Source organism: Lactuca serriola, chromosome 9 (assembly GCF_051521515.1).
Source record: "Lactuca serriola cultivar US96UC23 chromosome 9, Lser_US96UC23_V15, whole genome shotgun sequence".
In the NCBI taxonomy this organism is placed as follows: Eukaryota; Viridiplantae; Streptophyta; class Magnoliopsida; order Asterales; family Asteraceae; genus Lactuca; species Lactuca serriola.
The window spans coordinates 107501620-107573708 of record NC_136416.1 but is presented as its reverse complement, the minus strand read 5'-3'; the positions used below and the strand labels follow the sequence as shown (position 1 = coordinate 107573708).

The window sequence follows — 72089 nt, the reverse complement described above, 5'->3', positions numbered from 1 at the left end:
TATATATATATATATATATATATATATATATATATATATAAATATTAACCATTAATCTTATAATAGTATAAGGGTTGAATTTTAACTTTTAAAACTCTAAGGGTTTGGAATTAAAGTTTGTGTGAGACTTTACAAATTCCAAAACTTGAGGGCAAGTTTGAACAATTCATAAACTTTTGGATATTCATAATTATGAGTTTTAATTAAGTGTTTAAAACTTTTAATGAAGAGTCTCTTGGAAATCCATAACTTGAAGACAAGTTATGGAGTCCATAAAAACATTTATTAGAAAAAATTCTTCAAAAGTGTAACTTATGACTTCTTAAAAAAACATTTAAAAGAAAAACTTTTGGAATTCCATAACTTGAGGACAAATTATGAATTCCATTAAAACACATTAAGATCAAGAATTAACTAACAAACAATTTGCAAATAATTCCTATTATCTAACAAAACTCATGTGAACATGAACATCCACATCAACAATTTCAAGAATCATATGAACACAAATAAAAACTTGGAATTTTGATATTAGCCTTGAAATTGGTTTACCATAATCATTACCACATCAAAAACAGATTTTATAAGTCCAAAACAGTTTATGGTAGTGATTCTAGACCAATTCCAGCCAAAACAGTCGAATATATGTTGTCAGGGGGTCCAACTCGTCGAGTGCATGAACAAACTCGACGAGTTGGATGCATTTTGCCTTGGAATCGTCGAGTCCCTTCATGGACTCGGCGATTATGCTGTGCAGACAACATATAAACTTCGTTTTTCAGCAATTTGCATCAAGTATTTAAGAAAACAAGCCTAGGCTCTGATACCACTGTTGGGTTTTGAGCATTCTAACACTCCTAAGGTGTGCATGCAACCCTAATAACCTTGGATCTATGTTTTCTCTAAAAATACATGCAAATAATAATTTCCAAGGTTTACATCCTAATTAGCATAGCATGAAGAACTAGAATCATAAAATACTAGAAGAATGACATACCTTTTGATAGTGATTGATCGCTTGGAGTTTGAGAGCCTAACACCAATAATGTGAATGCCTCAAGTGGAATCATAAATCACCACAAACTTGGAAAAACATTGAGAGAATAATATGCTATGTAGAAATCGGCCACCCCAAAGTCTCACACAACTAGTTGCCATTTCTTGCAATATGTGCATCTTTATATAGTGTGGAGGATTAGGGTAAACCCTAATAACCCATGTCTTTTCCTTTCCAAGGATCCATGGGTTAAAAGCTCCATGGATCATCCATGGAACCCCATGCATGCTTAGCCCATTCCTAATGAGTTTAAGCCCACATTATATAAAATGCAATAGCCCATGTTTAATTAGTCTTCCTTTTAATCACTAAATTAATTCATAATTAATTTAAGACTAAAACTAATTAAATAACAAGACTTCATATTAATATATTATAACTTATAATATATTAATAAATCATAAACATACTATTCTCATAAGATTATCCATATAAATTGTTCGGGTGAAGTGCAACCCAAATGGACCATTCCGGGTCGGGTCAAGTATATACCAAAGAAGTTATGGACTTAGACACCTTATCCAACAAGATTACCATTAGAAATCGATACCCACTGCCTCGCATAGATGAACTGGTTGATCAACTGCAAGGAACGATTTACCTTTCGGATATGGACCCGAGATCCGAATATCACCAGTTATGAGTGTTAGAGGAGGATGTCTCGAGGAAGGCCTTCCGAACACGATACTGACACTACGAGTCTGTAGTGATACCTTCCGGATAAGACCAATGCGCCCGCAGTATTCATGGACTTAATGAATGGGGTACGTCATCTTTACTTGGATCAGTTCGTCATTATCTTCATAGATGACATACTTATCTATTCTCGTAGTAAGGGAGAGCATAGTAAGCATCTACACTGGATCTGGAAAACGTTACGACCAGAGAAGCTCTACGCGAAATTCTCTAAAGGCGAGTTTTGGATTCGAAGAGTCAAATTCCTAAGACACACTGTTAGTGAAGTGGGAATTCATATGGACCCTTCCAAAAATCAAAATTGTTGAGAACTGGTCAGCACCAAAGATGCCTACAGGAATTCGGAAATTTCTAAGTTACGCTGACAAAAGAAGGAAACCTTTGGAATTCCAGGAGGGGACCATGTTCCTTGAAAGTCTCACCCTGGAAAGGCTTGATACGCTTAGGAAAGCGTGGAAAGCTAAATCCAAGATAAATAGGGCTTTCGAGATTCTCGCTAGAATCGGCCCTATAGCTTACAAACTCAACCTACCCCGCGAACTTAGTAACGTACATTCTACTTTCCACGTCTCGAACTTGAAAAAGTGTCTATCCGACGAGACTCTTGTAATCCCACTCGACGAGATCGAGATCAACGAGAGCCTCAACTTTTTGGAAGAACCTGTAGAGATCATGGACATAGAGGTCAAGCAAATGAAGCAAAGCTGTATCTTGATAGTGAAGGTTCGCTGGAACGCCAAGCGAGGACATGAATTCAATTGGGAGCGCGAGGATCAAATGAAACTGAAATATCCTCATCTTTTTTGCTTAGTTAAATTGTAACTAGTTATTGCTTAAACTCTAATTTCGGGACAAAATTCTCTCTAACGGGGGGATGATGTGACAACCTGAAATTTCTATTTGTTCAATAGATAAATTCAATCAAAGTTAGACTCATTTTTCTATCTTTTAACACTGTTTGGGGTCTACTTAAGGGTTCTAAACATAGTACTACCAAAGTAGGAGCCTAAAAATGGGATAAAACGATGCATACAAAGCAAATTCGGGCCAAACACTCCAACATATGAAGTGTGCGGCCGCACACTTGAGTGTACGGCCACACACAGGTGTGCGCGGCCACACACCCATCCCAGCCACACACTCCCACCTATATATACCACACTTAGTCATCTTTGAACACTTTTTACACTCCTTCAAAGCTGGAACACGTTTTCTCTCAAGTACCATCCCAATCTTCATCTTGATCTTCATAAAAGTAAGTAATCCTTCCTTTGATTTGTTGATACTTGAACTTAACTAGCTTTCTTCCGTACTTTGATCCATGAAAACACGTTTTTAGTGTTAGATCTTCAAGAACACCAAGAACACACACTAAGTTTTGGACCCTAATCACCATTTTCATGCCTCTATAACGTGTATATACGTGTATATACTTGTTATAACTTGTTTTAGGCCAAGAATACTTGAAGATATACCTCAAAACACCATTTCTCATGATCTTCAGGTGTGTAAGGCCGCACACACCATGTGTACGGCCGCACACACCATGTGCAACCATACACACCCTTTTTAGGTCCTAAAATGGCAATGAACTCCATATATGGCTAGAACATGAAGCAAGAAACCTTCCTAGATGAGTCCTAAGGCCTTAAAATACGTTTTGACACACTTTATGGGGAGTGTGCGGCCGCACACACACCTTTGGCCGCACACCCTGGCCGCACACACACTAATATGGTGTATTTTGACCATATACTCCCTTGTATAGCTATATACCCCTCATATACAAGTATATATGGTTGTAACACTTCAATATAAGTGTTTACTAGTCCTTAAGGTGGTCCCAATTCAATAATTAGTTGTTTCAAGAACTAATTTGTATACATATATATGTCGTTATATGGGTAATAGGATCCGTTTGTGCTCAAGTCCGCGATTGACACTCAACTTCCTAAACCGATCTTACAGTCGCATCACTCACTACAGGTGGGTTCATACCCCTTAATTAACCTTTTAAATGTTTTTAAATGTTTTTATGGGGGGGGGGGAATACAAGTTAAATCATGATAGTTATTATATCAATCACATGTGATTAATAACTATCAAACTATGGATTTACTACACTTTTAGCTGTTTTACTCAGTATACTACTTCAAAACGATTTCTCAAAACATTACGTATTAAACTCTTTATCAAACTGTCTTACATACTATATCTTTCCTTTCAAACTCTGTTATAACTACGTTTCAAATAAAGGTTTTTTTTTGTACTTCAAGCTGTGTTTCAAACAAAGGATTTCTTATACTCTAAATTGTTCTTACCAACAAACTGCTTTTAAATCGTTTTATAAACTAACATCAAGTCATCAATTCTTATTTATTAACTTTTCAAAGGTTTTACAACACCTCTTTTATACTTTTATATTGTCAATTGCATGCCTATATATGTATAATTATATAAGTAATGTTTAAAGGACTTAGGACTGCTAGCTCGCTTTAATTCATTTTCCTTGTTTGGTTGTGGCCTTAGGGTATCGGTTATTTGTCCGAATGTCGTCTAAATATTAGTTATATATTATGTATACATATATAGACATAAAAGTTATGTCAGTCAAATTCAGTACCTTTGGGTAGCAACGTCATACTTTCGGTTATACACGTACATTACTAGTAACTATAATAGGTATAGTTAGGAGATACTATTTAATATTCCTAGTACCAGGAATCACACTAAGAGTCAGTTCATACATGAGTCAATACATACACTACTCTAATACGTACTATACGAAGAGACACTAATACATACTATATGAAGAGACACTAGTACATACTATACGAAGAGACACTAATACATACTATACGAAGAGACACTAGTACATCCTATATGGAGAGACACTACTACATACTATATGAAGTAATACTTCTACACACTCATGAACTGACCATCCTACACTTGGCTGCTCGCAACAGAAGGTGTGTTCATCTACAGATGTTCTCGGTTGTACTGCTCAGTGAGTTACCACGCCGTGTTTATCCTATACAAATGGATACATTCTTAAGGATTATACAATTTTCCTTATTACTTTTACCTTGTGACACATTCACATAAATGATGAGGTAGAATATATTTTGACATAAATATACTATTTTCCTTATTACCTTTATTTTGTGACACATTCACATAAGCGATGAGGTAGACTATATTTTTATAATAATAGTTATACATGGGAAAAACCGTCATTTTTACAATGAAGCATACCATCAAAACAGTCGGGTCTTGGTAGAAAACTATTTTTTATACTAGTAGGAAATATGAGATTTTCTAGGGTTTTCATACTTATACACATTTTTCCTCAAACAATTACAAGTCTTTCATTACAAGTTTTTACAAATCAATGACACTAAAATACTTATGAATTCACCAGCTTTATGCTGACACTCGCTTTCAAAATAACTTGTATTCTCAGGTCACCAATAGACAGGTACGATGACCAGGTTTTGAGAAGACGGAGCAGTCAAGACTCGTCTTTTATTTTTATTATTCATTATGTTGTTTTGTTCTATGAAAGAATACACTTGTACTTAAAATTATATTATTAATGCAATGGATGATGTTGTTGCTTGTTTACTACTTTGCATTGTTGTGATACTTTACATGACGTCCTCCGCCCCAGAACGTTTCCGCCGTTCTTGGTTTTGGGGTGTGACAGATTAGGTGTCTAAGCTCATAACTATAATTGGTATAAACTTGAATTGATAGTATCACAATCCTTTTGGGTTGCCCTCAAACCTAGTAATTGGACATGATGATTTTCGGAGAGAGAGGTTGATTTCTTATTTGATTAATAAATTAAAATAAATAATTTATGAATATATTATCAGAATAATATATTAATTAGAAATAATAATATTTAATTAATAATTAATCAGAAATTAGTTGGAATTAATTTTAGGATTAATGGAATTAATTAAAAGTACATGGACTAAAGTACAATTGTTCAATAGTTGAGCAAAAGACTCCAGAACCTTCCACACATAGGGTGGACGTTTTCTAGAGGCCTTTAGGGTTTCTAGAATTATCCTTGGTGTAGGGGTCGAAATGTAGATAGTGAGAAATCGAAATACTTTGAGTCTGTAAGAGTTCGAAATCAGAATGATTTCGACTCTATATGTATTTACAAGGCACATGTCGAATTCGAACTAGAATGTTTATTCTTTGTACTTTTTGCTGTGTCTGTAACACCCTATAAATTGTGTAAGTATTAGAGTCGATAGTAACTTTTGTGCTCTTCAACTTTGTAAACTCTCTCAAACTCTTGTACTCTTTATAGATATGAGCCAATCGGATCTTATTTACTCGATGTGTTCTTGTACTCTTGTACTCTTCAACCAATTAATATAAGGTGTGATTTGGATAAAACATATACTTGGATGATATTATATGTATAAAGGCCTTACTTCCGCTAGTATTTTTTGTACATACCAAACTTGAATGATTTTTTTTGAACAAATTTGAAACTTAGTTACCTTTGTAAGACATTTTCCCGATCGAGTAATTTTAACTGGTAATATTAATCAAATTAGTCGGTTACCATAAAGTGTAATTTGAAAAAAAAATATATACTTAGAGTGTATTTTGTGTACAAATACCTTAGTTTACTAGTATTTTTTGATATCTATCATAATAAATGAATATTATTTTGCCAAATGCCATCTTCTCATTAAACTTGCCACATGTAATTTTGTAATTTCTTTAATTAAATTTAAATCCACATGTCATTTTGTGGTTTTTTTGAATTAAATCAATCAATATGCCACATAATACTAAATTTATATATGTGAAGTATTAAATATATTTTAATGTGATAATAAATGCAAAGAATCTTAAAAAATATATAAGATATATTAAAATACATTGAATATAATAATAAATTTAATGAATATGACAAAACAATCATTGATATTATGGATGATCTTCTTAATCGTGATTCTATTTATTCATTAGTTGAATATGTTTATTTATTTTGAAATTTTATTTTAATATTTAAACTTTGATATATTTTTTTAATCAACCCGTGTAATACACGAGTTTCATACCTAGTTTGTTGAATAATTTTAAAACTTAGTTAAACTAAACAAATCATTTTACCTCATTAATACTATTTATTTTGATTTCTTTCCTACTATAGTTAAGGAACACAATCGAAAAGCTCAAACTCAAGTCAAACGAGCATCAGTCGAGCGCCCACAAGTGCGCGTGAGCCAAGACAGTCGAACATGCATCCGTTTATGGCTCTACTAACGGAGCTCCCGTTACAAAACTTTCCTACTTTGACCTTTTTCATGTAAAAAAGTCCCCAAATCATTCGAAAAGTAAAGGCGCTTCCCTCTCCCCCATCTGAACTCCAACAATACATTCGAAAAAAAGCCTTCGAATCCACCACAACAGTAGCAGTATAAGTTCATCCTCGGGAATACGAGCTCCATCTCATAATTGATCAAGTCGTTAGTTCTTTCTGTCTATCCATTTACTGAATTTTGCTAAAGCTAGGGTTTTTTTCTTCCGTGGGCTCAGTTGTCATGTTAGTTAGTATAAATCTGTAAATTGATGGTGATTTTGCTTTCAGACTTGGGTCCTGATTAAGGTTGAGGAAAGATTTGGTAGTTTTAGGTGGAATCTTATTGGGAATTTTGGGAATTTTAAGTTATTGTAGTGGTTAAGAAGTAGAGGTCGGGGAAACTAGGGTTTGCTCGGAAGAAGAAGTTTGTATGAAATCTTGAGGTAAAAGATGTTTTATTCTCAGTTTATATTAGCGAAAAAAGGCCCCTTGGGTACAATATGGATTGCTGCTCATTTGGAGCGAAAGCTTCGCAAAAATCAGGTTTCAGATACCGATATCGGCGTCTCTGTAGGTAAGTTTGTCTTCTTCTCGTTTGCTTTCTGTTGTCGTTGCGCTATTAATTTCTCCTGCTTGTTTTCACAGATTCGATCCTTTTTCCTGAAATGCCGATTGCTCTCCGGTTGTCAAGCCATCTTCTACTCGGTGTTGTTAGGATATATTCAAAGAAGGTGAGTTACCTTTTCGATGATTGTAGCGAGGCGTTGCTAAAAGTAAAAAATGCTTTTCGAGCCAATGCTGTGGACTTGCCACCTGAAGAATCCACCGCTCCATATCATGCCATAACCCTACCGGAGACCTTTGATCTGGATGATTTTGAGCTTCCCGACAATGAAAATCTTCAGGGGTTAGTGTCACATTATCAATCTTATTTTTCCATCTATTTAGAACAAAAATTTCCAGGGATTAGTGCGACAATAATCCAATATCAACATCTTTTGCTGTAGTTTTGTTGATCATCATGTTGGTGCAAAGGAACAGATCACACTTCAAGATACTATGGAGGGTGTTGTTTACACTACTTCTGAATTTGGACGAGATGGTTGGTTATTTTGTTCATCAATAATCAACTTTTTGAGTTGTTTTTCATTTACTGTTTTCACAGAATTAATGAACTTATTTATTCTTTTGTTGTTTAGAGAGATTTGGTGATGGTGAAGCATCTCACTTGGACCTTAATGAGGTAACTAATGTGGGAATTTCTATTTATTAACATTATTTTAATTAATTAATGCAAACTCTAAAGGGCTTCTAAAAATTGGTGCTACAGGAACTTGTAGTGGAGAAGGCTGCAACAACTGCTGTTGATACTGATACTGATACATTGAATTCAAAGTATGCTCTCTTTGATTTAAGGACATTAAAATTATTAGATTCATCTAATTTTTTCTACTTTATTTTTTTCCTTATACAATATTCTAACATAATTATATTTTTTTTTCAAAAGCAGTGTTGATCTTGATCCTCAGGCATCTTCCCAGGCAAAAACACCTGCAGAACATGCTGCTGATACTGATACTGATACATTGAATTTAAAGTATGTTCTCTGTGTTTAAGCTTCACAAACGACATTAAAATCATTATATTCATCTAAATACTCTTCCTTTTTTATCCATTCTACAATGTTTTAACATAATTATGTTTTTCCAAAATGCAGTAGTGTTGATCCTCAAGAATCTTTTCAGGCAAAAACACCTGCAGCAACTGTTGGTGATACTAATACTGATACTGATACATTGAATTCAAAGTATGCTCTCTGTGATTAAGCTTCAAAAAGGACATTAAAATTCTTAGATTCATCTAAATCCTCTACTTTTTTTTTCTTCCCATTATACAATATTCTAATGTAATTATATTTTTTTCAAAAGCAGTGTTGATCCTCAGGCATCTTTCCAAGAAAAAACACCTGCAGAAACTGCTGCTGATACTGATATTGATACTGATACATTGAATTCAAAGTATGCTCTCTGTGAGATTATGATTAAACCTCAAAAAAGGACATTAAAATTATTATATTCATCTAAATCCTCTTATCTTTTTGTGATTCTACAATGTTGTAACATAATAATATTTTTCCAAATGCAGTGTTGATCTTGATCCTCAGGCATCTTTTCAGGCAAAAACACCTGCAGAAACTGCTGGTGTTACTGATACTGATACTGCTACATTGAACTCAAAGTAATTATATTTTAACATAATTATATTTTTTCCATTATACAATATTCTAACATAATTATATATTTTTCCAAATACAGTGTTGATCCTCAGGCATCTTTTCAGGCAAACACACCTGCAGAAACTGCTGTTGATACTGATACTGTTACAGCTACATTGAACTCAAAGTATGCTCTCTGTGATTAAATGACATTAAGATTATTACCTTTTTGCCATTATACAATATTCTAACATAATTATATTTTTCCAAAAGCAGTGTTGATCTTGATCCTCAGGCAAAAACACCAGTTAAGGATGATGAAGATCATGATGTCATGTCTGATGATGATGGTTTAGATCAGGTAAGTAGAAAAACCCTAAAACTGTTTCTAGGGTTCCCTTTTTTTTCCTTTTCTTTTCTTATAAAGATTAAAAAAGACGACATTTTTATCTTTTTTTTTTGTTGTCAGATGGAGGATTCTGATGGGTATGATGATGGTGATGCTGATTATGTCCCAGATGACTATGAGGGCCCCTCTACTCCTGGATTATGGGAAGAACCAAATTTGCCCAATATTCAAGAAACTCCCACATGTGATGATGAATCTCTAAAAGAGAAACTAGAAAACACTTCCCAAAAGGCAACTGATTACGTGCCACATCAGCAAGAAAAGTCAACACCAGTGGACCATATGTCAATCGATGATTTTGGTCATCAATCCATTTCTATGACTCAAGGTCTTGAAGGAGTTAAAGAAACATATTACGAAAATGCCATTGAAAAAGAACATGGAAACGATATCAACACCCGTGACAATTGGTTTAAAGTTCAAGGTACGTTTTGTTTCATTATATGGAAATCATGGAATGGAATAACTCATTCCATTCCTTCCATAATTCCATCAAGTGATCAAACCTTTATATTGTGTAATCAAATCTTCTTTTTCTAATTCAGGAAATATTGAAAATGCATACCACCCTACTACTTCTCATTTGGTATCAAATTCAGAAACCCTAAATGAACATGAGAATAATCCTACAAATGTTTCTTCATTTCACTCACTTGAAACAACATCAAGAGAAAAAGAAAATCCCTCCAACTTTTTTGGAGGATCTGGTTTGATGCAAGGTGCATATTTTTTTTTATCTCATACTTATATTATTATATATAACATGTTATAAAGAATAATATTAAATGGTTTAATCTTTATAGGGGAAGCTTCACATGCAACAAATACATTTGATTTAAACTTGCAAGAGATTCACTTCACTCAATCACATGATGAAGATCAAGTGGGATGCAACTTATACAATGAACAACAATATAATGTAAATCAAGGAGATAACATTAACAACAACACGAATATTTACACTTCTCATTTCTCTTCATCTGAGAGATTACTTGGTGTGCAAGAAAGGTTTGAAGATGTACCTCAACAAGACAAAACAAATGTCTACACATCTCATTTTCAAGCTTCTGAGAGATTACCTGTTGTACAAGAAAGGTTTCAAGATGTAAATCAAGGAATTAACATCAACATCAACACAATCAACACAAATATTTACACTTCTCCTTTACTTCCTGTACAAGAAAGGTTTTCAGATCATGTAACCACTCAAAGAGACAACACAAACAGTTACACTTCTCATTTCCCTGATACAGACAGATTACTTGGAGTACAAGAAAAGTTTCCACAAGGAGATAACGTTAATGTTAACATTAACACGAGTGGTTACACTTCTACTTTCCCTACTGCTGATACTTTGCTTGGTGTGCAAGAAAGGTTTCCACAAGCAGATAACACGAATAATTACACTTCTTCTCAAATCTCAGCTCCAGATAGATTACTTGGTGTACAAGAAAGGTTTCAAGATGCAACTCAAGGAAACAAATCAAACAATACAAATCTCTACACTTCTTCTTCTTCTTCTTCTCATTTCGCTCCTGCTGAGAGATTGCTTGCTGTGCAAGAAAGGTTTTCAGATGCTGTGCTTCGACAAAATACTACACCAGTTCAAGAAAATTTATCCAGGGGCGATGGTGGTCATTTTGCAAGTGGAAAAAAAAGAAGTTTCAATGATAGCTCAATGATGTCACAAAGCATCAATTTTGGTGATCCTTCTGGTTTATTGACTACCAAAATTACTCCCCAATCCGTTCCAAATAATGATGATATTTTGTCATCCATTTTAGGTATTATGCAATAAAGTTCTTATCTTTTTTACTAAAAGTTATATTTCAGATTTTGAAAATTTGAAACTTTTTTTATTTTTTTTTGTTACAGTTGGAAGATCTTCAGTTATGCAAGTGAATCCCACACCTCCTCCACAAAAAAGGCGGCGTCAAACTGCACCCAAACCGCCTAAGAGTAGTGTTCCGCCTAAACGAAAGGTTCCCATGGATGATAGCACTGTGTTGCATGGCGAGTATGTATAATCTTTTTTTTTTATTGTTAGGGAAAATTACATAAACGCCCCTATGTTTTCGCCATTTTTGTGGTTTCACCACTATATTTTGGTTTCTTTAATGAAAGCCACCCAAGTATTAGCTGAAAAGCTGACAGTTAGCTGAAAAACTAGTTGTTAGCTGAAAAGCTAGTTGATAGCTGAAAAAAAATATTTTGTATTTTCTTTTTGTTATGTAATTTTCACTTATTATTATGTTTGTTAGATTTTTTTTGTGATTAATAATTTTTATTTTCTTTTTTGTGAAAGTATGATACGCCAGCAATTGACTGATACAAGTGACATAAGGAGACCTAGAAAGAAGGTTTCTTGTACTTGGGTTGAACTTTCAATGATTCACAAACAACTTTGGGAAGATGCCATTTTTCATGAAGCTTTATTTACTGGTGAGTTTAAATTTATAAATCTTGTAATTTTTTAGAGTAAATTACATGAATGCTCCCTATGAGTTGTGGTAATTTGCATGTTTGGTCCCTAACTTATTTTTTTAACTCGGAAGGTCCCTACAGTTTGTTTTTGTTGTGCGGTTGGTCCTAATTTACCTAAAAAGACTATTTTGCCCTTGATTTTTTAATCTATTTTAGGTAAGACAGGACCAAGCGCGCAACAAAAACAAACAGTAGGGACCTTCCGAGTTAAAAAAATAAGTTAGGGACCAAACATGCAAATTACCACAAACCATAGGGACCATTCGTGTAATTTATGAAAATTTCATTGGACTTAAGAAATTGTATTTACTTTTCAGGCATGTCAATCAAATTAGCTTCTTTGCACAGTCGATCATATGATTTAAGGAAAATTAGGGTTTCCCGTGTAGAATCTTCTTCAGATGCACCACCACCACCCTTGCAACCCGTTTCCCAAATCGATGAAAATGTCGAAAATGCCCCTGAAGAAAATCTCAATCTCCATGAGGGTAACAAAGATGCTTTGGTTGAAAATAATACCACAAATGAAGAACAAATGAATGCAACCATTGAAGTAAGAGAACCCATTACTTCAGAAACTGCAACAATTGAGACAGATGCTGCTCTCCAAAGTGTTCAATCAGATGAAAAGAGTGAAAAGGCGGATTTGCCCTCTTCGGTTGGAAAGGATGCTTCTATAGATATAAATAGTAAATACATTGACAATAAAACGGATGAGATTAAGATTGATATTGCTTCACCTGAAAAGACATCAGAAGCAAAAGATGAGGTGGAGGTTGAGGTTGAGGTGGTGGTGGGACCCGAGGTGGTTGCCATTGATCAAGAAATGGAGGAAATTGGGAAAAATGAGAATGAGGAAGAAACCCCAAAACCAGAAGTGGAGTGTAATGAAAATAACTCGGTTCCCGAGGGTACTTTTGGTAAACAACTTGAAGAAGCAGATACTGAAAATGTAACTGAAGTTGAATCTTGTTCAAAACAAGCTTTATTGGATAACAATGATAAACTAGTTTCAGATCATGAAGAAGATGCTTCTCAAGAAGAAACAAATATTGAAGAAGATAATAATCCCAAGAATATGGTTGATGATGATGTAAGTGCAAAAGACGTAAATGCCCTCAATCTAATTACGTAATACTATATTTTATTAAGTCTTTGGCTTGTTTTTGTGCAGGAGGTGGAATATTCTCCAGTTCAGAATAATACAGGTTTGCTTCATTTATTTTTGCAGAATGTGTAATTTAATGAATATGTTTTTAAGTATTGCTAAGAATTATATTTTTTGAGTATTTATTTATTTATTTATTTTTTTTCAGATTTTCTGAATTTTGATGATGAAGATGAGAATGATGCTGAAGAACCTGATGAAGATTTGAGTGACACTGAAGAAAAACGTTTAATTGATAACAGTGGATGGTCTTCACGTACCAAGTAAATAAAATGAATTCTACTTTTAAAAAAAAAAAAATTAATTTAAAAAGAAAATAAATAAAACCTTTTTTTTGTAGGGCTGTTGGAAAATATCTCCAAAATATGTTTAATAAGGAAGAAGAGAATGGAAGAAAGGCTCTTCGTATGAACAGCCTTTTAAATGGGAAAACTCGCAAGGAGGCATCAAGAATGTTTTTTGAAACACTGGTATAAAAACTTTATAAATTTTTTATTTTTTTATGTTAAATATTTTTTTATCAGATTTTTGTGTTAAAAGATGGGAATGATTTTTGTAGGTTCTTAAAACAAAGGATTATATCCACGTGGAACAAAGTGATGCCTTTGAGAACATTGAGATATTGCCACGATCGAAGCTTCTAAAATCAGACTTTTGATCTGATGAAAGAAAAAGTTATGTTGTGTAGTTTGTTTTAGTATTTTAAGCATTTTATATGGAGAGGATCATATATTTATTTGTAATTAATCTGTAAAATAATACCTTCTGTATTATTGTTAGATGCTAACATGTCTTGTCAGTTGTTTATTAATAATCTTGTTTTAGATGTTTGTGTGATTTTTAGTCTATATTAATTTCTTATGACTTATTTAAAAAGTATGTTTCTCGCGAATGTTGCATTATGACTTTTATGTTGAGTATATATAATAATATAACAATGAAAAAGGAAAACAACATTTGTTCATAAAGCTCATCATCATTAATACATGCAACATTAAAAAATAGACAAAATTACATAAATGGTCCTCATGGTTGACAAAATCGACCAAATAAAAGTCCTTATGACGGATTCTTTACACAGATGGTCCCTGCGGTTTCAAAATCTTGCAAAGACGGTCCTTTTGACTAACGACGTTAACCTTTTCAGTTAAGTCCTATGTGAAATCTGTCGTTAACCTTTTCAGTTAAGTCCTATGTGAAATGACAGATTGACAAATTATGTAATATGTATACAGATGCATAAGGACGCTTTATGTAATATGTATCTACTACAGGGACCATTTATGTAATTTTCTCTATTATTTATTATTTTTTTATTTATTTTAATTATACATTTAATGATTTAGATTTGTTTAAATTTATTGTTTAATATATATATATATATATATATATATATATATATATATATATATATATATATATATATATATATAACATTTTTTAATGTTTTGTTCAAATTATTTTTTCTAATCATTTTGACATTTTCTTCAAGTAAATTTATTAATGTTTTTATTTTTTATTTTGACGTTTTATTCGAATATTATTTATTTATTTATTTGACGTTATGTTCGAATACATTTTTCAACATATAGTATGTTTATATTTGTTAAAGGATTTCACGACTATTGTAATTATAATTCGTAACTTAATTCACTTTTTTTTTTTTCTTTTATCAGGTTATATAATTATTATTTTTTAATTCAAATATTTAATTACATAAGGTTGTATAATTATTATTTTTGTAAACTAATATATTAACATTTTTTATAAAAAAGTGTAAAATGTTTGTTAAACGTGAATATGATTAATATAAATTAGTTAGACATAGGCTAAGCTGAGACCGCCTCACAACGTTGCCGAGAACGACCAGGTCATTTCACATTGGATTTAAATGTAATTATTTTATTTTTTTTTTGTTTCTAGCAGTGTTGTAAAAAATCACAACGCAAGGGACGTCTAATCGGTCAGGTAGCGTTTAGGGACTAATCTGAGATTAATCGGGACCTAGTTGTATTTTTTACAACACAGCTAAAAACAAAAAAAAAATAACTCGAAATAATTACATTTAAATCCAATGTGAAATGACCTGACCGTTCTCGGCAACGTTGTGAGGCAGTCTCCGCTTAACCTATGTCTACCTAATCTATATTAATCATATTCACGTTTAACAAACATTTTACACTTTTTTATAAAAAATGTTAATAAATTAGTTTACCAAAATAATAATTATACAACCTTATATAGTTAAATATTTGCATTAAAAATAATAATTATATAACCTGATAAAAGAAAAAAAAATGAAAACATAATTGAAAGTGAATTAAGTTACGAATTATAATTACAATAACAATGAAATCCTTTAACAAATATAAACATACTATATGTTGAAAAATGTATTCGAACATAACGTCAAAAAAAATAAAAAATAAATAAATAATATTCGAATAAAACGTCAAAATAAAAAACATTAATGAATTTACTTGAAGAAAATGTCAAAAAGATTAGAAAAAATAATTTGAGCAAAACGTTAAAAAATGTTAGCAGGTATATATATTAAACAATAATTTTAAACAAATCTAAATCCTTAAATATATAATTAAAATAAATAAAAAAATAATAAATAATAGAGAAAATTACATAAATGGTCCCTATGGTAGAAACATATTACATAAAGCGTCCTTATGCATGAAGGACAAATATGTCATTTCACATAGGACTTAACTAAAAAAGTTAACGCCGTTAGTCAAAAGGACCATCTTTGCAAGATTTTGAAACCACAGGGACCATCCGTGTAAAGAATTCGTCATAAGGACCGTAATTGGTCAATTTTGTCAACCGGACCATGTAATTTTGTCTAAAAAATAAAAAAGCATAAACGTTGTCAAAGATTTAAATATTGGTTGTGAAAATAAATTATACTCTATTAATATTTAATCTACAGTAATGAAAAGAATGTATAAAAAAAATTCTAAAAATAATAATTAGAAATCACTGGATTTGAAGCTTCTCAATTGCCTTCTTCCATTGGAATGCTTTCTCTTTCCGATCCTCAAATGACATAACTTCACATACGCAGCTTTGTTTTCCTTTTTGATGAACTTTTTATCCATGATCTTCAAGGCGTAAAGTTTTCCTGTGTCTTTCTTTCGTGCTCTCACTACCTGATGTCATTATCGAATTTCAATTATAAACAGATGGTGAAGTTCAGAATTAGAGATCAACGAGAGAAAAGAAAGAAAACTGAACCTTCGAATACGAACCATAACCATAGATCTTTCCCAATTCGAAATCGTGGATGGTGAAACTCACTTGTGGTGCCCTAAATGCGAAGTTTGTTGATCGATTGGAATTACGATCGACATGTTTGTCTGTGACGTTCTGAATGCTTAGCTTCGAATCAAAATCCTTCTCCATTTCACCTCCAACCATGGCTAACATTTCTCTCCTCCGTTTCCCCTAAAATCTCTTCTTGGAGAAGATGAAGAAGAATAAGAGATTTTCAGATTTTGTGAGTATGTACTCTTCAAGTGCACGGATTCCGATGAAAGGGGAAACCAAGGAGCGTTGAACAACAGAGCATATCACAAGAACAGGACATCAGATCAGACATGTATCCCTTTTTCCAACTGAAGGCAGCCTGACAAAGCCAAGTATCAATTCAAATAAACCCAGATAAAGCGATTTTGATTCCTTAACATTCAAAACCCTAAAAAGCAAAATCGAAAGGAAGATGGAGGGATCGAGTGAGGAAGGCATGTGAAGGGGTGATTAAATAGTTTCTTCTTTTCCTAGATTCCTCCACCGCCTTATCTCATCGGACTAACTGCTTCTTTTTTGTTCTAAATTCCGCCACCGCCTTATCTCATCGGCTTCAATCATCACCTCTTCTCCACTACATATTCTACCAAATATTCGTTTCGTGCAAAGCCTCACCCTTCATCGATCATCGGACTCGCTTCCATCGATCACACTTTTGAATGTCGGGATACTCTTTGAATTAGCGATCTCGGCAATGTTGTTGTCACCACCACCATCGTCGCGTCTATGCTCTTCCACCAACTCCACAATCCTAACTGCTTTTCAATTTAAACCATATATATGCGTTCATCTCACCCGATTACACTTCTTGAGGTTATTGCTTTATTTCACTTTTTTAGGATAACCCAACTAAATGTTCATATTCAACACCGATCTCAGCCTTCTCTCACTTCAAAACCAAAGCGACGAACTCAGTCGACCCAGGAAGTTGATCCCAGGGTTTTGTTTTTTGTTGCTTCCTTGCATATCAAAATTGATTTTTTTTTCTACACTCGACAATTCCATCATGTTATATGAAGTGTTGGTTTTGCATACTCTTATCGTTAATTATTGTTGTTGGTGCAGTCGATGACTATCGACCCCAACTGTCATAAGGTAATTTGGTGTGGGGGGAGATGGAAGGTAATGGAAGATAGGGAAGAGTGTAGGAGCAGGTTGATTCCACCATTTGTTTCTGAATTTCACATTTTTTTTTTGAATCTTATTGATTCTGTTGTTTTTGCTTTTTAAGTTTTGAATGCTGCCTGCTCAACAACAATCCTCAATGAAAAATCTGGTTGAGAGTTTGTTTCTACTTGGTAAAATGTATCATCGATCTCTTCTTCTTACATTAAACTTTGATTTGTTACAAGATTGTAAATACATTGCCACTCTTGTAGGATAACCCAATCGTGGTTTTCGCTTTATTTAGGCAAACACTCGGAGATATGGTGAGGATTCATTTTAAAATCGGGTTGTTCAAGGGTAATGGCTAACTGAAGATTATCTCGAATTCACTTATTATTATTAGAGTAAATTACTGAAATCGTCCCTATGGTTTGATCAAAATTGCATCTTTGGTCCCTAACTTTATGTATGTAAGGGACGAAAAACACAATAAAATCAAACCATAGTAGCGATCTGAGTGCAAAAAGCAAAAGGCTAGAAGAAAACGGAGAAAATAATTATATGTAGATTTAAGAGACAACAAATGGAAAAATACATCATGAAACCCAATTTAGGGAGATCCCTTTCCCTCTATTTTTCACCCAAAGAAATGTAATTGTCTATATATTTAATCACATGGACCAGAGAGTAAGTAACTTTGTTGAAAATCATGTCGTTTCTAGCTCTCCAAATTGACCATAGAGCAGACATGATCACCGCATGAGTCACATTTTTTAAATTGAGGATTGACAATAAACATGAGAGATGGATAGGAGCTTCTCCAAAGAAGAAATATTGAAAAAGTCTAGATCGCACCAAGATTGTAGCAGAGTCCATATGTCTCGCAAGTAACTCATGTCAACCTGACTCTTTTTTTTGCTAACTCGGTTTTGGAAGGCAAATGGTTTAGAACCACTCTCCAACTAAAGAAATTGAGTCTGATGAGAACCCAACTATTCCAGAAAATGTTTATAAGCAAGTGGAGTACAAACCTTTGGACCCTAAATAACCCTAATCGGAAACTCACTGAGAATAACCCTGAGGGTTCCTCAAACTAGCACCAAGAGTCACCTAAGCTTCCGAGGGCCGAATATGAAAGCATCTTCACACGGTCTACTTGCTCCACCCTTTTAGTTGCGGTTCTCGGCGATCTATTCCAACTCCACGTGCAATTCAATTATCTGTCATTTTTGGAACATCTTACTAAAACATAACAATGTTTTTTGGATTCTAATTTGAACAGAGATGGAAACTTATCTTCAAGGGGTGTGTCACCATACCAATAATCAAACCAAAAGGAAGTCAAATTCCCATCATAAATATCATTCTTAAACAGATCCTATAAAGTGATTTTATATTCTATTCAATTTTATTAAAATTTAATGGATTGTCACAGTATCTTATTATATTTCTTTTAAAATAATATTAATATATAAAACTAGAATATTAAGTTAATTTGAAATTAAAAGTTAGAAAATTTAAGTAAAAATTTGTTTATATTTTTCTACTAGATAATTAAAATGTAAATTATAAAACAAAACTAATTAATTATAAATTAAAATATATCATTTTAATTGACTAGTTATTATTATTGAATATAAAATAAATTAAATATAATATAAATAAAACATAAATAAAAAAATAATGATATTGTAACATCCGAAAAACCATGATAATTTTTTATTTTTATTTTTAAAAGATAATTTCTTAAAATCATCAGATAATCAAACATTGTTTTCAAATCCGTCCAAAAGAATCATAGTGTCAAGATAATGTCTCAAACATAAAACAACAGGAGGATGTGTGTAATCACACATTCCCTTGCCCGAATCATTAGAGTTACCTAAAAACATTGAAATCAACAATTATAAGTCAAAGCTTAGTGAATTCTTCTAAAATACCCCACACAACAATACCTATACAAGGCATGCATACCAGGCCTACAATATAAAACTGGATTGCCCCGATCCCATAGTCATCATACTAGATTGCCCCTAGGCCCATAATCCTCAGACAGGATTGCCCCTGGGCCCACAACACATGACTGGATTGCCTCGAGTTTGTTGGAATATAACATAAAGCCATAGCGCCTCAACCCAAACCACACTATGTCGACATATGCAAACAACAATCAATAACCTGCAAGTACATGTGATCATACATATCTACCGATCTAACAAATCACTACAATATACCAACATTCTACATACAAGGACACATAATGCAGTACAAAGTATAGTGAGAAAACTCACATCGCAGTCTGGAAGATAACAACACTAATCACAGATCTAATAACCAACACTACATGTCACCTATACATCAAACACAAACCAAATCTTAGCTACAACCTAGAACCCTATATCTGACCTAATGTCAAACTTGGTAAAAAAGTCAAAGCCAAAACTCAAGAGTCATTCAGTCGGTCGCCACGTCGTGACCACCAGTTGGTCATGTCGTGGTAGAGTGAATACATAACAATCGTGAAAATAGCCCCTCGTCACGTCGTGATGACCATGTCATCATGTCGTGAGGAACGCTTTGGACAACTTAATGCCTTAAGTTGTTAACCATTCAAGCCAAGAAACCAAAATTTCCAAAAGGCTTTCTCTATCTCAAAATACCATAAAAATGATTTCTTGTTAGACATGCATGTCTTAATCACCAACTAGGTCAAAATGAAAGGAAAATGCGATCAAATCCCATGCATGGAACCCAAAGCTCACTAATATTCTAGATTTGGGACAAAGGGATACAAAGGCGTCATAAGAAGGAAAGAACTTGAGGACTTACAAGAGTCCTAATACAACTCAAGATGATGAGAGAGTGGCTTGCTAACTGAGATGATGCACCAAAATGTCTTCTCTTCTTCTTCAAGGCTTCAAATCACCAAAAATGAGCTCAAAGATCAAAATGGAGGGTTAGGGTTTCTTGATGGTGAAGGAACGTGATGGAGGCTAAGGGCGTGCAAACCCTAGCCCTCATTACCATTAAATAGGAAGACAATCCCCAAAATTAGAGTTTTGGCATGCAAGGGCTGTCAGGTTATGACCAACAAATGGCCACGTCGTGAACCCAATGAGATGTGCATTCTTCCCGGGTACCATCACGTTGTGACGCGCAAGTGCTCACGTCGTGTCCAGGGATTTCATTTTTAAAATTTTAACTGATAACTTAAAAAAGATGCTTTGAAATTTGAACTAGATTTTTTTTTTCAAAATCCTCAGCTGCAAATAGATTTGGTTAGTGCTCATGCATCTCCGAATTGGGCTCCTAGGTTCACTCGGAACCATTCCGATGCTACCACTGAATCTTGACTAAGGGCACTACCTTGTTGCGTAAAGCCTTTGTCTTCCTATCCAAAATAGCTACTGGCCTCTCTATATAATTCATGCGCTCATCGACCTGAATTTATTCCAACAGAAGAATCGCCGAATAATCAACCAAACACTTTCAAAACTGAGAAACATGGAAGGTCCTATGAATATGACTAAGCTACTTAGATAGATCCAACCAGTAGGCCACCTTTAGAAAATGTCTAATAAAACAACAGTATATAGAGGAGTAAGATACGTCCGAATGTACGTCCTTGATTGGCAGGATGATAGTACGATTGGTGTAATTCTAAAAGTTGTCCTATCATCTGGAATTTCCATCACCAATTGAGTTGAAGCAGATTATTGTTAAAGATATGCACAGAAGAAGTCCTAGTAGAGTCCAAGGAAAATTTTAAGATTATTTAGACACATTTGTATGTGTTAAATTGTTTTGTGATGTTAGGAAATAAGAACTTGGGGACTGTGAGGCAATTATTGGGACGAGTATGAGTAGGTAGTAGAGGCTTATACTATTGAAAGCACAGGACTCACACTTGGATCAGGGAAAGTCACAAGGTTACCAAGGAGATAGTAATTGATTCCTTTTTGTTCATGTATGTCGTTACCATCGTTTTGGTAATGACTAAGAAGATGATTGTTATTTTGAACCTAATGGTCATATCAAATCGAGTCCAGCTAAGATATGTATGAAATGTGGTTTAGAGAACCAAATTCGATGTAGCATCCGACTTAAGGTAGAAGATTAAAGTGAAAGATAATCGAAGCGATTAATAAAAGTATCGAAATCACCGTGAAAGTAAGAAGCTTGTACCTAGAAGTTCTACATGCTAGAATCTCGTTATACCACATTAGAACATGAAGGAATGTATCTTCCATTCTTGAATCTTCCTAAAAAAGACTTGAGTCTAAGCGTTGCATCATACGATGAAAGGTTATTAGAACATAACCCATCGGTCTGTTATAGTAATCAAAGCAAAGAACTTATCATAAGCTAAGTCTGTTTAACAAGGAGCAAGAGTATCCAATAAGGATCGAGTTTGTAACTCGAAGGTTACGATCAAAAGTCCAACATGTGATAAAGAGCGGGTGCAAGATTGAGCACCGCCAACAGTAAAGAAGTCCTAGACTTAGATACTCATTCAAAGGGGCATAATAATTACAATTACCACCTAGGATGGAAAGGTAACATATGGATCCATTATACAAACCCTGTTTTGTTAATGATTTCGGGACATAATCACCTAAGGGGGAGATAATTGTAACACCCGCAGATTAAGGTTAGTCAATTTGGAGATAATAAGCGTTAAAAATGACTTTTTGATAGAAGATTATTTAGAATAAATAATCTTAACTGAAGTTATATTATATGTCACAAGGATTCTGTACATATAAAGAAAGCTAAAATCCAATTTATAGAAAGAAGTTATGACCCGTTGAAGTTTCACGAATAAACCGACACGACTCTACGTATTGTAAAAAGAAATTTTTTGATAAATTACTTTTTAGCCTTAGTAATATAAACAAAATTCGTAGTAGTCATTAAACCGATAACGTGTATATATAGAGAACATCCAAATTAGACTTCATTTGTGGAAGTTATGTTTTTTTCTAAGATTCAGCGTATCAGTATATATACTCGAAAATCGAATTTTATATCGATCGATTATTAGCTGACACAATCTAAATGAGAATTAAAGATCTCATTCAGGAGCTCAACGATATAAAGACAACCAAAAACGGAGGTCGGATGACAAATTTATGAATTTTTAATGGACTTTAACAATCTAATATTGTTAAAATATAACTTTAAAAATAAATTCAAAATTAGCCGAAGGAGTCTAAACGAAAGTTGTAGATGTCGTCGATAGCTACGCGTGGGTATAAAGAATGTAAAAAACAGAGATGATATGCAAAAGTTATGGATTTTACAAGATAATTAATTTTTGGATTAACAAGAGGGCGACACGTGTCGTGATCTGGCACACTCCTTCGTCCCCAAGGCTTGCAATCTGATGCTGACATGTGGCCCCTAGTACACCCAACGTACTGGGCTCCTGGCAGCTTATAAATAGAAGCCAAATTTCACTATTTTCTTCACACATTTCCATTTTATTGTATCCCCCCAATCTAACACCTCAATGCCTTTCTATAGCACTTCCTAAGTGCTAGTAGCGAAGCTCCATAAAGCCTTGAGAAATAGAGCTTTTGGTTTAGAAGTTCTGCCAGCGTAAAGTCTTGTTTTTCGCTAAACCACCTGTAAGTTGAGTTATGCTTATTGTGCATTAAGTGTAACTTTTGTTTAAGTTTATTATCATTATTATGAACCTATAAACAAGATTTATCAGTGATTCAAAGTCATTATATTTCTTTATATACTTATAGGGATGATGTCTAGGCTGGATTTAGTGAGGTGTTTAAAGTGGGATTTCCAAATGGTATACTTTCTATATCAAACAGATCCTACCTCTGATATGATCCTACCTGGATATCCCTTATCAGTTACAGATCAATAGACTTTGAATTAATGATAATAATACTAGGTTACGTCAAAGGAAAAGACAGTTGCTAGAAGCACAGTGTTGTCCGAGTTTCGAGTTGTCACTTTAACAAGTGAGTGCATAGTTACTTTCATCTTACACATAGATATGAAGTATTTAATATTATTGCATGCTACATGTGCTTATTATCTGTGTTCCAGATATCTATGCTAGATGAATGATTTATACATGTTTTGCTTGATTTAAACTGTATATGTATCTTTATATCTATAAATATATTGGGTAAAGATAGGTAGATGAAAGATGATGTTGATGATGAGAGATGAAAGATGATATAAATGATAATAGATGAAAGATGAAATAGATAATGAGAGACCTTGAATTTAAAGATGACGTCATCTAGTAGATTATATATGATAACCACGAACTATTCTAGACAATCCAGTGGGATGCTAGCATGCTCAGAAATTGTAGGTGTTAGTGAACCATGTGTTCATCAAATGTTCTCTAAAAACCGATTGACATGTATTGTGGGTGGACTCCCTAAAATAATATTGTCAATAAAGAACATAAACCCTAACAATTATGGACTTAGTGCCTATTAGATAAACATCGACACCTATAGCCTTAGTGCCTAATAGATAACATTAGTAGCTATGGACTTAGTGCCTAATAAATAACATTGAAAACTATGGAATTAGTGAATAACATTGGCAACTATGGACTTAGGGCCTATAAGATAAATCGTGGTAGTAATGGACTTCGTGCCTATTCCTTAGGACATATCTTTAGGAATAAATGTAGAATGATAACTACTGACATTCTGACAAGTATCATGGATGAATCCTTGAACTAGTACAGTCAACATAGACGATCCTTAAGAATAAAGAATATAATGGGGATGGGAAATTGGGTTAATTGTTTGATGATTAAAATATTGATTGTAATATTGTGGGTTGAAAACCCTATATACTCACCATGTTTCCTAACCTGACCCATTCAGTTTATTGTATCATAGGTAGCGATATTAAAGATGCATTCTCTTGAGAGATTCAAGGAGTATTAGGCCACTATTTTAATTACTATAAGGCTTGTAATATTTTGTTATGCTTATGTTTTGTAACATTCAAAAATCCAGGTATTTCATTTAACCCTTGATGTATTTAATTTTTGGAAATTGAGGACCCTTCGTACACTGGGCATACATGTGTGTACGCTTAGCGTACACAAGTGGATGCATCGGGTGGCTAAGGCTCGTATGCTGGGAGTATAAGCTCAGATGGGGGGCATACGAGGCCGAGGTCAAAAACTGTAATTATCGGGCTTGTGATCTATTTAAGCTCATTTATGACCTTGGACCCCCTTCCTTACTAGCCTCCATTCCTTTCAAACGTCTCTAAAATCCTAATTCCTTTGTGAGTGATTCTTGAGCCTGAAAGTGCCTAAAATACCCCCTTTTTGGTGTTTTATCAAGGAGAAGGAAGTAGTGAGCAAGCCTTGAATGTGGGAAGAGATTTTGGATCCTGAATCTAGAGCATCATGGGGAGCTTGTGGAGGTAAAAAGCTCATACCTTGCTATTGTTTTTGCTAGTTTGAGTTAGGGTTTGGTTTTAAGTCCTTTCTTGGTCTATGAATCCTCTCTTGCGAATTTGGGCAACTCCAAAGGGTTGAGATGTTAGAACTAAGCTCTTTGGGCATGTTGAAAGCATAAAAATGCTAGCTAGATGATTGTTAAGACTCCATGCATGAAGTTAAGGTCTTAAAAGGGGTCTTAATGGGTTAAATGAGGTGTTGGGTTCCCGTGTGGCATGAAAGGGCATAAAGTTGCCAACTTTATGCCCTAGGACCTCTTAATCGACTTAGATATGGTTTTGGAGATTGAGTTTCCATGTATTAAGCACTTAATGGTTGTTCGTGCATAAGCTACTTATACGCTGGGCGTACTATCTTGTACACTATGCGTACCACCACAAAACCTTGTATGCTAAGCATACTGAGGTTGTACGCTAGGCGTACGTCTCCAGTGGGTGTTGGGCTTTTGAGCCATTTTGTCCCTACTTAGCCTTAGGCCTAGATCGATTAGGGTAATTGGGCCTTGAAATTCATTTTTAGGCCACGGGTGTCAAGGTTGGGCCTATTGGGCCTTATGGCCCATTATTATTTTGGACCTTGGATGTAGGCCTACTTAGGAAGAAAGACTTTTGGGGCTTAGTGGAGGAGTTTGGACATAGGATTTTGGACCCTTATTCGGGTTTTTGTCATAATCCTAATTAGGGTAATTTTATATCTTTACAATGTGAGATTTTGGATTGGTAGCTGAGCAGATTTTACTTTCAGCAGACTGAGGTGAGTCTCTTCTCGGTATTATGAGTCGAAGGCACCAAGGCCAACCCATTACTTGTTATGCAATATATTAATTGTTGTGTGTTATATGTTATATCCGGGTTGAAATACACCCCAGGGCGGGAGCCCAATATGATAAGTCGGATTGAAATATACTTATATACCCTAGGGCAGGGCTCACTGTGAATTGGTGGGTTGAAATAAACCTAGGGCGGGAGCCCATATTTGTGTTGGGTTGGTACGAACCCCAGGGCTGGGCCCATTTGTATGCTTGGTATGTGTTATTTGGGAAACTCACTAAGCTTTTGCTTACAATTTATTTGGGTGTTTCAGGTACTTTCGGTACTAAGGGGAAATGCCCGGCTTAATGGCGCACCATTCACACTCCAATATTTTCCGCATTTATTGTTATGGATACTCTGATCTTTTTGTTATGAATTGATGTAATGGATTTCTTTTAAACAATTATAAATGAAATTCCCGATTTAAAAATTCAAATTTTATTTGTAATTTTTGGACTGTTACAAATTGGTATCAGAGCCTTGGTTTGAGGGATTCGGGCACACTCTTGAGAGTGTCAGAAATCAAACTGAGGAAATGGTAAACCTTTTCAAAAGAATCAAAAGTTACGTTTTTATGAAAATGGTTTTATTGAGTAAAAAGGAGAGTGCAATGCACGAAATCGGCCAAGCTCAAGCAAATGTTTCCCAATGTATTAACCATACTAGAAATATATATTCATTGGGGAAGTTGACACTATTATTTGCTAAGTGTATGCTTTCAAAGTTGTATATGCTTACGATTGCATAGCCCTAGAATGATGGATTCTGCTTTATATCCTGTTCCTTGTTTGGTTGTGGTCTCAGGGTAAGAGATTTATGTTGGATTAGTGTCTAAGTCCATAACTATTTTGGTATGTACTTGACCCGATGGTGCATGGTCCTTTTGGGTTGCCTTCACCAAAGCAACTTGATAGGATGAATTATGGAGAGAAAGGATTAAATATGATTTATTAATATATTATGGGAATAATATATTAAAGGAGAAATCATATTGTTTAATTAATATTAGTCAAGAATTAATTGGTAATTAGTTTTGTGACTAAAAGAGATTAATTAAACTTAAGGGACTGGAACTGTAATTATAAGATAATTGCAATTTGGGCCATGGATTGTCTTAAATTAAGGAGTGGACGAATTCTATGGAAAAACCCATAAGGAAATCGTCCAAGGCCCTAATTAAAGGAGTCCATGGGTTGCTTAGGGCTTAAGCATCCAAATTAGGATTTCCTTGTTAGATAACCCTAATAGCCTCACTATATATAGAACCCTTAAGGCTCAAAAACGTGGGGAACATCTCTTTTAGGGTTAGAACACGTTTTGGGCAGCCTCCATCCTCTCTCCTCTTCATCCTCTTGCTTATGGTGTTTGTGAACCATTAGAGGAGTGACATTTGTGACTCTAAGCTTTCTAAAGTCAATACAAGGAGATTTGGGATTGTTATTGCTATATAACAATCAAGGTAATATCTTAAACCCATTCTTATGTTAATATGATTACTTGTATGATAGAATTAGGGTTTATAGTCTTGGATAACTTGCATGTACAATAGAGAAACCTAGATCCAAGCATTAGGGTTTGTATGAGCACATAAGATGTTCTTAGGACCAAAACCCATCAGTGGTATCAGAGACTAGACTGGTTTCTATTGTATTGATGCATTATATGATTGAAAAATTCGATTTTTGTGGTTCTGGAGGCTGGACTCGCCGAGTCCATGCTGACTCGACGAGTCCATGCCTGACTCGGCGAGTCGGCTCGTCAGAAGGAGGGAAAACCGGGATTTCTTGCTGTTTTTGCTTAAGGATAGTTGCCTTATCATATTAGATCAATATAAATCCGATTTTATGATATATTTGACTATATTCTTGATCTAATTGAAGATATTTATCAATTAATAAAATATTTGTTTTCCTTATGTGATAATTGATTAATTATTTTGATTAAATTGGTAAATTGTTTTGCAAGAAATCATTAAATAAATCAAATATGGATAATTATGTGATTAAATGTTAATTTAGATTATTTGATATTTGATTCTTGTGCTTTGAAAAGGTTTTCATATTTTCCCCTTTAGGTTTTATAGTTTAAATTTGAACCCAAAAGTTTTGTTGTTTTGAAATTTAAATAGTTAAAACCCTAATGTTTTGAAAAAGGTTTCAAAACTTGACCTCAAGTTTTGGAATTTTAATTTTGATTAATTGTTTAATTTTCATGTATATTTAAATTCTAAACCCTAATGTTTTGAAATGTTTCAAAACTTGCCCTCAAGTTTTGGAATTTAAAAGTTGATTAAAAGTTTAATTAGGAATGTTAAAATCTAAAACCCTAGTAATGTTTTGAAAGGTTCAAATCACTCCCTTATGGTTTTATTAATTAATTAAGGTGTATAATTAAAAGAGGTTTAATAAATCCATAAAAGTTTTGGTTTACAATTTAATTGAATTAAAGGTATAATTATTAAATTTGACCACCTAGTATTTTAAAAGTGTAAAATATACCCTATACTATATATAACATTAAAAGTCTAACATTATATATGTATGAGTAAGAGTCAGTCTTACCGTTAGTAGGCCTCATTCACGAAGCTGGTCTATAAGGGGTGTTTAAGGAAATTGGCTATAAAATGGCGATTGAATGGGTATCCACTCTTACCCACCGCACTCTTGACTAGTGGAGGGTCGTTAGCCGAACGGGTAGGATAGGACAAAACCTTCAATTATACGTATAATGAAGTATAAAAGTAACTAAATGTTTTCATAAAATTCCCAATCTTAGTTACTTAGGCAAAAGTGAATTGATGCAATTCCATGAAATTACACTTTGTACCCTTGCAAAGACGTTAATGGAGCGTGTGTGGTTTACCGGCACACTAAATGGTTCTAAGCAAAGGTAGCAAAGGGTGACTCAATGTTTGTCATAGTTCGGTGGAGCGTGCGTGGTTTACCGGCACATCGAATAGGTGACTATAACATGTGGGGGCACCATGTAGTTGGCATGGTTATTCACACCCTCTTTGTGATCCTTGGCATCCCAGTCACAAACAAGAGGGGCATATCGAGATTTAAACATGCCATTGAAATGTTCAATGAATCTCAAAGGATCTAGGAATTTTCATAGACTTAAAATTTAAATTTCTTTTTCGTTTTTCATGGTGGAAATTAGTGAATCGTCATTCACTTACCTTCAAATGTTCTGCAATTTGGGTTACGGCATCCCTCTCCCGAGTTGTAGAATATTGTGTTGGGTCCTAGCCTTAGTATCTCATTTGGGTGATTTACTAAGGACTCAATCAATCAACTAACTTGAATTCGTTTTCTCCCGTTTTGTAGATGTCAAAGTTTGACAACTATGGTCTTCTCAAATCCCGTGGAACAAGCATTCCACATAAAGATGATATTCCACGATTCGATCGAGGAACGAGAGATCATGCTTCACTTCCTCCACCTCCTCCAATTATTCTCCCTAACCCACAAGTTCGAAGGCTTGAAAAGTTCAAGATCACTCAAGCCCTTTTGGCAAGTAAACATAAAGAAGGAAAGCCGGTGTGTGCACACGTCCTAGGGATGAAGTCACACATTGATAGGTTAAGAATGTTGGAATCTGGTGTCTGTGAGGAAATGGCTGTTGATTGGGTTCTTTAGTCACTTCCTAACTCATATAGTGAGTTCGTAAGAGAGTACTATATGATGAACCGCGACGTGACCCTTATAGATCTCACCTATATGCTTATTGCTGCTGAATCAACAATGGTTTGGCGCAATAGAAGAGCAAAGTTGATTGGTGAATCTGCCTTCAAGACCTCTATGGATATGGACACTGGCAACGAAAAACATGCTATGATCGAAAAGTTTGATCATAAGAGAAAGGCAATGTCTGAAGTGGTTCCATGTCATGCTCCAAAAGAGTCAATTTGCTTTTATTGCCAAGAGAAAGGGCATTGGAGACGAAGCTGCCCGATTTACCTAAGAGATCTAAGAGATGGGAGAGTCGAAACGTATGGCTCTAATATAGGTAAAATCCATTAACTAACTCTTTTAAGCTTCTATTCTAGATTCTTAATACATAATGTGATAAGATTACAATTGATGTTTTGTAGGATCGAAGAAAAGAAAGGAAGCTTAAGGGAAGAAGTGAGCAGAATCTAACCGTGAAGGAATGGATTTCGATCGCATTTCTTAAAGATTAGATTCTTGAGCTACTACTTAGAGTTAGAATTAGATTGCTAAGAAAGATGTATTAGCATAAGTTTTTCAATGAGTTGCATTGTAAGGACAAATTTTTCCGCAATAAAATAAATTTTGATTTTTATATTATTTATATTATCCTTACAATGGCGTGTATGAAAAATTGATGTTAAAATGTGTCTATTATTAACAATAATGGATTTGGTTCTTATTATGTTATTTATGGAAAGTCGAAACTTTACCAAATAGGGAGAGTTTCTCATCGCCCAAGTTTCAATTGGACAGAAACTTGGAATCATGCAACTTGGTTGCACGATGAATGAGAAATTTCATATTTTGGAAATTAGACTAATTCATTGACAAAGTGTCAAGTGAAGGACTAGGAGATCGAGCACACAAAGTTACGTGTTGATCAAGTCCACCATAGGAGTAACAAAGATATTCGTCATGATTTACTAAAGGTTTAGTAAATATGATTATACTTACAAGATTAAGTGTAATTCTGAATTGATTGAAAAAGTTTAAATCAATAGTAGAACGAATAAGAAGAATCAAGTAGGCAGAAAGATAAAAGTTTCTCCATTCTAAGAAGAAGGGAGAGTACCTTTTATGCTTTATGATGGGTCTTAATGATTAAGAACCATATCTCAATTGATCCTCTAAGTGGGTCTTAGTAAAATTGTATGTCTAAGAAGAGGAATCAAGAATTGAAGAAATGGTTAAATCAAGAAGTCAATCATACTTCATTCCAAAAACAAGTCTTAGAGTTAAGATTGTGAAATTGAGTGATAAGTATTAAGAAGGTTTATAACATTCATCAAATGTGGAAAGTTGTGATGTCTTGGATAAGACAAATACCAACTAGGACCAATTTATGAAGTGTTTGATAAATGCTACACTAACTCTTGAATATTTGTTTGTCAAGAAATGGTTGTTGACAAGAGAATCTTATATGTCAAGGAGTCAGTGGGAGTCTTATTGGTCTTGAAAGGTTTCAAGAACAAATCCAATAGACCTTATCGATCATCACTAGCACATGAGTTGAGGTTTACAACCTATCGTGTTGACATTATTTTTGTTTCTGTGCCGTTCCACTTGAGTTAATTATGCATATGATTCCTATGAGTTCTCATTTGAATGCATAAAAGGCAAGGACCTTGATCAATGGAAAGTACATTGATAAGAAAAGGTGAGCTGCTTAACTACTTGGAAGACATGGTGGGCATTTATGCTACCATAGGCAAGAAATCGAGATTAAGAAAGTTCGATCCATATGAGTTTGAATTTGTCGTAAACCTTGGTTTTAACAAATTCACATGGATAGGAACACATACACCGTTTAAATCTAAGTTTCATAAGATTTCCTCCTTCATGAAAATGATTGTGAGGAAATACTTTCACTAAGAAAGATTTTAAGAAGATAGTGATTGTAAAATTGCATTCTCAAGTTTCGATTATGGTTACGGTATCCCTTTCCATAATTTGAATTGTGAGGTTTGGCAATTAGTCTTAATTGTTTAGACACACATATGAACTATCTAAGGCAAAGGTGTATATGTTCAAAAGGCCTTGATAAAAGGTTATCAAAGCATTAAGTATTAGAAACATGGACTTAATAAATTCAAAAGGTATTGTTTTCTGAAAGTTAAGATGTTTATGAATACATGTCGAAGCTAGTGGGAGCATAAGCGTTATGTTTTATAGTAATCATCATGATAGTGGGAGCATAAAAGTTATGATTGTATGATTATTATGGAAAGTATTGCAAGTTGGCAATATTAATTATAGAAAACAAGAGTTATACCTTGCAAAGTCGTAAGGGTTGTAAAGTTGTTTTGCTATAATTAAGGGAGAGAATATTATGCTTCATTTCAAATCTAAAGGATTAGGTTGAGAAATGTTAATAAATTTAGTCAAAGGTACATAGTGTGTTCTTAAAATTTCGATTATGATTACGACATTCCTCTTCACAATTCGAATTTTGAGAACATAGCAAATAAAACATTATGCGTCGTGTCCCATACACTTCGGGTATAGGATCGATTGCAAATACTTTAATGTTTGACCATTCTAAAATTTTCCAAATGTCTAGCGCATTAAAAGGGAAAAGGGACTAGAATCGGTTTTGACTAAAATAATTAAACAACTATCAAAGGATAATCCAAAGTTCGACGAGGATTGGTTGCTTGTGAGTAGTTGGAAGCATGGTATTGAATGGACCATATCGACATTATTATAAATAGAAAAGATTCTATTAAGAATGAGTTGTCATATGGAAATTATGGAAATGTTTCCATATTGGATGGACCATATCGACATCATTACGAATAGACAAGATTCTATTAAGAATAAGTTGTCATATGGAAATATGGAATTGTGTCCATATTGGGAATTGAATATTGAAAAATCTATGACTAGATTAGAAACTTTTATGCAAAAGGATGTTCAAAGGAATGTACTTTGAGTGAGAGACATCATATCTAAGGAATTGTCTTGTAACAATCTCCGATAGAGGACTTTGTAATTTCATTGGCAATAGTCATTGTGACTTTAGTGCATTGACATTACAAAAGGATCGTTGCATAAAATGTTAGAATCTAACATATTCTATAAGTAGCAAGAATTTGATATTCTTTCACTTATGGAAAAAGGATTTGGAGTTGTGAAATGAGAATGATTGGAAATGTGCTCAATTTGGTCTATTTCACAAAGTGAGAACCATAGGTAAACATTGTGTGCATCCTAAGAGCATAGGACAAGTGTAATAATTCAAGTAAGAAGTTGATTACCCGAAACGACAAATAATGAGTAATCGATATGGTGATAAATAAAAGGAGTTTTATTTATACTCAAAGGTTTGAGGCCATATGGGATTAGTATTATTCTTGTGTTTCACATTTGCATGTTTTGACTTCCTGAATAATTTAATTGGTTAAAGAACAGTCAAATTATTCGAACGGACCACAGTCGTTCATATGTTGGAAGTAGATATGAAAGAAGATTGTCGTGAATTGGTGTGTGGATTGTCTAAAAGGGTATTAGACATAAGCAAATGTTTGCTGCAACATTCATGAGTGCTTATGAATATGATTTGAGCATTGGATTAAACCCACGCTCACTTGGATCACTCCATGAATTGCATCACGAGTGATTGGTGAGACGATAACATCTTATATTCTTGAAACCGAGATGTGTGAGTTGTATCTTGCAAATCGGGTGCACATTGATAATATGTAAACGCACTAGTAACTTGGTGTTATAAAACATATTGTTGTGTGTGATTCGGTGAGTGAGTGCAAGCAAACATTGTATCAAAGTTTATCCGTTCCTTTTATCCAAAGTAGGATAAAAGCGATATCTTTTGGCCCCTCGATGATTTAGTGATGACAAACGTAAATGCTCGGCCGGGCTAGGGCTAATTTGATTTGTTCAATTAGTCAGTCGTCATAAATCGGGAATCGAGATATAGTACAAAGAGAATGATTTGAAATCATATCTTATATGATATCTAGAATGGAGGAATATATGATCCCTTATCTAAGGACACGCGTATCTGATAGGATCAGAGTTGACAACGGCTTTGGAAAGCTACGATTGTAGATCAGGATCTGAAGTCATATGCATAATAGTTATTAGACTTATCCAAGTGGGAGACTGTTGGATTAGTGTCTAAGTCCATAACTATTTTGGTATGTACTTGACCCGATGGTGCATGGTCCTTTTGGGTTGCCTTCACCAAAGCAACTTGATAGGATGAATTATGGAGAGAAAGGATTAAATATGATTTATTAATATATTATGGGAATAATATATTAAAGGAGAAATCATATTGTTTAATTAATATTAGTCAAGAATTAATTGGTAATTAGTTTTGTGACTAAAAGAGATTAATTAAACTTAAGGGACTGGAACTGTAATTATAAGATAATTGCAATTTGGGCCATGGATTGTCTTAAATTAAGGAGTGGACGAATTCTATGGAAAAACCCATAAGGAAATCGTCCAAGGCCCTAATTAAAGGAGTCCATGGGTTGCTTAGGGCTTAAGCATCCAAATTAGGATTTCCTTGTTAGATAACCCTAATAGCCTCACTATATATAGAACCCTTAAGGCTCAAAAACGTGGGGAACATCTCTTTTAGGGTTAGAACACGTTTTGGGCAGCCTCCATCCTCTCTCCTCTTCATCCTCTTGCTTATGGTGTTTGTGAACCATTAGAGGAGTGACATTTGTGACTCTAAGCTTTCTAAAGTCAATACAAGGAGATTTGGGATTGTTATTGCTATATAACAATCAAGGTAATATCTTAAACCCATTCTTATGTTAATATGATTACTTGTATGATAGAATTAGGGTTTATAGTCTTGGATAACTTGCATGTACAATAGAGAAACCTAGATCCAAGCATTAGGGTTTGTATGAGCACATAGGATGTTCTTAGGACCAAAACCCATCAATTTATTTGATAGTCTATGTGATTCTATCTATGTATAACTTGCATGCATAGGGAAACCTGAGGTGTTGGCTGAGGTTTTAGTGCTATGAGGATTTAGAAATCCTAGAAGAGTCTAGGATATTCATATGTGCTGTATGTTCTAGAACATGCTTTATTTTTTTTGGGTGAATTAGAGGTATTAGGTATGGCCTTGAGGAAGGTACAGGTAGGTGTAGAAGGTAGTATTGGACCCGTACTACTGGAAGTATAGGACCTGTACCCGAGACAGGGACATAACTAGAAGCTCTAAGGAGTCCGGTGGGGAGGAGTTCCTTTGAACTTCCTTATCAATTGTTTTCTATGTTGTATTTTCATTTGAGGATGGTGATGGTTACGCAAGGAGGTTTAGGTTCAGGATCAGGATCCTGATCATGTCCGGGCTCTGGTGCAGAGCTGATGGACAAGAGGTTGCACGAGCTTATCGTGGTTGAGGTTACTCGCGACATACTTGACGCTACCCCAGTGATTTTTAGTACTGTCAAAGAGGGGATCATGGAGATTATGGAGGAGTGGGTCAGGTCCTTTAGAGCCGAGATCGCTGCGGGTCAGATTGGGACCCGAACTCCCTCATTCCGATAGTTCAAGGTGTGTGGTGCTTCCGAGTTCTTTAGGGTTAAGGACCTCATCGATAGTCGACGCTAGATAGTTGACATGGAGAATGCTTAGTGTACGAGTTTTTGCCCCGAGTCACAAAGGTGCAATTCACGTCATGTATGCTGAGGGGCTGAGCATGAGACTGGTGGGAGGAGGTTACCCGCAAGGTAGGGTTAGCGGGTGTGATTGAGATGAATTGGGAGGAGTTTGTCCGAAGATTCGATCGGGAGTTTGCATCGGAATTGAGGTGCAACAACTGGTGAGGGAGTTCCAGGACCTTCACCAGACTACGAAGTCGGTAGTGGAGATTACCGCCAATTTTAGAGAGAGGGGACTATTGGTTCCACAGTACGATGCAGATAAGGAGACGAGGAAGATGAGATATCATGATATTCTGAGGGATGATATCTGGGAGTTTGTGAATTTCTCAGGGTGCAAAACCCTGAATGACATGATCGAGAAGGCCCATGAGTGGGAAATCGAGTTGGAGTTCCGCACAAAGCTGAAGCCGGAGTAGGTTCAGACGACAATGGGTTAGGCTAAGAACCCTAAGAACACCTATGTTCATAGTAGAGGCTAGTAGAGCCGGGGCCGATGCGCCAAGTGCGGCAAGCCGTACGGTGGACCTTGTCGATTAGTGGGATCAAGATGTTTTGGGTGTGCTCAGGCGGGCCATATGAGCAAGGACTCCCCTAAGAGGGCCTTGATTTGTTTTCACTGCAACCAAAACGGTCATAAAAAGGCTGATTGTTCGAGGTTGTCTGGAGGAGCAGTGGTGGCGCCTGTGCCCGCCACATTGAGGATTACTGATAGCCAGCAAGACAAGGCGGAGACTCCTACGGTGAAGAGTAGAACATTTCATCTGACCACAAACAAGGCCCGAGCAGTGCCGAACGTCATGACTGGTATGTGACTTATCTCTATCTTTATTGTTTTATTATCATGCTTATGTTTCTATGATCTTGTATAAGGACCTTTTTGGTCAATGGATTTTCGGCTCATGTTCTTTTCGATTGAGGGGCTACCCAATCTTTTGTATCTCTTGTGCTTAGCAAGAAGTTTCGAGACGCTCCGGGGACATTGGAGTCCCCTCTAGAGGTGGAGATTGTTGATGATCATACCGTGAGCGTTGCGAAGGTATTCCATAGGGGTATTCTGAACATGTTCAGCAAGAGGTTTCCTATCGACTTGGTATCGATTCCCTTGAGGGGATTGAAGGTGATCATTGGGATAGACTGGTTGAGGCCTAATGGGGCCGTAATTGATTTTGAGCGGTAGCTGGTGAGAGTTTGAACCCCAAGTAGGGAGAACTGGTCATTCATGGTGAGAGAGCCTCATATGGCCAGCTCTCTGTTTGGTTGCGAGGGCTAGGAGGCTTCTTTAGCAGGGCCGTTCTGGGTTTCTGGCTTATGTTTCAGATTCTAGGGTGGAGACCACATTAGAGTTGAGTAGGGTACCGATTTTGCGAGAATTTCCCGATGTTTTTCCATAGGAATTTCCTGGAGTGCCTCGCGAGAGTCAGGTTGAGTTTCAGATTGATTTGATGCCTGGTGCAGCTTCGATAGCCAAGGTGTCGTATCGCCTAGCTCCACCTAAGATGCAGGAGTTGTCTAGGTAACTATAGGAGCTGCTAGACATGGGTTTTATTTGTCCGAGCAGTTCCCCGTGGGGGGAACTGATCTTGTTCGTGAAAAAGAAGGATGGGTCACATAGGATGTGTACTGACTATCGGGAACTGAACCAAATGAAGGTGAAGAACCGATATCCACTTCCGAGGATCGACGTCTTATTCGATCAGCTTCAGGGTGCATCTTGGTTTTCCAAGATTAATCTTCAGTCAGGATATCATCAGATGAGGATCAAGGATGAGGCTATGCAGAAGATGGCCTTCAGAACTTGTTATGGTTATTATGAGTTCGTGGTGATGCCATTTAGAGTCATCAGAAAAGTTATGCTGACCGATGCCATTCGGATGTCAAGTTTTAGGTGGGGGATTTGTTTTACTGAAGGTGTCACCTTGGAAAGGTGTCATCCAATTTCGGAAGAAGGGAAAGCTGGGACCCCGATTCATTGGTCCATTCGGGATTTCTGCCCGAGTTGGTAGGGTTGCTAATCAGTTGGATCTAACCAATGAGCTCAGCCAGATCCATAACACCTTCCATGTGTCTCAGTTGCAGAAGTGTGTGCCAGATGAGGATGCTGTCATTTCATTAGATGACATTTAGGTGGATGAGAGCATGAACTATGTTGAGAAGCCTATTACAATTCTAGAAAGAAAAACCAAAGCTCTTTGTAATAAAGTGGTGAGGCTAGAGAAGGTGCAATGGTATCACCGGAGGAGCTCCGGAGTGATTTGGGAGCCGAAGGACGAGATGCGAGAGTATTAATCAGATCTATTTTCATCATCAGACTTCAAGGACAAAGTCTAATTCAAGTGGGGGAGAGTTGTATGTTTGGTTGTCAAACCAACAAATAATGGGATAAAATAATAATAAGAAAACTCAATTCATTGCTACTTCATACACTAGAGATAGTATAGAGTAAGCAGGGTCGGTCCACAGGAATACGAGACTTCATATTTAGCCATATTCTCACACATCATACGAACAATATTAGAATGGGGGATTATATTTGAACTCGAATTAATTCTCATAAATAAACAAGATTAATACTAAAAATCAATAAAAGAAATACATTTCCGATTCGGATTCCTATACATGCATTATGTTGTAGGATGTAATATGACTGTGATTCATGTTCAATCTAGGTTAGTAATTTAGATATTAACAAACTCTAATACCCAAGTTGACAAAAGTGTTTTATTCAAAACATGTTCATTAAATGACATTAAGTTCTTGTAACAATTACCAACAATGTTCAATATTCCTCCTAAGCTTGGGATATGAACATTTAATCTTTGATTACACTGATTTTGATCTAATTACAACCAATCAAGTGCATGTTACTAACATCAAATCATAAAACATATACGCACTTCACAATTTGATTAACTAGATTGATAAGAACCCTAATTCATTGATCAAGTGAAAAGAGAACCAATCAAACATGTAATTAAGTCCAAATCAAAGATTACTAGATAATAAACATAAAGTCAAGTGCAAAGTACAACTTAACAACAAACACTTAGGAATCCAGAATCGGAAATGATAAAGAAATCAGCCACACATGTCTAAATTAAACTACAAATTCAACTAGTTTGATCTTCAAATTAACTTACAAAATGTAAAATAAAGTGTTTCCAAGATGCTAGATGATGATATGATACACCAAAATCGTCCCCTTCAAGTTTCTTGTCGAAGTTATGTTTTTAAATTTGCCAGAAGAACATGATAAATCAGAAGTTAAGAATTCAAATTTTGATCAGATCACGTTACACGGCCCGTGTAACGTATTCCTTGCCATTACACGACCGTGTAATGACTCTAATGTGCTGAAATACTTCCAAAGCGCGGCCGCATAACCTATGCCTTGCCAAAGCGCGGGCTGTGTAATGCAGTTCATAAAATTCAATTCCTGATTTTCTTCATTTCTTCAATTTAGCTCCGAAAGTTCCGAAATTTCACTGAGAGCTTCCCTTGACCATCCTAAGCATGATCCAATCTTCAAATCACCCTGAAATATCCACAAAAAATGGTGAAATATTGATATATCCTCGTTAATGTCCTTAAATGCAAAATGAATGAATATTACACTAAAAATAATGCAATGCTATAAATAAACATGAAATTAGCTTATGAAAAAGTGTAATTTATGAACCTAACAAATCTACCCAAGCTTGAACCTTTTCTTGTCCTAAAGAAAACAAAACGGAAATTAACCTTGGAAGAGATGAATGCAAATGCAAATGAAAAAAAATGCAAACATAGAAATATAAAGAAAGAATGCCTCAAGTTATTTATCCCGACAACATAATCATGATTAAAGAGTTGTCAACCTATACCCCAAACACATACGAATGTACTGCATTCCAAATCAGGACAGTAGAAGACTTAGAACACAAAGATTTTCCAACCACTTGGTTTAATTGCATAGAACCATAGTATAACGCATCTCCTAGTAACTTTTACTGTCAAGGCAGGTGCATCTCAATGTATAGGGCGTGCTCACTGAAGAACTCAACTCGTGTATGCACTCATTTCACAAGATGTGTGAACTCACTCCTATCAAAGAATCTACACTCGTTATTTAAGGTGGAGGGCACTCGACGTCGGTAAGGCATATCCCATTCTTCTTAGTTTTCTCTCCATGCTCTTCAATAGCTTGCGGTTGCACAGTCTTCATATCTTCTTCCAAAATCCGTGTCAACTCTCGGTAATCCATAATAGGAGATAAATCCATAACCATATCAGGAGCGCAAAATAAATATACAACAACAAATATACAAAATAGAACCATATAATCATAATTGTTGGCTTCAAAATAAACTTCTAATGCTAAACAAGCCAACAAAAACAAACACAAACAAATTTCCTGTGAAAATTTCATCATGAAAAATCTGGATAGGCTTGGTTCGGTTCTTTTTTTTCTTTTCATTTTTTTAACTTGAACACAATACTTGATAAATTGACTTTTGAAGAACTCTTTTATAAATGACAAACACTTATGGAGATTTGACTTTGAAATCCGCCATTTTGATGATCTCGCGGTTTTGACTTTGGAAAACCAATTGGTTTAAAATAACAATAAACTTCTAATATTTACAACTAGAAAACTAGAATGAAAATAATAAACAACTTTAATAACTATTCTTTGGACATTGATTTGGCTTTAAAATGCATAAAGACTAATATTGAAAAAGCTGCTTAAATCCTATTTATTTATTTTTATTATTTTATTATTATTTAATTTTTTTTGAACCAATCTTTTTGAACCATACGAAGATCATGTATAATCCAACAAAACAAAACAAAATAAAACAAGCATATTTACAAACGATTAACAAAATAAACTAAAAACAAAACTAGACAACCAAATGAACTTTTACGCCTCCTTATGCCTTACCGATTCACACAATAACGTACTCGCGGGTATTTAAAAGCGCCTACATTTGATTATCACCTTCTGTGACCGAATTATTTAATAGGGGTTGCTTGTCATAAAACACCTCAATGCACCACCACTAAGTGAATAGCAAATAAGTGTGTTCTCAATAGTTCTAAAGTTTCACAAATTAGTGACACCACATGTATAAGGGGTATAAGCAGACAAAACTTTGAACTTGACCGTGTATTGTTATAAAAAGTTAAAGGCATTCTAAAGATGAGAAGAAAGAGGAAAGATAAATTGATGAAATGAACTTAAAAAAAAACTAAATGAAAAAGAAAAATATTTTTGTATTTTTATTTTTATTTTTATTAATGCGATGAATGAATATGCAAATTAAGCAAAAAAACTAAATGAAAAAGAAAAATATTTTTTTATTTTTATTTTTATTTTTATTTTTATTTTTATTAATGCGATAAATGAATATGCAATTTTTTTTAATGAGCATTATACACTCCTCCCCAAGCTTAAAATTGTGCATCGTCCTCGATGCTTAGGAAGAGAGTGGGACAAATTATTGAGGAGGATCTTGATGTGGGAATGGAGGAGGATATTGATGTGGAAATTGTGGATTGTACGGTGGGGGGTAATGTGGATATTGAGGGTAATAAGGTGGTCGTGTAGGTTGACCGCCTAAACAAAGTACCCTATGCATGTCGGTTACAAGGGAATCCACATGTTGGTTGCGTGCTTGTTGATTGTCTCTAAAGGTATAAAACTCTTCCTTAAACTCCACCATCTCAATATTTATCTCACAGACACTATCATAAAGTTCAGAATAGTCACGATGCAAATGCCGATTGTCTTCATGTAACCTACAAAATTCTTGCATATACATGTCATGATGGGGATGCATGACAAGCTCTTACTGCACTGGAGCAGCAACATCAGGTATGGTTGCATTAGGAATGGGCTCATCCTCATCCGAATCAGGATCAGGCTCGGGCATCGGAACACCTAAATTGGACCTAAGGCGCCACATAGTGTTGTGAATGGGATTTGACAATCGAAGAAGTTCAGCATTGTGATGATTGATGCTGAGATAATCACTGCTATCAACAACCCAATAAATGGACCCCATTTCATAATCTTCATGGAACAAATGCATGTTTTGCAAGATGTTTGTCATAAGGCGAATTTCTCCTTTAATGACATCGAGACCGGGTGGAAAGCGAATGGCAAGAGCGGGGTGTTTAAGGATAATTGTGATCATACCCCCACAAAGTAACTTACCACTGGTGCTGCTGGATATTTTCAATAATTTGAAAATAATCCCTAATCCAAAATTAGGAAGTTGATCTGGGTTGTAGATCATACACCATGTAAGCTCTAATTCTTTTTGGCCAGCCTTGCTTATCTCGTTTTATGGGAATACAATAGAGGCAAGGATGCGATGAGTGGCCTTAAGAACAAGATCAATGATACTTGATGCTTTGGCAGCACTTGGAAAGCATGTCAATCTTGAAATTCTCCCCCAAAAAGCTTTAGCATCTTCTTGAAATGGAAAATTAAATATGTTAAATGGGCTGTAAGTGTTAGCAATTGGAGCACCAATGAGTTCACATAATTGATTTTTATGCAACTGATAACTACGGATAAAATCACGGAATGAGAGATACTCGGTTCGATGATTGAATGAAACAGATAACAGAAATTCAAGAGTAGGTTGGGCATACCCAACATTATGCAATGATAACAAACCTTACCATCCAATATTTCTGAAAAAAACACGAACTTGGTCATGTATAAGAAGGGACTCAAGAGTGGGCATGTACGCGAATTTCTGTGCTGCTCGCCCACGACTAAGAAACTTATGATACCTAGTTTCTTGTTGAGAGTCTAAGAATGCCAATGCACCCGAATTTGGGCGCGGAGGGTTTGGGTCACGTTGACTAACACTAGAGTCAACGACTCTAGAATGCTTGGAATTACCCTTTTTACCACCCTCACGAGATGATGAAGCCATGGGAGAAGCAATTTAAGCACACAAATTTGACTCCTAAGCACAATGCACAACCACTTTAATGAGAAACACACAATTAACACTCAATTTGACAGTTTAAGCACAAAGATTAAAGTTTTTTTTGACTAACAATGCAAATTCAAAGAATTGGAAGGAGAATACCTGATTTAGAGCTTGAAACACGAAATTGGTGCTTGAAATCACTTGTAATCTCTTCCACAATGCTTCCCCAAGCTTATCCTACAAACAATTTGACGAAATCAAAAAAAAAAATTTTGGACCCTAATTTCTAGGGTTCTTCCAAAAATCCGAAAAGCACCATTAAAATGGTGCTGTGAAGGTGCTTGAGTGTAAGGAAGAAGAAAGGGGAATGAAAAATCATACCTTGCTTGCTTAAATCCATGAAAAATCCAAGATTTTAGGTGTATGTGTGTGTGTTCGGTCGTGTGCGATGAAGGGTAGTAAAAGGGAAGTCACGACTAGAATGAGGAAAAGAAGGAGCTGCACATTTTTAAAGAAATCTCGGTTTTTTTTTTTTTTTTTTTTTTTTTTTTTTTTTTTGTATAGGCCTCGTTACACGGCCTGTGTAATGGCAAGAGTAATGTTACACGGCCGTGTAACGCCAAAAAAATCCGGAATCTATCTTCATTACACGACCGTGTTTTGCAAAGGCATGCATTACATGGCCCGTGTAATGTTTTGAGAGTTACACCTTGAATTTTCTTATTTCCGCACCCGCTCACTTCCAATCTTCATAAAAATTATTTTTAGACTCCCTTAATTATTCTAAGAACCTTGGAACAAAAAAAATCAAAAGAAAATGTCCAAACGAAAATTTTACAAAAATGACCAAAATACCCCCGAGTTGCCTCTCGGATAGCTGCCCTTGTTTAAAGTCGGTAGCTCGACATGGATCCCAATCACTTGTGAATCTTGGTACTTTGGATCTGCTACTTCCTCCACTTCTTCGTTTTTGACCTCAAATCCTTCATAATAAGGCTTTAAACGATGACTGTTCACTTTAAATATCTTCCCGGTTTTCTCACTTGTGATCTCTATTGCACCATGCTCAAAAACATTAGTGACAAAAAATGGTCCCACCCAACGGGACCTTAATTTACCAGGAATTAATTTAAAATGAGAGTAGTAAAGTAATACCTTTTGACCTCTTTCAAATACCTTGCGTGAAATCATCTTGTCATCGTATGCTTTCGTCTTTTCTTTTTAAAGGACTTCATTCTCATACGCTTCATTACGTATCTCTTCAAGCTCTTGTATGTCAAGCTTCCTCTTCTTTCCTGATTCACTTTAATCCATATCGAATTCTTTGACTGCCCAATAAGTTCTATGCTCCAACTCAACGGGTAATCGACATGGCTTCCCAAAAACAGTGCGGTATGGAGACATCCCAATTGGAGTTTTGAATGCAGTGCGTTGTGCCCACAAAGCATCATCAAGATGAGTACTCCAATCTTTCCTTGTTATATTGACAGTTTTCTCCAGAATACACTTGATTTGTCGATTGGTCACATCAGCTTGTCCATTTGTCTGTGGATGGTATGCTGTGGAAACTTTATGAGTAACGCCATATTTCTTCAAAACACTCCCAAGCATATGATTGCAAAAATGTGTACCATGATCACTGATTAAGGCCTTTGGAACACCAAATCTGGAAAAGATGTTAGCCTTCAAAAAATCTATCACAACGTTTTAATCGTTAGTACGGGTAGCTTTTGCTTCCACCCACTTGGAAGCATAATCCACAGCCAAAAGGATATAAGTAAAACCCGAAGATGATGGAAAAGGTCCCATGAAATCAATTCCCCAAACATCAAAATTTTCACAAAATAAAATGGGACTTAGGGGCATTTGATTCTTTGAATTTAAAGAAGCCATCTTTTGACACTTATCACAGCTTGCTCAAAAAACATAAGAGTCATGGAAAATACTTGGCCAGTAAAATCCACTCTCTAATACTTTTCTTGCAGTTCTTTGAGGACCAAAATGTCCTCTACAAGCATAAGAGTGACAAAATGCTAAGATAGAAGATACCTCATGTTGTTGCACACATTGTCTAATCATTTGGTCAACACAATATTTCCACAAACATGGCTCATCCCATACGTACCTCTTGGCTTCTTTCTTGATTTTTTCTTTTTGCCATCGATTCAAATCTGGTGGAAATTGATTTGTGACAATGTAGTTCACAATATCGACATACCATGGGGCAACTTTTGCTGAAAATAGGTTCTCAACGGGAAATGCATCTTGAATGGGAGTTGAATCATCGGGAGAAACAATCCTGCTAAGATGATCAACCACAAGGTTTGACTTTCAGCTCTTGTCCTTGATTTCAATATCAAACTCTTGTAAGAGTAATACCCATCGAATGAGTCTCAGCTTCGAATCCTTCTTTGCAAGTAGGTACCTGATAGCTGCATGATTAGAATAAACAATCACTTTAGAACCTAACAAATATTGACGGAATTTCTCTAAAGCAAAGACAATAGATAGAAATTCTTTCTCAATTGTCGATTAATTGGATTGTGCACTATCAAGTGTTTTTGAGGCATAATAAATGACATGAGGAACTCGGTCCTTTCTTTGCCACAACACTGCACCAACCGCATGATTGCTAGCATCACACATGATTTCAAAGGGCAAACTCCAATCCAGTGATTGAAGTATTGGTGCTGAGATTAACAACTCCTTCAACTAATTAAAAACTTGCTTGCACTCTTTGGAAAATTCGAACTCTGCATCTTTTTGTAGAAGCTCACACATGGGATGGGATATCTTGGAAAAATCTTTGATGAATCTTCTATAAAAACCTGCATGGCCAAGAAACGAGCGTACCTCACGAACACAAGTGGGGTAAGGTAAAGACTTTATGACATCTATTTTTGCTTTGTCTACCTCTAGACCCTTAAAAGACACAATATGACCAAGTATGAGACCTTTATCAACCATGAAATGACACTTTTAATCATTCAAAACAAGGTTGGTCTCAATACATCTTTGCAAAATCTTTTTCAAATTACCCAAACACTCATGAAAAGAATTACCATATACAGTTAAATCGTCCATAAACACCATAATGATTTCCTCAACATACTTCGAAAAAAATACTTACCATGAACCTTTGAAAAGTGGCGGGAGCATTGCAAAGTCCAAAAGGCATCCGCCTATATGCAAATGTTCCGAAGGGACATGTGAAAGTGGTTTTTTCTTGATCCTCGGGTGCAACGAGTATTTGATAGAAACTGGAATACCCATCTAAGCAACAATAGTGTGTTTTTCCCGCTAACCTTTCTAACATTTGGTCAATGAAGGGAAGTGGGAAATGGTCGTTCCGGGTTGAGGAATTGAGTCTTCTATAATCAATGCAAACTCTCCACCCGTTTTGCACACGGGTGGGGACTAATTCACCTTGGTCATTCTTTGTAACGGTAATACCTGTCTTCTTTGGTATGACTTGGACCGGGCCTACCCATTTTCTATTCGATATAGGATAGATCATCCCCTCATTCAACAACTTCAAAATCTCTTTCTTCACCACCTCCACCATTGGAGGATTCAAACGCCTTTGAGCTTCTCGGGAGGTTTTGTAATCTTCTTCCATAAGGATCTTGTGCATGCAAAGTGAAGGACTTAGCCCTTTGATGTCGGCTATAGTCAATCCAATAACTTCCTTATACTCTTTCAAGGTGGTAACAATCTCTTATTCTTATTTTGTTGATAACTTTGTGGAAATGATCACTGGCAAAGTCTCTTTCTCTCCAAGATACACATACTTGAGGTGCTCGGGTAAAGTCTTGAGCTCAAATTCTGGTGCCTGCATAATAGATGGAACAAGTTTCTCATTAGGCATTGGTAATTTCAGATTTGGAACATCAAACCTCATTTTCTTCTTCTCATCCATGCAAGATACAACTTCCATAATCTCTTCATCAATTTTAGATTGCTTGGCAAGTTTTTCCACTTTTTCCTTTTGAAGATTCCTGTCTAAAATGAGAGATAACACACCAAGATTAGACAAATCAAAACACTTCTCTGTCAATGGTTCTATGATATCCACAAAATTCAAAGATGAAATATCACTTGGATATCTCATAGCATCATAGATGTTGAAATTTATCACCTCTCCATCAAATTCCATGGACAATGTACCATCATAAATATCAATTTTTGTCCTAGCTGTTTTCAAAAAGGGTATTCCTAGAAGAATTGAACTCAAATTTGGTGAGTCATCATCATCCATATCAAGGACATAAAAATCAGCTGGAAATACTAACTCATTCACTTGGACTAACACATCTTCTAGCACACCTTTTGGATGTACTAAAGATCTATCAGCCAACTGAATGATTACCCTGGTCTTCTTCAATATGCCAATATTTAAAGTTTTGAAAATAGAATATGGCAAAACATTGATAGAAGCTCTAAGGTCTAGCATAGCTCGTGGAACATGAAGATTACCTAACTTGCAAGGAACCGTGAAAACACCCGGATCCTTACATTTTTGAGGTAGTCTTTTCTGTAACACTGCAGACACATTTTCTCCTACTTTGACAATTTAATTCCCTTTTAACTTTTTTTTAGATGTGCATAATTCCTTAAGGAACTTAGCATACCTAGGGACTTTTTTGATGGCATTAATAAGAGGAATATTTACCTCAACCTTTCTGAACATCTCCATAATTTAATTGTCCTCTCTTTCACGCTTTGACTTGCTTAACCTTGTGGGAAATGGAGGAAGAGTGACTTTTGCTTCAATAGGAACTTGCTTTGAAGGTGTTTTTGACTTCTCTTCCTCTTTCTCAAACTCCATCTTTTCTTCTTCTTCTTCAATCATCTTTGGACCTTTATATTCTTTTCCATTTCTCAAAGTGATGGCACATGCATTATGCTTTGGATTCTTTTTGGTTTGTGCGGGTAGTTTGCCTTGTGAGTCCAATTTACTCACAGGAGTGGCGTCGCCATTTGTTGTTCCAAAGTCTTGATACCCGCCTTGGTCTCATTTTGAAATGTTTGAGTACTTGTGGCTAAACTCTTGACAATGTCTTCCAAAGATATTCCTAATCCGCCTGAACTGCTTCCTTGTTGCATGTTTTGAGGTTGGAATTGAGATTGTTGAGGAGGTTGATTTGACTAGAAATGTGGTTGATAATTTTGTTGATGATGCATTTGATTTTGAAATGGAGGTCTTGGTTGATAAGGTGGCCTTGGCTGAAAATTGGCATCGGGTTGGTGCCAATTTGGATTGCTTCTTGGTTGAAAGTTTCCTTGCTGTTGACTTGAGAATCCCATAGCTTGAACCGGCTCTACATATTCTTGTAACATTGGGCACATATCGGTAGGGTGTCCAACATGGGTACAAATACCACAAGGTCTAACTGCTGGTGGTTGCACACCCTTGTCTTTAGCAAGCATCATCACTACTTTAGTCAACTCAGACAGTTGAATCTCAATTCTTGGAGTATAAATTTCATTCACTCCTCTTGGTGCATCACTGTACTATTCTTCTTCTTGAGTTGTATGCTTGGACTCTTCTGCCATGTTTTCGATAAGAGCTCTAATTTCTGTTGGAGTTTTATCAGCTATTGATACACCACTTGAAGCATTGAGTAATCTTCTATCCCAAGATGACATTCCTTCACAAAAATATTGCAACAACTGATACTCTGAAATCCCATGTTTTGGGCATCTTGAACACAATTTCTTGAACCACTCCCAATAATAATGCAAAGCTTCTCTCTTTTGTTGTTTGATACCAATAATCTCCCCGCGTAAGGTTGAAGCTCTCATTTCTGGAAAATATTTATCCAAAAACATCCTTGCAAGTTCATTCCATGTTGTGACTGACCCCGGTGGTAAGTCATATAACCGCTCTTTGGCTAAATCTTGTAAAGCAAAGGGAAATTCCCTTAACTTAATTTGGTCTTCTGTAACTTCATGTGGCTTCATACCCACACGGACAACATGAAAGTCTTTAAGGAATTTATGTGGGTCCTCATTATTAAGACCACAGAATGAAGGTAACAGATGAATGAGTCTAGACTTCAGTTCAAAGTTTATTACTGCAGGGTAATTAATGCACAAAGGTTTTTGGGTAACATCTTGAGTGGCCCATTGTCTAAAGGTTTGTTCAGGTGGTGGATTTCGAGGTGGATTCCTTCCATGGTTGTCTCCCATGGTAGGAATTGGGATAAAATTTTAAAATTCGGGTAAAGGTGAAGATGATGGGGTGGTACTTTTAGATGTGTTTAATGGATTTGATAAAGAAGCTCCGGATTGTTGTTGTTTCTTTAGAAGTCTGGCTTGCTTCCTTCTTTGTTTTGTATATTTCTCTATCTCGAAATCAAGTGGTAAAGGTGTACCTGTGTGAAAAGATCTTGGCATAAACAATTAGTACTACCGTATCCCCGGCAACGATGCTAATTTGTTTAGTTGTGAAACCAACAAATAATGGGATAAGATAATAATAAGAAAAATCAATTCACTGCTACTTCATACACTATATATAGTATAGAATAAGCAGGGTCAGTCCACAGGAATACGAGACTTCATATTTAGCCATATTCTCACACATCATACAAACAATATTAAAATGGGGGATTATGTTTGAACTCGAATTAATTCTCATAAATAAAAAAGATTAATACTAAAAATCAATAAAAGAAATACATTTCCGATTCAGATTCCTATACATGTATTATGTTGTAGGATGTAATATGACTGTGATTCATGTTCAATCTAGGTTGGTAATTTAGATATTAACAAACTCTAATACCCAAGTTGACAAAAGTGTTTTATTCAAAGCACGTTCTTTAAATAAAACTTCATTTAATTGATTCAATTCAAACAAGCTCTTGGATCAAATCATTAAATGACATTAAGTTCTTGTAACAATTACCAACAATGTTCAATATTCCTCCTAAGCTTGGGATATGAACATTTAATCTTTGATTACACTGATTTTGATCTAATTACTGATGGGTTTTATACAAACAATCCTATGTGTGCATGCAACCCTAGAATTGGATCTATGTTATCACTATTAGTTATACAACATTATGAACACATATAGAAACCCTAATATGCCCTAGTATTTTCGAAATACACATAGTAGGTTAGATCACATACCTCTTGTTGTTATATTGTAATAATAACTCAAATCTTCAAACCGTAAGTCTTGAAAGCAAGTACCACAAGTGTAGTACGTCTAATGGCTCACAAACACCAAGAGCAAATGGAGAGATAAGAGAGAGAGAGAAGAGGTATGAAATTCGTCCCTAGGAACCATAGACAAGGCATGGAAGAATTCATGTGCCAAAGGGGTGTTTATATAGGTGTAGAGATTAGGGTTTCAGTCCTTATCCTTATCCAATTGTTTGCCCACCAAACAATCATAAGATAAGCCTTGAAAACCATTATCCTTTATCCTTTGGATGATTTCAAGGATATCTTATCCTTTGAATTCGTCCAACCTATATCTAGGATAACCATTACCATATTTTGTAACCATCACATAATTATAATTCAGCCCATCTAGTTTAATTAATTACACTTGATCACTAAATTAATTCTTAATTAATTATTAACCAATATTAATTAAACAAATATGATTTCTCCTTTAATATATTATTCTTATAACATATTAATAAATCATAATAACCTATTTCTCTATTATTTCTCCAGTCAAGTTGCTATGGTGAAGGCAACCTAAAAGGACCATGCACAATCGGGTCAAGTACTTGACAAATATGGTTACGAGCTTAGACACTAATCCAACAGTCTCCCACTTGGATAAGTCTAGTAACTATAGTAGTAAGTACTACCCGATTAGCAATCGCAACTCTCAAAGACGCTGTCGAACTCTGATCTTATTAGTAACATGTCCTTTAGATAAGGGATCATATATTCCTTCATTCTAGATATCGTATAGACGTGAGACATGGATTGAAATGATTCTCTCAGTCTATGTGTTGTTTCCCAATTTCCGATTTACGACGACTGACTAATTGAACAAATCAAATTAGCCCTAGCCCGGCCGAGCATTTACGTTTGTCATCACTAAATCATCGAGGGGCCCACATATATCACTTTTGTCCCACTTTGGGTAAAAGGAACGGATAAACTTCGACTCAATGTTTTCTTGCACTCACTCACCAAATCACACGCAACAATAAGTTTTATAACACCAAGTTACTGGTGTGTTTACATATTATCAATGTGTAACCAATTCGCAAGATACAACTCACACATCTCGGTTTTAAGAATACAAGATATTATCGTCTCACCAATTGATCGTGATAAAATCCATGAAGCGATCCAAGTGAGCGTGGGTTTAATCCAATGCTCAAAATCATATTCATAAGCACTCATGAACGTTGCAGCAAACCTTTGCTATGTCTAATACACTTTAGACAATCTACAAACCAATTCATGACAGTCTTCATTCATACCTACTTCCAACATATTAACGACTGCGGACCGTTTGAATAATTCAATTATTCTTAATAAACTCAATTATTCTAGAAGTCAAAACATGCAAAGTGAAACACAAGAATAATACTAATCCTATATGGTCCCAGACCTTTGAGTATAAATAAAACACCTTTTATTCATCACCATATTGATTACTCATTATCCATTGTTTAATGTTTCAGATAATCAACTTTATAACTCGAATCATAACCACAATTGTCCCATGCTCCAAGCATGCACACTTTGGTTTCCTATGGTCCATACTTTGTGAAATAGATCAATTGAAAAACTTTTCAAATGAAACTCATTTCACAATCCCCAATCCTTATAATTATTGTAAGAATACCAAATTCTTGCCATCTTTTAGAATATGTCAAATTCTAATATTTTATGCAATGATCCTCTTGTGAAGTCACGACACAAAAATCACAAAGACTCGGCCAACAAAATCACAAGGTCTTCTATCAAAATTGTTACAAAACAATTTTATAGATGTGATGTCTCTCACTCAAAGTACATTCCTTTGAACATCCTTTTGCATAAAATTTTCTAATATAGACATAAATTCTTAATTTCCAACTCCCAATTATGGAAACATTTCCATATTTACCATATGACAACTCATACTTAATAGAATCTTATTTATTCATAATAATAATGTCGATATGGTCCATTCAATACCATACTTCCAACTACTCACAAGCGACCAATCCTCAGTGAACTTTAGATCGTCCTTTGATAGTTGTTTAATTATCTTAGTCATACCAATTCTTGTCCTTTTTCCTTCTTAATGCGCTATACATTTGGAAAATTTTTTGAATGGTCAAATAATACAGCATATGCAATTATTCCTATACCCGAAGTGTATGGGACATGATGCATAGTGTCTTACATAAATATATGATACTTTATCAATCTTCTGCCATAGTATTTTATGTGTCACGTTCTTACAATTCAAACTATGAAGAGGGATGCCATAATCATAATCAAAATTTAAGAACTCACTATGTATCCTTTGACTAAATTTATTAAAATTTCTAAATCTAAGCCTTATATTTTTGAAACGAAGTACAATATTCTCTCCCTTAATTATAGCAAAACAACTTTTCAACTCTTACAACTTTGCAAAGTATAACTCTTGTTTTCTATAATTAATATTGCTAACTTGAAATACTTACCATAATAATCATGTTCCCACTTACATGATGATTATTTCTTTACCAACATAACACTTATGCTCCCACTAGCTTCGATATGTATTCAGAAATCAGCTGAACTTCTAGAAAACAATTTCTTAAGTTCATATTTCTAATACTAGATGCTTTGATAAGACTTTATCTAAGCTTCTCAAACTCATACACTTTTCCTAGGACATCTCATATGTATATGTCTAAACGATTCTAGGACTCATATCAATAAGTCTAAAATGTTCAGACCCATTTGCCATTTCCCACAATTCGAACTATGAAGAGGTATGCCGTAATCATAGTTGAATTTGAGAAACCCAAATCACATAATGCTATCTTCAAAATCTCTCTTAGTGAAAGCGTTTCCTCACAATCATTTTCATGAATGAGAGAAACCATATGACACTTAGATTTTGTGGTGTATACATTCCCACCCATGTGAATTCGTCATAACCATAATCACAAGATAATGTTAGTGACAAATTCAAACTTCTTATGGATATAACTTGTTCTTCTTAATTTCTTTCCATCAAGGGTCCCACCATTACTTCCAAGTTATTGAACAGCCCACCCCTTTATTTCAATGTACTTTCCATTGAACAAGGTGCCTTGCCCCTATACAACTCATTGAGAACTCGTAGAACTCACATGCATAATCAACTCAATTGGAATGGCAAAGAAACAAAATTAGTGTCAACATGATAGGTTGTAAACCTCAAGTCGTGTGCTAGGGATGATTGATAAGGTTTATTCTTGATTTGTTCTTGAAACCTTTCAAGACCATTAAGACTCCCACTGACTCCTTAACATATAAGATTCTCTTGTCAAGAAACATTTCTTGACAAACAAGTATTCAAGAGTTAGTGTAGGTTTTATCTAGACAAACACTTCACATAATTGGTCCTAGTTGGTCTTCGTCTTATCCAAGACATCACAACTTACCAATTTCAAATGTGCAAGAATAAGAAAATCCTTTTTCCAAATTCCACATTTGATGAATGTTATAAACCTTCTTAAGACTTCTCACTCAATTCACAATCTTGGAGTATTACTCTAAGACTTGATAATGGAACGAAGTATGATTGACTTCTTGATTCAACCATTTCCACAGTTATCAATTACTCTTCTTAGACATACAAATTGTACTAAGACTCACTTAGATGATCAATTGAGATATGGTTCTTAATCATTAAGAATTATCATAAAACATAATAAAATGTACTCTCCCTTCTTCTTAGAACAGAGACACTTTTATCTTTCTGCTTCCTTAATTCTTCTTATTCGTTCTGCTATTGATTGAAACTCTTTTAATCAACCCAGAGTTATACTCAATCTTATAAGTATAACCAGATTCACTAAGCTTTAGTAAATCATGACAAATATCTTTGTCACCCTTGTGGTAGACTTGATCAATGTACGAACTAGTGTATTTTATCTCCTAGTCCTTCAATTGACACTTTGTCAAGGAATTAGTCAAAATTTCCCAAATGTGAAAGTTTCCATTCATCATATAATACTTGTTATACGATTCCAAGTTCCCATCCACTTGAAACTTGGGCGATGAGAAACTCTCCCTATTTGGTAAACTCTGGACACTTCCATAAATAACCTAATTAAGAATCAAATCCATTTTGCTAATAATAGAAGTACACAAACATCAATTTTTCATATATGCCATTGTAAGGATAAACAAATAAAATAAAACCAAAATTTATTTTATTCATAAAAGCAGCGAAAAACATGTCCTTACAATGCAAAATTCAACTGAAAAGATATGTAATCAAATACTCCTAACAATTCTATCATAACTTCCTAAGCTCAAAATCTGATCTTCGAATCCATGCGATCGTAATCCATTTCTTCGTGATTAGACTCATCTTGCTCTTCCATCAAACTTCCTCTGTTTTCTCTAATTCTGCAAAACATGCAAATGTAATCTTATCACATTATGTATAAAGAATAGGAATTTAATGGAGTTAGATAGTGGATTTTACACCTGAAGTAAAGCCATACTTCTTGACTCTCCTATCTCTTAGACTCTTCAGGTCCTTTGGGCAGCTTCGTATCCATTTCCCCTTCTCTTGGCAGCAAAAACTGGTGGGTTCTTCTAGAGTGTCCACGGAAGCATGGTTGGTTGAATTATCAGACAAATATGCTCCATTGCTTCGCCAAATCATTTCTTATTCAACAACAATAAGCATGTAAGTTAAGTCAATGAGGGTCGCGTCAAGATCCATCATATAATACTCTCTTATGAACTTATCATATGATTTAGGGAGTGACTGAAGAACCCAATCCACAACCAACCTATTGGGGAAAGACGCACCCAACATAATCAACCTATCAATGTGTGATTTCATCCCTAGGACGTGAGCACACACGAGTTTACCATCTTCATGTTCCATTGCCAATAGGGCTTCGGTGATCTTAAACCTTTCAAATCTTCGTTCTTGTGGGTCAGGGAGAACAACGGGAGGAGGAGGAAGAAGTGAAATCAAGCTAGTCCACATTGATCCTTCACTTTGGAACAAGCTTTCACTTTCAACAGGAACACTTTATCCTTGGGATTCGGGAAGACCACAATTAGAATCAGACATCTACAAAACAGGAGAAATTTCAAGTTAGTTGATTGAATCCTTAATGAAACACCCAAATGAGACATTAAGGCTAGGATCCAACAACATTATTTACACATTAGAAGAGGGATGCCGTAATCCAACATGCAAATAATTCGGAGGTAAGTGAATGACGATTCACTAATTCTTCACCATGAAAAACATAAAGGCTTAAGTTTTAAATGTATTAATAATTCCTAGATTTCCTTTGAGATTCATTGAACTTTTCAATGGCATGTTAAAATCTCGATATGCCCCTCTCGTTTGTGACTGGGATGCCGAGGATCACAAAGTGGGTGTGAATAACCATGCAAATCTACATGGTGCCCTCATTGTTACAGTCACCTATTCGATGTGCCGGTAAACCACACACGCTCCATCGAACTATGACAAACATTGAGTCACCCTTTGCTACCTTTTCTTAGAACCTAATTTGTGTTTCGGTTAACCACACGCGCTCCACTAACGTCTTAGCAAGGGTACAAAGTATAATTTCATGGGATTGCATCAATTTCACTTTTGCCTAAAGTAACTAGGATTGGGAATTTGTAAAAGCGTTTAATTACTTTACATAGATTCATTATACTTATTAATGAAGAAAGGATTACCCTATCCTACCCGTTCGGCTAACGACCCTCCACCAATCAAGGAAGCGGTGGGTGAGAGTGGACACCCATTAAACGACCATTTTATAGGCCATAACCTTATACCTCCCTTATAGATTGGCTTCGTGAATGAGGCCTACTAACGGTAAGACTAGCATTTTAGTTATACATATATAATATTAGACTTTCAATGTTATATATAGTATAAGGGTGTATTTTACACTTTTAAAATACTAGGTGGTTTAAATTTTATAAATTACACTTTTAATAAAATATAAACCATATCATTATGGATTTATTAACTCTCTTTTAATTATACACTTAATTAATTTAATAAAACCATAAGGGTGTAATTTGAACTTTTCAAACTTTAGGGTTTTAGAATTTAACATTTTCAAAATTAAACTTTTAATCAAACAATTTAAATTCCAAAACTTGAGGGCAAGTTTTTGAAACTTTTCAAAACAATTAGGTTTTAATCTCACTTTAAAATTTTCGAATTTAAGACTATTTAAATTAAAATTTTAAATATTAAAACTCTTGATTTAATAATTATCTTGAATTAAACTATTAATTTAAATTATTAAATCATAAGGGATTATCTAGATCATAAATGATAATTACCAATTAAACAATTAATTTATCCTAATCCTTTTAATCCCTCTAAATTTCGAAAATCATGGGATAGGATAATTCAAAATCTTTAATTACCATATATGACCATTAAAGGATAATTACAAGATATAGGATAATCCAAATCCCTAAAATTTAGGATCTTATCTTGGGGAGGAGGCTAATTTCGAAAATCATAGGGTTTTGCAAACCCTAGATTTCGAAATCTTGAGGCTTAAGGAAAGGATTTGAAAACCCTTTCCAATTTTCGCAAATTGGGGTATAGAAACCCTAATCACGAAATTTCTAGCCTCCTAGGGTTTATTGGCTATAAACCCTAGTATGTCAAGTTCATACAATTGTATAATACTAATTGAAAACAAGTTAACCAAAGGCTCTGATACCACTGATGGGTTTTATACAAACAATCCTATGTGTGCATGCAACCCTAGAATATGATCTATGTTATCACTATTAGTTATACAACATTATGAACACATATAGAAACCCTAATATGCACTAGTATTTTTAAAATACACATAGTAGGTTAGATCACATACCTATTGATGTTATATTGTAATAACAACTCAAATCTTCAAACCCTAAGTCTTGAAAGCAAGTACCACAAGTGTAGTACCTCTAATGGCTCACAAACACCAAGAGCAAATGGAGAGACAAGAGAGAGAGAGAGAGAGAGAGAGAGAGAGAGAAGAGGTATGAAATTCGTCCCTAGGAACCATAGACAAGGCATGGACAAATTCATGTGCCAAAGGGGTGTTTATATAGGTGTAGAGATTAGGGTTTCAGTCTTTATCCTTATCCAGTTGCTTGCCCACCAAGCAATCATAAGATAAGCCTTGAAAACCCTTATCCTTTATCCTTTGGACGATTTCAAGGATATCTTATCCTTTGAATTCGTCCAACCTATATCTAGGATAACCATTACCATATTTTGTAACTATCACATAATTACAATTCAACCCCTCTAGTTTAATTAATTACACTTGATCACTAAATTAATTCTTAATTAATTATTGACCAATATTAATTAAAAAAATATGATTTCTCATTTAATATATTATTCTTATAAAATATTAATAAATCATAATAACCTCTTTCTCTATTATTTCTCCAGTCAAGTTGCTATGGTGAAGGCAACCCAAAAGGACCATGCACAATCGGGTCAAGTACTTGACAAATATGGTTACGGGCTTAGACACTAATCCAACAATTACAACCAATCAAGTGCATGTTACTAACATCAAATCATAAAACATATACGAATTTCACAATTTGATTAACTAGATTGATAAGAACCCTAATTCATTGATCAAGTGAAAAGAGAACCAATCAAACATGTAATTAAGTCCAAATCAAAGATTACTAGATAATAAACATAAAGTCAAGTGCAAAGTACAACTTAACAACAAACACTTAGGAATCCAGAATCGGAAATGATAAAGAAATCAGCCACACATGTCTAAATTAAACTACAAATTCAACTAGTTTGATCTTCAAATTAACTTACAAAATGTAAAATAAAGTGTTTCCAAGATGCTAGATGATGATATGATACACCAAAATCGTCCCCTTCAAGTTTCTTGTCGAAGTTATGTTTTTAAATTTGCCAGAAGAACATGATAAATCAGAAGTTAAGAATTCAAATTTTGATCAGATCACGTTACACGGCCCGTGTAACGTATGCCTTGCCATTACACGACCGTGTAATGACTCTAATGTGCTGAAATACTTCCAAAGCGCGGCCGCATAACCTATGCCTTGCCAAAGCGCGGGATGTGTAATGCAGTTCATAAAATTCAATTCCTGATTTTCTTCATTTCTTCAATTTAGCTCCGAAAGTTCCGAAATTTCACTGAGAGCTTCCCTTGACCATCCTAAGCATGATCCAATCTTCAAATCACCCTGAAATATCCACAAAAAATGGTGAAATATTGATATATCCTCGATAATGTCCTTAAATGCAAAATGAATGAATATTACACTAAAAATGCAATGCAATGCTATAAATAAACATGAAATTAGCTTATGAACAAGTGCAATTTATGCACCTAACATTGTAACATTCAACAATCCAGGTATTTCATTTAACCCTTGAGGTATTTAATTTTTGGAAATTGAGGACCCTCCGTACACTGGGCGTACATGTGTGTATGCTTAGCATACACAAGTGGATGCATCGGGTGGCTAAGGCTTGTACTCTGGGCGCACAAGATCAGATGTGGGGCATACGAGGCCGAGGTCAAAAACCCTAATTATCGGGCTTGTGCCCTATTTAAGCTCTTTTATGACCTTGACCCCCTTCCTTATCAGCCTCCATTGCTTTCAAATGTCTCTAAAACCCTAATTCTTTTGCGAGTGATCCTTGAGCTTGAAAGTGCCTAAAAATACCCCCCCTTTTGGCGTGTTAGTAAGGAGAAGGAAATGGTGAGCAAGCCTTAAAGTTAGGAAGAAAGACTTTTGGGCCTTAGTGGAGGATTTATGGCCTGTAGTCTGGTTTGTGTCATAATCCTAATTAAGGTAATTGTATATCATTACAGTGTGAGATTTTGGATTGGTAGCCGAGCATATTTTACTTTCATCAGAGCGAGGTGAGTCTCTTCCTGGTATTACGGGTCGAAGGCACCAAGTCCAACCTATTATTTGTTATGCAATATATTAATTGTTGTATGTGGTATGTTATGATTGGGTTGAAATACACCCTAGGGCGGGGGCCCAATATGATATATAAGGTTGAAATATACCCCAGGGTAGGGCCCACTATGAATTGTTGGGTTGAAATAAACCTCAGGGCGAGGCCCTAGGGCTGGAGTCCATATTTGTGTTGGGTTGGTACGAACTCTAGGGATGGGCCTATTTGCATGCTTGGTATGTGTTATTTGAGAATTTCACTAAGCTTTTGCTTATAGTTTATTAGAATGTTTCAGGTACTTCCGGTACTAAAGGGAAGGGCCCGACTTGATGGCGTAGCATTCACTCTCCATCATTTTCCGAATTTATTATTATGGATACTATAATGTATTTCTTTTAAACAATTATGAATGAAATTCCCAATTTAAAAATGAAAAGTTTTATTTGTAATTTTTGGGCTGTTATATGTTTCTGTATTGACAATAACATCCTAATGTTTTAATATAAATAAAATACATATATTCAGAAATGTTTTGATAATATCATTATCATATTTTCTGGGAACAAATTCCACAGTGCTAATCCTAAAAAAAGATACTTTGACTTTTAAATATGCATAACAAATTGGTCTTTTTTGGCTGTGAAATTGGGGATGTCACATACCAGACCGGACATTGCACATGCAGTGAGAGTTTTGAGAAAATTTATGTCAAATCTAGGTAAAGAGCATTGGAAAGGGGTCAAGTGGATGCTGCATTACTTGAAAGGTACTTCTGAAGTCGCTTTCTATTTCAGCAAAATTAAGTGATTTTGGAAGGATTCGCTGATGTTGATTTAGGGGGATGTGCAGGTTCGGGGAAAAAGCACTACTGGGTATGTTTTCACTATTGAAGGTACATCAGTGTGTTGGATGTCCAAACGTCGGAAAGTGTTACCCTTTCAATTATGAAGGCATAATATATGGCCATTACATAAGCAAGCAAAGAGTTGATATGGTTGAAGAATTTTCTGTCAGAACTGGAAATAAAACAAGAAGACTGTATACTCCAATGTGACAATCAAAGTGCAATACATCTCGCAAAAAATCAGGTGTTTCATAGCCGAACGGAACATATAAAGATACGAAATCATTTCATACGAGAATTGATAACCGATGGTACACTAAATCTGGAGAAAATTCTTGGTACGAAGAATCCAGTTGGTATCTTTACTAAGGTATTTGTGACAACCCGAAATTTTCCATTCAAGTCAAACCACATCAGTCCAATAGAAGTAGAGCTGTTTCAGTGAGAATTCAAACTTTTGGAATAAGTTTGGCAGTTTTAGGGTTTTACACCTAAGGAGTTATTAGGAGAGTGGTTGCACTAGGATTTTGTGCAACACTGTAAATCCATTACTCTAGGTCATTAGAATCCATTCCGAGAATAGAAATATTTTCTGCCAAAAATCTCTGGACTATAAATAAAATTCTGAACCAAATTGGTTCATTATTTGATTTCCAATTAGAGAAAAGCCAAATACTCTCTCACGGATCTTCGGGTTTTCATCCCAGGTTGTGAGTCTACTTCCCTAAATGTGTTTTAATACTTGTTATATGCTTTATAACATTGTCTACATGTTCAAAACACAAGATCCGGGAGTTTACCGCCCAAGAACGTTCTTGGGGAGTAAACTCCAAAATCAAGCCTAAAGGCCACCTAGTCCCATTTCCGTGTTAGGCATCTAACTAAGGACTTAGTGTATGATCATTAGAGGCTAGAAACAAATCAAAAGCAAGTAGTTTGAGGAGTTTACGGCCAAGGAACCACCTCTTGGGCCGTAAACTCCAAGTAAAGGGCACAAATGAGTGCCTAGTGATCCTTTAGCCTTAGAACAAAAACCTAGAAGCCTTAAGCAAGTGTTCTAGACCAAAAAAAACAATTAGAAACCCACTTTGGAAGGGAGTTTATGGCCAAGATGCTCCTTAGGCCGTAAACTCCAAGATTTAGGGCCAAAACCCCTTCAAACTCTTCGTAAGGCTTAGTATTCATTTTTGGCATGTACCTTAATGTGTTTAGGACCTAGAAAACACATAAAAAGCACAAGTGTTTAAGAGTTTACGGCCAAGAGTATTTCTTGGGCCGTAAACTCCTTTAATGGGGTCAAAGGACACCCTAGACACTTCCATAGGCCAAGAAACTTTTAGGGCAAGTACTTAGAGGAGATATGGACTAGTTAAAATTCTTAGGACCTCATGTGTGAGGGAGTTTACGACCCAAAGAGTTCTATGGCCGTAAACTCCATCAAATGGTCCCATTTAGTGCCTTAAACCTCCCTTAATCCAAGTATTGAAGCCTAGACTTGTTCCTAGAATTGTTAGACACTTGAAAAGACAATAAGAACCCTCCCAAGGGAGTTTACGGCCGTAAACTCCAAGGGAAAAGGGTCTTTGGGCCGTAAACTCCCCAAAGGAGTCAATGTGGTGCCCAAACTCTTGTATAGGCCTTGAAACAATTCCCGCTAGAGTTGTAGTAATTCAAAGTACCATTCCAAGCCTTGATTTAGAGTTTACGGCCAGGAGCTTACTCCCCTGGGCCATAAACTCAAATGAATATGGTCTTTTGACCTTAAACTCTCATTAGGGGCATTGCACTCCTTTATTGCAACCCATTTGCCTCCTAGCACTTGACCAAAAGTGTTGTCCTCGCGCTTAAATGTTATTACTTGTATAAGTAGTGTTATAATCACTAATTATTTATATACATATGTCTTCATATGTAATTAGGATCATTGTGTGTGTCTAAGTCATCACTTGACACCAAGCACTTGTCCGATCCTTGCGTTCGATAACAGCCGTTCATTTCCAGTCACATACTGCAGGTGAGTTCATACCCCTTAACTAATGTTTTAAACTATTTCAAATGTTTTATGGGGGGGGGGATACAAGTAGAATCATGCTACTTATTATGTCAATCACATGTGATTAGTAAGTTGGATTATATTACTTATTACATCAATCACATGTGATTAATATACAGCATTCAAAAGATTTGGCTACTCATTAGCCGTTTTACCAAATAGTTTTCCTTCAAAAGATTTTTATAAACATTTTATATGTTTTCAACCACTTATTACACTATACTTCTTACTCTGTCATCATATTTCAAACTCATTTACAACTGTGTTTTCAAACAAATGTTCTTTATACTCAAAACTGTTTTATTATACTTATTCCTTCAAATTGCTTTATGGATTGACATCAAGTCGATCTTCTATTAAAATAATATTCCTGTTTCAAATGTTTTACAAAACTTACTTATGCTTTTATTTTATTATAAATTGCATGCCTCTATATGTATAGTTATATAAGGAATGTTTAAAAGACTTAGGAAGACTATCCACCCTATTTCCTTTTCGCGCCTTGAGATGTGGTCTGGTGGGACATTGGGTATTCGTCCGAAGGTCGTTTAAAGATTTGTTATATATCATGTGTACATATATAGTCATAAAGGGTCTTTCCAGTTCATCCTATGCCCTTGGGTAGCAAGGGTATACATCCACGTCCATACGTACTACTTAGATTACTAGTAAGCTACCATATGGGTAGTTCAGGAAGATACTAGAACCAGTACTAGAACGCGATATCATACAATGAGTCAGTTCATTCATGAGTCAATACATATACAGATATACTAGAAACAATACATATACAGATATACTAGAAACAATACATATACAAATATACTAGAAACAATACATATACAGATATACTAGAACGCTTACGTAACAATACTTGCTAGATAGAGAGAACACATATTTCAGCTAGCACACGTAGAACATTTCAGTACACCAGTGTACAATTTCATGATCACACTTACATGAATACGCTTACATATACATATACATATACATATACATAGAACAGACGTCACTAGGGGCTATAGCTCAGAACCAGTTCAGGATCTAACTATACTGATAAATCACACTACAATTGTGATTGGAATATCGAGTATACATGATCATAGTAATGTGGATGCTCACGGCTTGCATTCATGCAGGGGTCGTGGGTAGGTCCTAAAATCCCTCTGATAGGGGAGCGAAACAGTCTGGGATCTAGACATCACATTATACCTTATCCCTCAAATAAGGCAAGTTGAGTATCGATGTACTGATATATATACACATATATATCCTAATACTATGGTACTTGGAAGTATTACCCTAGACTTAAGGTAATAGGTACGGTTGTAGTTCGACACTACACCATAGTACCATTTCTTTCCTATTACATTCACTTAGTGAATTCTTCATAGGAAGCACGGTAATGTAGTTACTATCCGTTGATAAATAGTAGCCTTTTAGAGCTACGATTTAGTACTACGTTAATTTTTCCAGTACATATTTCAGTGATAACCTCACTTAAACATAAATGTACAAACTATATTTTTGGATAATAATAGTTATATTTTGGAAAAACACATACTCTTACAAGAGACACACACACAGAACAGTTAGGTCTTGGTAGAAGACACCTTCACATACTAGAAGGAATCATAGGGATTCTAGGGTTTTTCAAACGCTTACAATTCATATACATTTACAAATTCTTACAATACATAGACTTACAAATAATTACATACAAATTAAGACACTAAATGCTTATGATCTCACCAGCTTTAAAGCTGATACTCGTTTTCAAAATTACTTGTATCCTCAGGTCATCATAGACAGGTACCGATGCAAGGAGAAAGGAAGATGAAGCTTATTCAAGACTTATCTTTCATTTTGATTTATGCTTTAGTGTTTATCAAAATTTGACAGAATACAATTGTATAATAATTATTTTATTAATGCAATGGATGATGTTGTTGCTTGTTTACTACTTTACATTGTTGTTGATATTAAACATGACGTCCTCCGCCCCAGAACGTTTCCGCCGTTCTTGGTTTTGGGGTGTAACAGATTGGTATCAGAGCATTGTTTATAGTGAATTAAGTATATCAACCCATAAAAGATATACTAACTATAAATACATAAGGGATTAAAAATACTCTGACCAAGAGTTTATACTTTAAATAGTAAAATATTTAAGTAAGTATACGTGCTGCGTTCATACTAAAATCAATGTCATTAGGACAGTACAAAAGAATTACGATTGTTGGACAACACAAGTGGGCTTAGAGACATATGGTCAAAACTGGGAAGATATAGCCTGATCACCTATATTATCCGAAGGTCGACTAGCATGTGCCTAAGTTTAAGTGTGTGGTTGCAACAATGCTAAAATCTTACCAACCCTACCACAATGAGAACAATAGAACATAACAATAAATTTAAAATACTATAGGAGTATTTGGTGTTACTATAAGTACTTTATACTTGAGAATTAAAAAGGGATCTTCATTACTAAGTTAATAGTTGCTAAGTGGATACACTGAGGCTACATGTAATTAGGAGGTCATAGACTCAGAATCTGTGATAATTTTGCCTTACCCCTATTCTGTGTGAATAAGGAGTTAAGGTCACTTATTCGAAGGTCTATCCTGTTTAGATTACACATAGCTGGTATGCACTTCACAAATAGCGATGTAACTAATGAAGGTTTTCTAAAATAATTATATAGATAGTTCGTCTAATAATTATCTTCTTACCCTAAATTCTCGCATAGAAATCATAACTGGACTCCATCCCCTTGACAACCAGTATCTTCCGAATGAAGTCATAGCTGGTTGGTTTGGAGGAGAACCAGAGAATGATCATCCTATCCCCTTGGATGATCACCGTGATGAAGACTTTTCTTATGATGCTAACCCCGAGCCAGAGGTTGAGAATCTACCCCGAGTAGCTCCCGTTTCAATTCCTAACCCTCTTCCGGCTTTTAATGGCCTGACCCTGAGTGAGTGGAATGCTTGGAAACATGGAGCCAAGGACAAGATCAACCTATGCCATTTAAATAGCGACTGAAGCTTTTACGACTTGAGCAATGAGGGCTTAGCAGATATAGTCTTGCCAATCTTGGTCCGCAGAGAGGCCATAAATGAGATTCACGGCAGGACGGCCCTACATCAGATTTCAGAAGAAGTCGCCTATGCTAGGATGCATACCCTCCACACCATTCATCTAGAGGATGCTCACGAGAGATCAGAGAGAAACCACGAAACCCTGCTGCAAAGCACTGGCTGAATCATGAGCCGTAGTCATAGAGCTCCGAGTACGCCAGATGGTGTGCGAAAGACACCTACTTGACGTGGAACGTCAATTGGTTGAACTAAGAGTTCACCAGAGGGATGACCTTCGCCCGTAGTAGACACTTTACTTTATTTACCTTATAAATAGGAATCGTTTTCTGTCTATGCCCGATGTGGTATTTTCTATGAAATTACCTTGTTCCGTAAGTACTTTAGTTAGGTCTTTATGCTGTCAGGAACTATCTTCTGTGGATATGATGTAAGACCTTTACAAGGTCATTTTTCCTGAATCTTTACATCGTGAGTATCAAAGGTATTGACAGCCGACTAACTTTTGTGTCATTCTTCATCCGAGTACTTTTATCTTACTTTCATGGGAGCCTATCTGAATCATACTTTAGTCAAGTCATTGGACTATGGTGATTCATTCCAAGAGACACTTCCAAGTCTCTTTCAGTGGTTGGATCTTGTTATTCACCAACCCACGATACCTCAGCTCGAACGACAAACGTCTTGAGATCATTCTACGAACATACATTCATTCTTTACCGGGACTGAATCATAGGGATGTAGGTCAAACTTTCGAGATCATACACTTACTCTTTTCATGAACAATCTAAGTACATCAGGGTCAACCAGAATCGCTTACAAATCTTTACTCTTTCGTGTTACAGAATCATGTCGTCATCCGGAAACAACCAGCCAAGCAACGAGACCCCTACTTTCCCCATGGACGCCGCTACCTTTCAAACGGTATTTACAGCCGCCGTAGTGGCTGCAGTAACCGCGGTCATGACGCACCGTAGCGCTATCAACACGGTCAATGCTGCTGACGGGAATGAAGTTCCCAATCGTGATATCCATCCAGGAAGTCACCCAGCAGTAACAGTTCCGGGCTCGCAAAGTCAGAAAGCAGAGAACAAGAAACGAAAGCGTCAAGCCCGAAAGGAACGCAAGAGAGCCCAAAAGCTGGCTATACCACAACAGCAAGTGGAAACCCCTGCCGTTCCCATACCGCGCAGGTCATATGAGGGAAAACTCCCTAAGTGTGAGAAGTGTAGTTCCCATCATCATGGGACTTGCCATGAGATGCAATGTTGCAATTGCCTGAATATAGGGCATCATGCTCGTGACTGTGGAGCACCGAAACGACCTGTCACTCAAGTCCCTTTCATCGAGACTAACCCTGCGCACAAGTTGAGTTATAGCGCAGAACGATTCAAGAAGCAATTTTCGAGGTGGAGTAACGAGGAAGGCACTCGTGTCCACATAACACTAGCCAAGCACCGAAATCCCGTCACCAAAGCTAGTACTAGCCAGTCATGTCACCAATGTGGTGAGACAGGGCACTTCAAGAGGGATTGCCCGATAACGCAGAATTCTGGTGCAGATGGGAAGATTCTCAGGATCACAGCCGCAGGAGAGCCTGCTCAGGAACCACGTTAATGTATTTAAGGCGTTTCGTTGTAACAGACTTATAAACTATCTAGGACCAGTGCAACTAGAGTCTTACCTTTTGCGAGATCCTGTCTGAATAGGAATTCTCGTGCTGCGTATACTTGTCTTTTGTAGTATATCTTATTAGCAGCAATAGTCTCGTGGTAAATCTAAAGTACTGTAACTCTGTTCATGGTTGCATAGTTGTGTTTTGTCTGTAACCGCCTTATGTTAATTCTAATGTCTTTAAAAGTTTCTGTATGATTCCGACATTATCATACGACTCGATTTAAAATTTGATCCTCACGAAAACAGCTTCATACGTACGTCCCTATCTTCTAGATCACTTTTCCAGCGAAGCCGTCATATCAGAACGCCGAAGTACTCATTCCCGGAGAACCTCTTAGTTAATTTCTTTCCGAAGAAATCCCCGAGGTACCACTCGTGCAGTACGTCAAAGTTTAATACAGGGATTCATGCGGATGATCTATCACTGAGGAAGGTATACATAAGAGTGTTATATAATCAAGGTTCTACAGGTTTAGAATTGATGATTCCGCCTTAACTCATTTCCTCCTTGGGATGTGAGGGTAAGGAAGAATCAGTTATTCGACTATCTTTTCAATCTTAATTATATACGACTCGTATACACGAAATTGTGATCGTGAAGCCCTGTATGAATTCTAAAATGGACTTCAGGACGGAGAAACTGCCTAAGTATACGAGTAATCACATCGTCACGTGAATAAACTTAGAACCCAATACAACTCCCGAAAACAGATCACCCTATAGTTTAAACACCCACGGAGATACAAGAATAGTACGAACAACTCACCAAACTACACAGAAATAGAATTAGAAGACTAGGTTTCTCACCCTAGAGAACCCCGGTCAGATTCTTCCAGAGATCGATGGATCGCATCGTATGTGCCTTGGTTATCGAGGAATCCGTCAAGATTTTTATAGAAATCGTTATCTCTGCCTCACATAGACAAAATGGTTGAGCACACGGAAGGAAAGAACTACTTCTAGGAATAGACCTAAGATCCGAATATCACCAGTTCGATGTGTTAAGGAAGGATGTCTGGGAGACTATCTTCCGAATTCGATGCGGACGCTTCGAGTCCGTAGTGATACCTTTCGGATGGGACCAGTACACCCATCGTTTTCATGAGCTAAATAAGTAAGGTTACGTCTTTCTTACTTAGGATCGATTCGTCATTTTTCCATGAAATGACTTACTTATCTACCCTCGTAGTAAGAAGAAAACCGATAAAAACATTTCCTACAGAGGAACTTTTAGCAAAGTTCTCTAGGCACGAGGTTTGGAAATTGAAGAGTCAAATTTCTAGGACACACTGTTAGTAATGTGGGAAATTTTGAGTACCCTTTCAATTTGTCAAAAACCATTTGAGCATTTATCAACGCCAGAGAAGCCGACAGCTTTCGCCAAATGTTAGGTCTTACCGACCTACCGCCTTAGTTCATTTAGAACTCCTCGCAAGCTTCAGATACTCGTACGACTTCGACCCAGCAAGGTGTGGCCTTTGACTGGGAAGTTACGCAAGGAAAGGAACCTTTGAGTTTCGAGTGAGTGACCAAGTTCTTTAGGATAACTCACTCTGAGAATGGCTTGATACGCTGTATAAAGCGTGAAAAGCTAAAATCCCAATTTGATAGGACCTCCGGGATTCTTATCAGAATCTGTCCTGTGCCTCGCACAAACTAGACCTACTCCGCGAACTTAGTAGCGTACTTTCTACTATTCGCATCTCGATCGTGAAACCATACCTTTCCGTTAGGACTCTTGCAAGTCCACTCGTCGAGATCCTCGCCTTCGTATTATAACCGTAGTGACCCTCGACCGAGAGGTCAAGCGGACGAAGCAACGCCGTCGCCAATTAGTGAAGGTTCGTTGGGATACCAACCGAGAGCCCGACTTCACTTAAGTGCGCTACAACCAATCGATTAGGAAGTTTCCTCCTCACGTCTCGATCATTCGTGTATACTTCCATGCCTAAATTCTAATTTCGGGACGAAATTCCCTTTAACAGGGGGATGATGTGACAACCCGAAATTTTCCATTCAAGTCAAACCACATCAGTCCAATAGAAGTAGAGCTGTTTCAGTGAGAATTCAAACTTTTGGAATAAGTTTGGCAGTTTTAGGGTTTTACACCTAAGGAGTTATTAGGAGAGTGGTTGCACTAGGATTTTGTGCAACACTGTAAATCCATTACTCTAGGTCATTAGAATCCATTCCGAGAATAGAAATATTTTCTGCCAAAAATCTCTGGACTATAAATAAAATTCTGAACCAAATTGGTTCATTATTTGATTTCCAATTAGAGAAAAGCCAAATACTCTCTCACGGATCTTCGGGTTTTCATCCCAGATTATGAGTCTACTTCCCTAAATGTGTTTTAATACTTGTTATATGCTGTATAACATTGTCTACATGTTCAAAACACAAGATCTGGGAGTTTACCGCCCAAGAACGTTCTTGGGGAGTAAACTCCAAAATCAAGCCTAAAGGCCACCTAGTCCCATTTCCGTGTTAGGCATCTAACTAAGGACTTAGTGTATGATCATTAGAGGCTAGAAACAAATCAAAAGCAAGTAGTTTGAGGAGTTTACGGCCAAGGAACCACCTCTTGGGCCGTAAACTCCAAGTAAAGGGTACAAATGAGTGCCTAGTGATCCTTTAGCCTTAGAACAAAAACCTAGAAGCCTTAAGCAAGTGTTCTAGACCAACAAAACAATTAGAAACCCACTTTGGAAGGGGAGTTTACGGCCAAGATGCTCCTTAGGCCGTAAACTCCAAGATTTAGGGCCAAAACCCCTTCAAACTCTTCCTAAGGCTTAGTATTCATTTTTGGCATGTACCTTAATGTGTTTAGGACCTAGAAAACACATAAAAAGCACAAGTGTTTAAGAGTTTACGGCCAAGAGTATTTCTTGGGCCGTAAACTCCTTTAATGGGGTCAAAGGACACCCTAGACACTTCCATAGGCCAAGAAACTTTTAGGGCAAGTACTTAGAGGAGATATGGACTAGTTAAAATTCTTAGGACCTCATGTGTGAGGGAGTTTACGGCCCAAAGAGTTCTATGGCCGTAAACTCCATCAAATGGTCCCACTTAGTGCCTTAAACCTCCCTTAATCCAAGTATTGAAGCCTAGACTTGTTCCTAGAATTGTTAGACACTTGAAAAGACAATAAGAACCCTCCCAAGGGAGTTTACGGCCGTAAACTCCAAGGGAAAAGGGTCTTTGGGCCGTAAACTCCCCAAAGGAGTCAATGTGGTGCCCAAACTCTTGTATAGGCCTTGAAACAATTCCCACTAGAGTTGTAGTAATTCAAAGTACCATTCCAAGCCTTGATTTAGAGTTTACGGCCAGGAGCTTACTCCCCTGGGCCGTAAACTCAAATGAATATGGTCTTTTGACCTTAAACTCTCATTAGGGGCATTGCACTCCTTTATTGCAACCCATTTGCCTCCTAGCACTTGACCAAAAGTGTTGTCCTCGCGCTTAAATGTTATTACTTGTATAAGTAGTGTTATAATCACTAATTATTTATATACATATGTCTTCATATGTAATTAGGATCATTGTGTGTGTCTAAGTCATCACTTGACACCAAGCACTTGTCCGATCCTTGCGTTCGATAACAGCCGTTCATTTCCAGTCACATACTGCAGGTGAGTTCATACCCCTTAACTAATGTTTTAAACTATTTCAAATGTTTTATGGGGGGGGGGGATACAAGTAGAATCATGCTACTTATTATGTCAATCACATGTGATTAGTAAGTTGGATTATATTACTTATTACATCAATCACATGTGATTAATATACAGCATTCAAAAGATTTGGCTACTCATTAGCCGTTTTACCAAATAGTTTTCCTTCAAAAGATTTTTATAAACATTTTATATGTTTTCAACCACTTATTACACTATACTTCTTACTCTGTCATCATATTTCAAACTCATTTACAACTGTGTTTTCAAACAAATGTTCTTTATACTCAAAACTGTTTTATTATACTTATTCCTTCAAATTGCTTTATGGATTGACATCAAGTCGATCTTCTATTAAAATAATATTCCTGTTTCAAATGTTTTACAAAACTTACTTATGCTTTTATTTTATTATAAATTGCATGCCTCTATATGTATAGTTATATAAGGAATGTTTAAAAGACTTAGGAAGACTATCCACCCTATTTCCTTTTCGCGCCTTGAGATGTGGTCTGGTGGGACATTGGGTATTCGTCCGAAGGTCGTTTAAAGATTTGTTATATATCATGTGTACATATATAGTCATAAAGGGTCTTTCCAGTTCATCCTATGCCCTTGGGTAGCAAGGGTATACATCCACGTCCATACGTACTACTTAGATTACTAGTAAGCTACCATATGGGTAGTTCAGGAAGATACTAGAACCAGTACTAGAACGCGATATCATACAATGAGTCAGTTCATTCATGAGTCAATACATATACAGATATACTAGAAACAATACATATACAGATATACTAGAAACAATACATATACAAATATACTAGAAACAATACATATACAGATATACTAGAACGCTTACGTAACAATACTTGCTAGATAGAGAGAACACATATTTCAGCTAGCACACGTAGAACATTTCAGTACACCAGTGTACAATTTCATGATCACACTTACATGAATACGCTTACATATACATATACATATACATATACATAGAACAGACGTCACTAGGGGCTATAGCTCAGAACCAGTTCAGGATCTAACTATACTGATAAATCACACTACAATTGTGATTGGAATATCGAGTATACATGATCATAGTAATGTGGATGCTCACGGCTTGCATTCATGCAGGGGTCGTGGGTAGGTCCTAAAATCCCTCTGATAGGGGAGCGAAACAGTCTGGGATCTAGACATCACATTATACCTTATCCCTCAAATAAGGCAAGTTGAGTATCGATGTACTGATATATATACACATATATATCCTAATACTATGGTACTTGGAAGTATTACCCTAGACTTAAGGTAATAGGTACGGTTGTAGTTCGACACTACACCATAGTACCATTTCTTTCCTATTACATTCACTTAGTGAATTCTTCATAGGAAGCACGGTAATGTAGTTACTATCCGTTGATAAATAGTAGCCTTTTAGAGCTACGATTTAGTACTACGTTAATTTTTCCAGTACATATTTCAGTGATAACCTCACTTAAACATAAATGTACAAACTATATTTTTGGATAATAATAGTTATATTTTGGAAAAACACATACTCTTACAAGAGACACACACACAGAACAGTTAGGTCTTGGTAGAAGACACCTTCACATACTAGAAGGAATCATAGGGATTCTAGGGTTTTTCAAACGCTTACAATTCATATACATTTACAAATTCTTACAATACATAGACTTACAAATAATTACATACAAATCAAGACACTAAATGCTTATGATCTCACCAGCTTTAAAGCTGATACTCGTTTTCAAAATTACTTGTATCCTCAGGTCATCATAGACAGGTACCGATGCAAGGAGAAAGGAAGATGAAGCTTATTCAAGACTTATCTTTCATTTTGATTTATGCTTTAGTGTTTATCAAAATTTGACAGAATACAATTGTATAATAATTATTTTATTAATGCAATGGATGATGTTGTTGCTTGTTTACTACTTTACATTGTTGTTGATATTAAACATGACGTCCTCCGCCCCAGAACATTTCCGCCGTTCTTGGTTTTGGGGTGTGACAGTATTACCAACTGAAAATTTGAAGCTGTGCATGGCTTCAACTGGGCTTCCATGAACTCGTAGAGGAATCAGGGACTAGAATGAGACAAGTGTTATAAAGGATACAGACTTGGTTGGCAACTAAATGATGATCAAACCTCCAAGTGGAAAATTGTTGGATATAAAGACTTATCATCA

The 72089-nt window shown here is 35.7% G+C and overlaps 2 protein-coding genes and 1 long non-coding RNA gene across 7 annotated transcripts; 1 reads left to right on the top strand and 2 right to left on the bottom strand.

The window, feature by feature from the left end:
- The first annotated feature begins 7064 nt into the window (after nucleotides 1–7064).
- On the top strand, nucleotides 7065–14204 carry LOC145075216 (sister chromatid cohesion 1 protein 4-like). Of its 5 annotated transcripts, none has more exons than XM_079021513.1 (21): nucleotides 7065–7665; nucleotides 7737–7998; nucleotides 8099–8193; nucleotides 8291–8334; nucleotides 8422–8486; nucleotides 8599–8688; nucleotides 8809–8898; nucleotides 9020–9109; nucleotides 9237–9329; nucleotides 9407–9493; nucleotides 9580–9667; nucleotides 9776–10139; nucleotides 10261–10434; nucleotides 10519–11499; nucleotides 11591–11732; nucleotides 12021–12157; nucleotides 12517–13292; nucleotides 13374–13407; nucleotides 13516–13630; nucleotides 13708–13837; nucleotides 13927–14204. In XM_079021513.1, the coding sequence occupies exons 1-21, from the start codon at nucleotides 7542–7544 to the stop codon at nucleotides 14023–14025; spliced, it is 4080 nt and encodes a 1359-aa protein (XP_078877639.1). In that variant the 5' UTR covers nucleotides 7065–7541; the 3' UTR covers nucleotides 14026–14204. The 5 variants fall into 5 exon arrangements, with proteins under 5 accessions (XP_078877639.1, XP_078877641.1, XP_078877642.1 ...); XM_079021515.1 differs by having other exon boundaries at nucleotides 7066–7665; nucleotides 8602–8688; XM_079021516.1 differs by having other exon boundaries at nucleotides 7066–7665; nucleotides 9023–9109.
- A 2059-nt stretch (nucleotides 14205–16263) lies between these two features.
- Nucleotides 16264–18043, bottom strand: LOC145074930 (uncharacterized). The gene is made up of 2 exons (XR_013692193.1): nucleotides 16614–18043; nucleotides 16264–16528 (listed from the first exon to the last, which is right to left on the bottom strand). It is a non-coding gene; the product is annotated as an uncharacterized LOC145074930 (long non-coding RNA).
- A 28052-nt stretch (nucleotides 18044–46095) lies between these two features.
- On the bottom strand, nucleotides 46096–47223 carry LOC145076022 (uncharacterized). Its single transcript, XM_079022048.1, has 2 exons — nucleotides 47091–47223; nucleotides 46096–46931 (listed from the first exon to the last, which is right to left on the bottom strand). Exons 1-2 carry the CDS (start codon nucleotides 47221–47223, stop codon nucleotides 46096–46098), a joined length of 969 nt encoding a protein of 322 aa, XP_078878174.1.
- Between the last annotated feature and the right edge of the window lie 24866 nt (nucleotides 47224–72089).

Bases quoted from the DNA above. Each gene is read 5' to 3' on its own strand.
- LOC145076022 (XM_079022048.1), bottom strand. From the start codon at position 47,223: ATGATTGAAGAAGAAGAAGAAAAGATGGAGTTTGAGAAAGAGGAAGAG. The intron at 46,932-47,090 runs GTGAAAGAGAGG...TTGTCAAAGTAG, and splicing joins AAGGTTAAGCAAGTCAAAGC to GAGAAAATGTGTCTGCAGTG.
- LOC145075216 (XM_079021513.1), top strand. From the start codon at position 7,542: ATGTTTTATTCTCAGTTTATATTAGCGAAAAAAGGCCCCTTGGGTACA. The intron at 7,999-8,098 runs GTTAGTGTCACA...CTTTTGCTGTAG, and splicing joins GACAATGAAAATCTTCAGGG to TTTTGTTGATCATCATGTTG. The intron at 11,500-11,590 runs GTATTATGCAAT...TTTTTGTTACAG, and splicing joins TATTTTGTCATCCATTTTAG to TTGGAAGATCTTCAGTTATG.